This window comes from Prunus persica, chromosome G8 (genome assembly GCF_000346465.2).
Source record: "Prunus persica cultivar Lovell chromosome G8, Prunus_persica_NCBIv2, whole genome shotgun sequence".
Lineage (NCBI taxonomy): Eukaryota > Viridiplantae > Streptophyta > Magnoliopsida > Rosales > Rosaceae > Prunus > Prunus persica.
The window spans coordinates 9,110,236-9,182,324 of record NC_034016.1 but is presented as its reverse complement, the minus strand read 5'-3'; the positions used below and the strand labels follow the sequence as shown (position 1 = coordinate 9,182,324).

Below are 72,089 nucleotides of genomic sequence, written 5' to 3'. Positions count from 1 at the left end.
TCAAGCAAGTCCTCGAGCATACCTGCGACATCGGAGTCAAGGAAGGGGTACGTTTTTTCCTCTAACTCCTTTAAAGTGCGTCGATGTCTATCCACTTCTCGAGATGGCTCCATCCTTTTGACTTCTTTCTTCTTATCTCAGGTGGAGATTTTGACGGGGACAGTTTTTATTGTCATTGCTTCCTTGGTAGGCTTCTTGACAGGCTTATCTGTCTTTTGTCCAAAGACTTTCTCCTTTCTTTGCTCCATGACGGGCTCATGCTTTCCTCCGTGACTAGCTATACTCAACTCCATATCATGGGCACGAGTCGCTAGCTCCTCAAACATGCGGGGTTTAATTCCTTGTAGAATGTAAAGTAACCCCCAATGCATCCCTTGAATGCACATCTCAACCGCCGATAACTCCAAAAGCCTATCTTTGCAATCCAGGCTTCACGAGCGCCATCGATTGATGTAATCGACGACAGGTTCATCTTTCCATTGCTTGGTATTTGTGAGTTCCATCATACTCACAGTGCGACGAGTGCTATAGAATCTGTTCAAGAATTCTGGCTCCATCTGATCCCAACTGTCAAGGGATTCGGACTCCAACTCTATATACCAATCAAATGCATTTCCTTTCAAGGAACGAACAAATTGTTTCACCAGGTGGTCACCCTCCGTCCCAGCATTATTGCATGTTTCGACGAAGTGTGCAACATGTTGTTTTGGGTTGCCCTTTTCATCGAACTGTTGGAATTTCGGAGGTTGATATCCTGTTGGCATCCGCAAGTTGTCTATCCTCCTGGTGCATGGCTTAGAATACATGAGCGTGTCTCGGGAAGGTGCTCCGTATTGAACCCTGATGGTGTTCGCGATCATGTCCTGAAGTTGTTGGACCGACAAAGAACCCACCGAGGCGGCGTCAACTTTTCCGTGCGACTTCTCACCCGACTCTATTTCATGACCCAATCCTTTCTCGCTGGATTCAGCCTCATGATGTGGTCCTTTCTTGTGTGCGTCTTGACCAGGCTCCTTATCCTGATGCGCTTCCCACTTGTTGATGAGAGAAGCAATTTGTGCATCCTTCTCCTCAACCATCTTAGTCAGTTTCGTGACCGCTTTGCTCATATAGGCCAGTTGTTCTTCAATAGACATAGCTCCCGTCACCATGACCTGCATAGCCATAGAATAAGATTCACCTACGAACGTCGAGGTAAGCTTCTTCTGTTGGTCGTCAGGCGGGGATCTATGGTATGAGCCTGTGCTCGAGTCAGCGTCTGAAATAGGAGAGAGTGAGCATTCTCTTGAATTCTTCGAACCCGAAAAACTCCTCCCTTCACTCCGAGAGTTTCTCTCATCTGCCCGAGAGGTATTCTTCTTGCCCCAATGAGGCCAAATTGATAACCGGTTCGTGCCTTCGATGAACATCTTTCACCTTGGCTTGAGTCGGTATGGAAGTAACATGTTGAGTTGAGGATATCGCCTTAGCCTTGCTCCGAGGGACGACCCCAGCAGAATCTCCGCTTAAGAAGGAGGCGCTCACACTTTTTCCTTTCGTTGCAAGAACGGTTTGAATCTTCTTAGAGGCCATCGTTTTTGGCGTGTTGGTTGATTTTAGAACTGGAAAAAGAGATGAGAGGCAGAGATGTCCCACTGGGCGTGCCAATTTGTAAACACGAAAATCCTGCGACAAATGAGACAAGAACACGTGTACAAAGTAATATTGTATTAATGAAATTTAGGGTTACAATCTCTATATTGAATCCTCTGATTCGATCTCCAAAGTGTTTAAAGAAAATTTGTGTTTGATACAAGGGTCGTAGAGACTTGATCTTGATCAAACGGGTAGCACGAAGCTTGTTTGGTGTTTGGGATTTCTCTATGGTGAAGGAACCGGCACGTATTTGTTGTGCTTGGTGGCTCTTCCAAAGTAGGTTGAAGAATGCAGAGAGTTTTTTGTTTCTTCTAAGTGCTAGGTTTTTTCTGACCCTTTCTTTCGTCTTGAGGCCTCCTATTTATAGGCTCTTGTAGAATGCTTGACCTAAATAACTTTCCCTATTTAAAACCTTGTTTTGTGGGATTTTGATTTGATTTAAATCAATTCCCATAATCTAACAATTTAACCAGATTATCTTCAATTAATTGACCTGATTAATATTTGATTTAAATCAGAGTCAATCACAGAAGATTCTTTCCCTTAATTTTGTTTTCATCTTGAACCGTTTGATGCACTCCGTCGAATGTCGCCACGTGTCACTTTTTGACAACTAATCCAATTTTGATGAGTCACACGTCATATGGGCGAATTATAGGGCCCACAATTTAATCCACCAAACCCTAATTATTTTCTTGTTTGGTGGATTTTAATTCGCCAAAATTTCTTTGTCTACAAGACCATCACAACCAAAGGTTGATGTTAAATCCTCATCATTCTTAAAGAGAATCCAAGGGGACATTTGTGGGCCTATGCATCCTCCATGTAGACCATTTCGGTACTTTATGGTCTTGGTTGATGCATCTATACGATAGTCACATGTTTGCCTTTTGTCCACTCGGAATATGGCATTTGTTAGGCTCCTGGCTTAGATAATTAAATTACGAGCCCAATTCCCAGATTATCGCATTAAGTCAATCAGACTCGATAATGCTGGTGAATTTACATCTCAGACTTTTGATGACTACTACATGTCACTAGGCATTGACATTGAACATCTTATTCCTCATGTTCATGCTCAAAATGGCTTGGCAGAAGCTTTAATTAAGCATCTTCAATTGATATCTCACACTTTGCTAATGAAGACAAAGTTGCCAATTTCTGCTTAGAGGCATGTCATTTTATATGCAGCATCACTTGTGTGATTGAGGCCCATTGCCAACAATCAATATTCTCCTGTACAACTTGTGTTGGGTAATCAACCAAACATTTCATATTTAAGAGTTTTTTTGTTGTGCGATTTATGTGCCCATTGCATCACCGCAATGTACTAAGATGGGCCCTCAACCCATATTGGGAATTTATGTTGGTTTTGATTCATCATCTATCATCAGATATCTGGAGCCCCTGACGAGTGATATCTTTACCTCACGATTTGGGGATTGTCATTTTGATGAGACAATTTTCCCACTATTAGGGGGGAGAAAAATATGTTCATCAAGAATAACAAGGCAAACTCATTCCTGAAGAACGACGTGAATTATCGTGGAATGTACCCACTTTGTCTCGTTTCGATCCTCGTACTGCTCAATGCGAGAACGAAGTGAGAAGGATCGTTCACCTTCAAAGTATTGCAAATCAAATGCCAGATGCATTTAATGATGCAACAAGGGTAACGAAATCACATATCCCAACTGCAAATGCACCAGCAAGGATTGATGTTCATAATGGACAAAACAATGTGCCAGCAAATAATTCATCTATTGCAGGCCTGAAGCGTGACAGACCACTGGGCTCAAGGGACTCAATCCCTCGAAAGAGGAAGTCGATGGCCAAAATAAATCCAAATGAAATAAATGGAGAGCCCACAATTTATAATTCAAATGCCTCGGAAAAGGCACAGGTACTTCCTGAAATGGAAAATGTCCTTGATCAGACAAGCGCCCTTGAAGTGGCAGTGGTACCTGAAAGTCAAGAAATTTCCTTGAATTATACATCCACTAATGAATTGTGGAATAGAAACAAGATGTTCATCGATGATATATTTGCATTCTCAATGGCTACTGAGATCATAAAAGATGATGATATTGAGCCATGCTCTATGGATGAATGGACACAGAGACAAGATTGGCCTAAGTGGAAAGATGCAATCCAAGCAAAATTACATTTTTTGGGAAAAATGAGTGTTTTTGATACTATTGTTCCAACTCCACCCAATGTGAACTTAGTAGGTTACAAGTGGGTATTTACAAGAAAACGCAATGAGAAAAATGAGAACGCAAGGTATAAAGTGCGACTCGTTGAGCAAGGTTTTTCACAAAGGCTTGTAATTGATTATGAAGAAAAATACTCCAGTAATGGACGCAATCATGTTCCGTTACTTAATAAGTTTGGCTGTTTCAAAAAAACTTGAAATGAGACTTATGGATGTCATTACCGCATATCTGTATGGAGAATTGGATATATATATATATAAGTCCCAGAAGGGCTTAAACTGCCTGAAGCAACTAGGAATAAACCACGAGGCATATTCTCAATTAAATTTAGAAGATCATTATATGCGTTAAAAGAATCTGGGCAAATGTGGTACAATCGTCTCAGTAAGTATTTACTGAAGGAAGGATACACAAATGATCCTATTTTCCCATGTGTGTTTATTAAGAAATTAAAGTCTGGATTTGCGTTAGTGGCAGTATATGTCAACGACATGAATCTAATTGGAACTCCTGAAGAGCTCCAAAACACTGCTGATGATCTCAAACGCGAATTTGAGATAAAAGACCTTGGAAAGACAAAATATTGTATCAAATTACAGATTGAGCACAGTGCTAGTGGTATTTTGGTGCATTAATCAACTTATAATGAAAAAATATTGAAGCGGTTTGGAATGGATAAGGCACATCCACTTAGCACTCCAATGGTCGTTCGGTCACTTGACACTGAGAAGGATCCATATCGCCCAAAAGGAGATGATGAAATGGTCCTTGGTCCATAAGTACCATACCTTATAGCAATAGGTGCTTATTGTACTTAGCACAATGTACTAGACCAGACATAGCATTTTCAGTAAATTTGTTACCAAGCTATAGCTCTGCTCCAACAAGTTGACATTGGACCGGCATCAAACATATTCTACGATATCTTCATGGAATAACAGACATTGGCTTATTCTATTCCAGTGAACCAACCAATGCCCGAGTATTGTTGGATATATTGATGCAGGATACCTCTCTGATCCACATCAAGAATGCTCACAAACTGGGTATGCGTTTACATGTGGAGGAACTGCAATCTCATGGCGCTCAACGAAACAAACGTTCGTAGCCTCATCTTCCAATCACTCAGAAATACTTGCCAACCATGAAGCCAGTCGTGAATGCGTTTGGTTAAGGTTGGTGATCCACCACATCCGAAGCACATGTGCCCTACCCTCAGCAACAGACACTCCAACCATCTTGAATAATGACAATGCAACTTGTATTGCTCAGATCACAGGAGGATACATCAAGAGTGACAGAACTAAGCACATATTACCAAAGTTTTTCTACACATATGAGCTTCAGAAGAGTCAAGAAATTAAGGTCAGACAAATCCATTCAAGCGATAACCTAGCATATCTCTTCACCAAGTCTTTGCCAAAATGTACATTCCAAAGGCTAGTGCATGGTATCGGATTACATCAACTCTGCAAGCAATCAAATTGAAGCATGCAAAATCAGGGGGAGCATTCAAGAGTCCTCTAACACAGGACATATGCGCGTTGTACTCTTTTTCCTTCGACTAGGATTTTTTCTACTGGGTTTTTCCTAGCAAGGTTTTAACGAGGCAACATGAGCGCATTTAACATTACCCTTATGTCCCAACTGAAGTTGTTCTCTTTTTCCTTCACTTAGGTTTTTTCCAACTGGGTTTTTTCCAAGCAATGTTTTAATAAGGCAACCAATCAAAGGACATGTGGTCTCCAAGGGAGAGTGTTGTAAAGAAAATGGTGGAGCCCACATAAAGAAAGGAAGAAAAGAATGAAGCAATTTGTCTGCCATCTTCCCTTGTAACTAACTGAACATCACGGATGCTTCAGCCTATTTAAAGGCTTCACCTCTTCATTGCTAAAGAGTGAGAAAAGAGAGTGAGAAATTTGAGAGTTAGTGAGTTCTATCTAAGAGGAAATTCTGTCAGTGTAAATACCACAAGAGCAAATACAATTCTACTCCCAATATTCAGTGGTACTTTTCATACTCTGATTATTTTTATAACAGAAGGCAAACTTTTCTTCTTATTGTATTCTTATATTCGATTGGTGGAATCTATATCCAAACATAAAACTCATGGAGAGATCCAGAATTTATAGGATCATGCCACGTGTTACAAAGTGGTCTATAAATGTTACAGAGGTGGTACACAAAGTGGTCTATAAATGTGATCTTCTTAGCATTTTTATCCCCATTTTAATCACTTGGATCACACGCATAATAGATTAGGCCAAATAGACCTATTCTATAGTGGAGTTTCATCAGTGTCTCAGTGCTATTATCAGTGAACTGTCTACTTTTATATTGTAAATTGTTGTGGTAATTATCTGAAGCTTAATTTGATTGATCACTCTATTATTTATCTTCAGTCATTTTCCTCCATCCCATCGTCCACCCCAATCAATAAATATACTGAGTGACAGCAGTATGGTTGGCATCTACCACATCCATCAGATGCAAACCATCTGCCAGAGTTTCTGAGAAAAAACATGACGCACAAAAAATCAGTGAACGCAATATGATTGGTAAAAGAATGTTTCCTCCGGCAACAGAGCTGTTATTACAAAGTGTGGAGGATCCTAGTACCGAACCACAAGTTCAATGTATAGAAAAATGGCTTCTGCATCAGGAAATGAAGATGACTGAAATCATTAAGTTCAAAACCACCAAAAAGCCCCAAATTATCATCCCAAACTCGACCTTGTAACCTCGTATGCCAAGAAGCACGCTGCATTGGCTGGAACACTTCTAGCCATAGCTGGTCCAAAGCCCCTGTAGAGGCCTTTGACTCCCTCTGAGGCCAGGATCTTTCTAAACGCATCAATTGAGCCCGAAAACTTCGGATTTTTGTAATCATCTACCTGAATTACACTCTTGACAACATCAGTAGGGTAGACAGAGGCCCAGAAAGCTGCTCCAGCCAAGCCTCCAGCCACAATTAAAGAGCCTCTTCCCAAGCCAGAAGTGTCCTGGCCTCCAGCAAAGAACTGCTTAAGTGCTTCATAGGCACCAAACAGTGCAGCATTTCCAGGTATTTCGCGTGCCATAGTCGGAACCAAGCCCTTGAAGAGACCCCTCGTACCCCCTTCTGATCTAAGTACCTGCTTGGCCACATCCAATGGTCCTCCGTACTTCACTGTGGCACCCACTGAGCCACTATCACCCATTGCACTCTGGGCTTGCAACCTGTTCTACCATGAAGCGCAAACAGCTTATAGATAAGGTCTTTTCATTTCCTTATTTAAATGACAAAGTGATGAACAGTTTTAACAGTTTCTGCCAAAAAGCTAATTTTAATGAAAACTATCAAAATGTACATACAGGTTTTTCCCTCATTGAAAATCAAAATGAAAGGAAAAGAAATGATTAAGGTGGATAACCAACTATTTAATGAACAAAACAATTACGTTAAATTTTTCCAGAACACTTTCTAAGATTGGTTACAGATATATTGTGCAAGGGCCGAAGAGAATATAGGCATGATAATGCAACAAAATTGAAGTAAAAATTTTGAAAATGTATACAAGATTGGGTCTTTTTCATTTCTAAAGAGGAGCTACACTGACCTGCACTTGATCAACTCAGTGGGGCATGCTAGAAAGGACACAGCTACTCCAGCCCCAGCCCCACAAATGACCTGCTGGCCCACTGTAAGTGGGGCACCAGGTTGAGACCTCAACAACGTCTCCATTTGGCCTCTTACCGCAAAGAGGACAGCATTGAAGGCTGCCACAGTGGCAAGTGGAGCTCCCATACCTTTGTAGAGACCCCCTGCGCCTTCAGCAGCTAATGTCTGCTTGACAGCATCAATAGCACCTGAGAACTTGGGAGGTTGTCCAGGGAGTGGATTAGGCTGGCTTTGGAGTTTAACCTTTATTGTATCAAATGGGTGCCCACATACTAACTGTGCTGCCCCTCCAACAGTCCCGGCGGTCAAGTCCTTGACTACTTCCCCCATCTGCATATTCAGAAATTTTTCGGTCAACACATATTCAGAATTAGAAAACCCAAACAGATAACTCTCGGTATTAGAATTTAACATACAAGGACTTTTGATTATAAGTTTGATGGCACAATGATTCTTATAAAATTGTCAATCTAGAGCCATACAAATGCTGTGTTAGTTAACATCCAAATTTTTTGTCAACGCTTGGATCAGAGAGCATTTTGAAATATCACATTGTACATAAGTATGTGTGTCGGATGTGTCTGTGCATGTGAATTTCTAGATATAAACTTGAACCAGGTCAAAGAGGAATAATATGTAGAATGACGTTGTCTGTTACGGTTTCAGTAAACTTCCAAGGGCTGCTTCCATTTTTTGTACTGAAAAAAGGGACAACATTAATTTCTTTCCTCTTTTCACAAAGGGAAGGGAGGGGGGCAAGCAACTCCTGAAAAGTAAACTCAACCTTAGAAACGGATAAATGTCAACCTGTCCTATAAGTTTAGGGAAAATCAAGAAAAAATGTTCAGCCCCATGATGACAACTAAATCAGATACTTTGAAACTATGTAAGATTCAGAAAAAAGAAGATCAACCATAGGCTCTTCTCCAGTCACGTAATTATAATTTCAAACATTTCTGGAAGGTAGAAAATGAATACGTTAAGAAATGACATAAAAATTTAATCACAGAATCCTTAATAAAAAATAAACAGATTATCCCTCCTCATCGGAAACAAAGAATAGAAATCAATAAAAATAAAAATATCCCTTTGGAAAAAAAGAATAACAAGTCCTCATCCCTGCTTTATTGATCAGTTGAATGGAGGTGGGAAGAAGATTTTAAAACAACGTTCAATAAAACAAAACAAGAAAAATGAAAATGAAGATTGATAGATCAACACGTTGCTTATGAGCAGCTTAAACTTAAAATGACACCAATTAATTACAATCAGCCTATCTTACACCTAAATCAAATTTAAATATTTAAGCTTGACGATAAAACAAGCCAAGCATGAGCAACGACGCACTCAAATCATTAAGGAATGTAAATTGTTCATTTTCTTCACTTCTTTCTAATGATAACTTGAATTATAACGGAGTTCATACCTCTTCCTATCTGAACTGTTTTTATGCTATTTTTTTAATCTTCACAGAATAGAGATTGAATTTTATATGTTTTATACCAAAACAATACTCAATCATCACTTCTCTGAAAAAGCACAAGTGCAATGAGGCAGTTGCCAGTATTGCTCATTCATTTCTTCCTTGTCCAGTTGCACATGGGTCATGGAAAAGTTATTTAGGACAACAATGTTAAGTTGGGGTGGTTTCAAATTTCTTGTGTCTCTTTACTTGAGACATTGTGCTTTTGGTTGAGGGAAAAGCCAAATTAAGTAATGACTATTCTTTGGTATAAAGGGATGTTAGGATTTTGAAGGAAAATGTGGGGAGAAGATAGATGTCTTTTATGGGATAGTGTTCATTGGTGTGCTTCATTGTGCGCTTTTGTGAAACAGTTTAGAGAAATTGATTCATTTTTGCAGATTGGTGGCTGCATTTTATTGAGACTGTTGTATAATTGTTTTGTGTTATGTATTTGTTATGTTAGTGATAAGTAAGTAGCTGGATGTTAGAGATGTCTTTGTTCCTACCTTCCGTGGCCTACTTGTGGATTGCTACTGTACTTAAAAACTTCATATTCATAAAATTGTTTGCTCAACGCATGGCTCCGTATGTCATTCGAACTGTAAAATATATACCTCTCGCTTGCATTATTAGTACATGTCGGACCTAAAAGATTTGAAGGTTAGCATCCAATCCACAAAGAAGGGAACCTTTTAATTAAGGACATTCAGAGCGGGAGCAAAAATAACAAAAATTAAACGAAAAGGGTAAGAAAATTTATTCAAGTTCTGAAATTTACAAAATTCTCAAAACATGGCCATTAATCATAAGGAGAGTAGTCCTACAAGCAAGGATTAAAATATCGGCTGTGCAGATAATATCGGGCCTCCAATTTATGGATATTTCGGGGGATATATCCTTATCGTTTTAGGCATCGCGAAAAAGTCAACAAAAATGACAGATGAAGGCTTTGAAACACAGAATTTTGGAGTAAAGCTTTCATAGATGTTATGTACATTATCAATGAATGTATTGAACAAACAAAACTCAAAATTTATTAAGTATAAGATATACATATGATGAAATATAAGTGGTATGGAATACGCGTTAATGAAAAGTTTGAAAATAAAACATTGATTAGAATGAATAAACCATGCATAAATCCATAGTTTGTTTCAACATTGGATTACAATTTAGATAAGTGTCCATCTACATAAATGAAGAGCTCCTATGTGGTTCAAACAATGAGGAACAACCATATATATCCACACAATAGTCATACCAAGTCATATAACCTGAGCAATTTGTAAGCTATGTTTGAACATGGTGCACATATGTCTCTCTTGAGCTCCCTACCGTTCTCCCATATATGGGATAGTTAGGATTCACCCAACTAGTAGGTCCATAATCTGTTTCATCATCTTAAGCTCCATAACTAGTTCCACTTTAATCAAACATGATTATAGGGTTCTGGGTATGATTTAATGGCTGGGTTAGTTCATAGGTGTTCCAATTAAGCTTTAATTACCTCATATTTAACTTCTTTGCATATTTTAATAATGATCAGAGATTTTTGGGTTTCAATTTGCATCAATTGGCTTCAAAAATTTTGAAAATTTTCTGGGTTCTATTATGGGTATCGGGAAATATCGACAATGTCGGCAAAATATCAGGGATATCACATTTATCGGGGATATATCGCCAATAAAGGGGAAGATATGGCCTTACCCCCCAGTATCGGTGTCGACACTTGAAAATCAAGATATACCAGCCAATATAGGCTGATATTTGTGTCCTTGCCTACAAGTTTGACAAACTTCTTATGCCATTAAGAATTTAAGAATGCATGTTTCAGCTGATGGTTCCATCCAGATTTACAAAAGGAATATCCATGGTTGCTATACCTAATATTGGTCAGCAAAGGCCAAAGATGTAATACAGAGATTTCAACTACAAGAATCAAGAGATGAAACCCTATACATAATGCTAAAATAATTATGAACCACTGAGAATAAAAATCACTAGATAAATTTCCAATGCAATGATAATACCTACAATTGATTTTTCTTTTCTTGAAGATCTCATAATTTTGTTCCAAAACATTTGGTGGATGAACTATGACTAACAAGCGCAAAACTAATTACCTCGAATGTGCATTCTTTTATATACCCAGAAATGCCCTAATACACTATCGGATCAGATTCGAAACTGGGGCCCCCAGTCAAACCCTACAATCTTTTGGAGGCAGGAAACACTAGCAAATAGCTACATAGATACGTTCAGGGATTTCGAACCTTGGACCATATGAGAGCAAACCGTGGGCATGACCAGTTCCACTCCCCTCATTTGTAAACTAATTAGCTCAATTGTGCATCATGTCCTAAATGTCTACTTTCCCATTAAAATCTCATGTCCAGTTCAAGACTGCCATTCACAACTAGTTATCAACAACAAATATTCAACACTTGAGGATATGTCATTTTAAGCAAGAAAGAGTCCCTTTTATCTTCAAAGCTTCTGTTAACAAAATTTAAATTTACTCATTAAAGAATAATATGTATTGTAATACATCAAAGTTAGGAAATTAAACGACACATTGTTGGTTGAAAGTGAGCAGATTAAAGGATTCTGCGTCTAACCTATCATCAAGCACACTTTGTAGCACACTGAATAATACAGAAATATTATTACTTCTTTTGACAATTCAAGTAATAAGATTATGGCTGAAATGGAACCTACATTGTAAATCATTAACATGCTTCTACCAAGCCATTTTGCAGCTTGTTCAATCTCAGTATCAGTCATATGAAAAGCAACGAAAGGCATTTGCATTTGATAGAATTAACAGTTTTGAAGCAGAAAAGGCAAGAATCTTACTTGACAAATACTGGGTGGCACCCAAAAGCAAAGCAAAACCTCTCAAGTAATTAAGACCCCCAGATGGTCCTGCCAAAACCCAATAAGTATTAGATCCGTCAAACAGAATTGCTCATATCAAAAATCCAAAAAACGCAAAAACAAAAACAAAAGTGGGTTAAGAAGATTACCAGAAATTGAAAAAATGAGTTTGGTGAGTGTTGCCTTTATGTGATGGTTTTGAGGGGAAGAAATGAGAAATTGAATCTGTGAACAAGCAAAAGGGAATCGAATCTTCGGGGATTCAGAACCACACGAGATTGCTTATATGGGACAAAAACACACACACCATCCACCAACCCTTTGAGTGTTGGAGTGTGAAGAGGACGGGATGGAGAGATAGGTGTGGTTGAGAGAAGAGAGAGAGAGAGAGAGAGTGGATTCAGATGAGGACACAATAGTGGTGAGATGAAGCGAATCACAGCCACTCTCTCACTCTCTCTGTGCTTTCCAATTGGTTTCGGCTAAAATTTATATATGTATCATATATGCAATGCAACTGACGAGTGTGTGTTGTGTATGTAGATAGCTAGCTCTCAAAGCCTCAGTGTCCGGCAAATTTCGATGTCTTGGAATTTGAAGATTGGGCTTAACATTACACCAACCATGTGCATTCTAAGGCCCACATTTTGTTACCTAGTAAAATCAGAAGAGTTGATAATATACATACACCCAAAAGTGTGATCAATACATTATATTTTTAGGAAGGTACGTCGGAAAATTTGGTTTCAAAGTGGTCCAGAGTTTAAGGATTCGGTTCTCTTCCATTGTAATAAATTAAATTTTTTTTTTTAAAACGTGGTTTACGAAAGATACAATTATCTTGTTCTTCTTCAATAGCAGAAGATATTGGAAGTCATTTTCGCCATTTGTAGCGTTATAGATTGCTAGCTATTTCTTTTCCTTTTTTGGTTTTTGTTTGTGCGTCTATACCAACCTAGCTAATTCATTTGATTTGGTTTATAATTGAGAATCAAATTTGGGAATAATGTCCAACCATGCTCTTAATGTTAGTGGTTGAAAATGATGCTCTAATATTCTACTTTTATAAGCATCCAATTCCAACTTTTCATTTTTTCAAAGCTCCAACGTCTACATAGTCCTAATGCTTCCCATACATGTACCTTTCAACACCTTAATTTTATTTCTTCTATAGTCCGCATGTTTATTTATCAAGAATGGGTATTGGAATAATTCCAAATTCTATTTATCCCGTGTTTACTTATACATGGATATTGGAATTATTCCAATTCCTCATATTTTGTGTGTTTTCTTACACATAAGGAATAAAAAATTATGTAAGTTCCCTACTAAAGTTCTCCAATTCATGACTTCTGCATTTCTGATAAGTCAACGTGCCAAAGCAAAGAACAAAGTTGTTCTCTACAAGAAGAATGGGGTAGCTGGCTATTTAGCCAACTGGAGTCCTAATTTCAATTTGTTTCAAAACTTGTTGATGACTTGTTGGCTGTCTCTAGAACTCGAATGGTTTGTTTAAACCATTCTGAGTAGTTTGTTTTGTTTGGGGTTTTACCCTCTATTTCAACAAAATATATATATACACACAAACGGTGGGCTGCCTTATTTGTTGGGGCATGGTTTCTACATGGTTGGTGTGCTGGCTTATCTATATATATAAAGCAAAAGGCAGAGAATAGTGAAACATTCAAAATACCAAAAAATGCCCTTGGTTAATTCAATATTAAGAATTGAAATTATTAATTAAATGAGGATAATATGGTAAATTCACATGTTTTTATAGTTAAAAAAATTAAAATTAAAAACAAATCAAATAATAGGTCATTGTTGTAAATATAATAGTGGAGCCCACCTCCATTAGAAGATGCTTGCCTATAAATAAGGCATCCCCCCTACTTGTAATACACACACATACAGAGATCAGAATGAGAAATCAGCTTCTATGCTCTCTCTATATCTCAATTCCCTCTCTCCAATTCTTCTAGATTTATAACACGTTATCAGCACGATTCCTCTATTTCCAAATTCAGAGCCTCAACGCTCTCTCTCTCTCTCTCTCTCTGTGTCACTGCAACCTCCCTGGAGGCCTCAATCCTTCTGAGCTCAATCAATCCCAGACCCGCAGACGCAGTCGCGTCAGAGATGAGCTTGGCAGAAACAGGATATTTGTTCTATACCTCAAAAATTAGAGCCGTTGCAAGTTACAGCCATTTAGGCTTTTTAGCCAACATTTTCATGTACCCATCTTATTAAACACAGACCCATTTGTCCAAAATCTTTAATTTCGGGTCCTTCTCCTTGTTGAGACCAAACCAAGCATGAGAAAGAACAGAGGTTTCAGGCTAAGACACAAGCTAGTGAGAATCTTCAAATGGATTATCCTACCCAGAAAAGACCTGAATCGATGCCAGAGACTGGAGCCTCCGACCCAAAACTACAACCCCATTTCCAAATTCTTCACCTTGGCTCGGTTTCTTCGGCGTGGAGCAAAGCAGATCTGTTCGGCAAACTCGGGTTATATTCGGATCCGTGAAGCCCCTGTTGAAACCAAAGTTGCAAAACCGGTTTCTGTACCGAAAGGGCATCTGGCTGTGTACCTGTTGAAGGAGGCTGAGAAGGTTTATGGGTTCAATCATCCAGGTCGGATCGTGATACCATGTGAGGTTTCGGAGTTTGAGAAGGTGCATATGAAGATTGCCGCATGGGATCAATGCCCAAGGCGGAGAAGGAAAAGCCGTCGCTAGTGCGGGTGCGGGTGGCAATTTCGACAGGAATGGTGGGAGATTTGGAAGCAATCTGAAGCATGAGGTCCCAAGGTTTCATCGGTGTCAATTACTGCCAAGCCGCCGACAACCTCCCTCTCCACCAGATCGACCGCCTCTACCTCCTTGACTTTGTGGATCCCCCTGGTTTTGTCCAGGAGATCTCTTCCAGGGTCCCCAGCGTCGTCGTTCTGGATCACCACAAGACTTCCCTCCTGCCCCTCCGAGGTGCTCATCCATCGTTTGCCACACAGTGACAGAGCGGGCGACCCAGCCAATTTCAGTGGCGGAGACCATTTTCATATAAACCCCCCTCTCTCTCTCTGAGGGCTTTTGTGTCCCCCTTTCATCTAGTTGATCTCTTGGCTTAGGTTCAGTGTGGCCTGAGAAGAATGGGAAGTAATAGTGCTGAACACATTCCCATGTGCGAGCAAATTGAAGTGGTAGAACTATGGGTCAACTCGTCTGGCAGGGTTGGCAGTTGCAATCTGCTGACTCGCCCGTTCCAAGTTGTGAGTTGGGTCATGTGGTCCTTGCGAAGGCTTGGGCTGCGTGTCTCTTAGACAAGAGGGTACAGCGTGAGGCTGGTTTCACAGAGCAGATTGCCTCTGTCACTGGTGTACTATCCGAGCAACAACGACTAATATGCCGAGGAAAAGTTCTAAAGGATGATGATGAGGTTTTCTCCAGTCAGCAAGGACAGAGAATAAAACAGTGTAAATGCAGAGGCAACTTTGACAGACCCATGATGACGGCCACGACCGAAATGATGAGCAGCACCCACTGATAAAGAAAAGCACCCACCGAAATGATGAGATTCCCACCATCTTTTTCAATTATTATTATTCTATATTATTTAATATTAATATTAATGCATGTGCTAATGGCAGGTCAAATGAAAACACAGTGACAAGCATGATACCTTACAGCAAATTAGCACGAAGATGGCCATACTTCTATAATATATATATATATATATGAAAAGTTGATGGTAATATAATATACTATATTTATCTGCCATTCTATTACTAACCTTTAACAAAATGGACCCTTGGTAATACTGAACATATTATCAGTGGGAGACCGTTACTAATACTAACATTTTTTTTTTATTCGGTGGTGGTTTTAACCACATATTTATTTTATTTACTGTATGGTATAGGTTTATTACCCATACAACAGTATTTATTTAAAAGGGTGGTGCGGGTTTATCGTCCACGACTTTACTTTTATTTAAATGTATGGAGCAGAATTAGTGTCCATACAAGCACGTTTACTTTACGAATTTAATTTACCGCACATTTAATTTTATTTAAAGTATGGTGCGGGATTAACGTCCATACAGCAAGCAATTTAATTTATGAATTTATTTTACCGCACATTTACATTTATTTAAAAGGGTGGTGCGGGTTTATCGTCCACGCCTTTACTTTTATTTAAATGTATGGAGCAGAATTAGTGCCCATACAAGCACGTTTACTTTATGAATTTAATTTACCGCACATTTAATTTTATTTAAGGTATGGTGCGGGATTAACGTCCATACAGCAAGCAATTTAATTTATGAATTTATTTTACCGCACATTTACATTTATTTAAAGTATGGTGCGGGTTTATCGTCCATACTAGTAATTTATTTATCAGCAATTTATTTTACGGATTAATTGTGCTGTATGATGAGTTTTTATAGTAAGCAGATCAGGACCAGAAGTTCCTTGATCCTCATCATACAATTACATCAGGACTTGAAGATCCTTGATGATGATGTTAATATGAGAGCTGACAGTCTCTCCAGTACTATATTTGTAAACATGTGATTGGACTTGAGGGTCCTTGATCCCTGACATGTAAATTAGGACCTGGGGTTCCTTAATGATGTAACAGTACCGTATTGGTTCATAATGCCGTACACATGGATGATAACTGTACCGGCAAATGTACTGTACACATGAATAGATACGTATTCATGATTTGATGAATAGTACCGGATATATGAATAGTGACGTATACATAAATATTAACCATTTTGGGTAAACCATCACTATTCAAAAAGGAACCTGCAGTTCCTTAAACTCATGGATGAGCAATTAAATGAGATGCCAGAAGTCCCTCAAGATATGGACAATTATGTAAGGGCTTGAAGTCCAGAAATATGTACAGAAAATTGTAAAAATGTCCATACCATGAGAATATGTGATTTTGACTTGAGGTTCAAAATCTAACAGTGTTGAGAACCTGAAGTTCCAACAATTAAATGGACAACCTTTGAGGTATTATTGCAAATTGTGGTACGCCACATATTTCTTTGGCATAAGAGAATGATGAATTTAATAAAGTTCGATTTTGTTATAATCGACACCTCAAGGAAGAAATATATTTTGTGAATTCCGGTTGTTAAGAATACACCGTGAAATGGATAATATCAATATAAACCTCAAATGATGAATTGAGGCTCCCACATATTTTGATATATCTGGGCCAGAAGCACATGGATTCAAATATGTGAGAAATCCCGAATTTGAGGTTGTGGGTATATAGTAGTTAATGCTCTTCACTACTATATTACGATATTATCGTAACTTTTACTCAATTCATATTTCATGTCCATTTGAAAAGGGCAAATAAATTCTGAGTTTTGTGTTTAGCCCAGGCCAAAAGTTCCGGGCTCCCATACGTTGAAATATGAAATTTGGGAGAGTCGATGTGGTTATTTGAACCTATAAGGCACAAGGTTCCAAACCGTCATTTTGAAAAGACGTAAAAACCACAGGTGCAAATTTTAAGAATGTGCGCAATTATTATAACAGGAAATGAGCAAGATGAAACGCAGTTGCTCCAATCAAGTTTTGCAAAGGCAATATCTATAGGAGGAAATATGGCTACAGTTTCCAGGATCCCAATATTATCTCAGATCCCCATATTATCTTTTTCTTTCCCAGAGTCCAAAACTTCACGTGGCCTCTGATAATGCCTGTCAGCACTTTCGGCGTTTTCAAGTATTATTTTTGTCAAAAGCCGATCTTGCTTTGCGGATTTCACGGAGCTACTTTTTCAAAAGTGCCCCGAGAATCTCACAATTTTCCTATGGTTAATTTGAAATTCACCGGTTCTACCTATTCCTCTTATTTGTGTATAAATGTGTTACTAACGAAATTTTCTTTGCAGAAGACATCCAGTTTTCTCCATACCTAGTGATGCGATATCTACTTGTTTTTCTTATCAGTGAGCACTTAATATGCCCGAGAAGCAAGACTATCTCTGATCATCCATTCAGGAAGCGAGACTATCCCTGATCACGTTTCCGCCACATCAGGAAATTGTGAAGGCAACCTTATGCTCTAATCTCCGGAAGTTCTTCTAGACTATAAGAAATGTGAGCTGGTTGTTTGCTCCCACCAGCTTCCTTCCTTGATTGCTGAGCTTGTTGTCTGCTCCCACCAGCTTCCTTCCCTGATTGCTTACCTTCTCTTGCAATCAATATCACAATTTTTTGCATTTTTTCTCTTTTTGTAACTCTCTGTTCATAAGAGATTTTATTTCTTTAGAATGAACATCTGAAGAAAGAATCCATGAAGTTTGTTTTTTCACAGAGAAAAGAGTTGTGCTTTTACTCTTGCAGGATGTAACTAGATCATCAAGCGCTACATTTACTGGGCCGATACAAGCTTGAATGATACTTGAGAAAAGTTTCTCCCACCTAAGGATGTAAGCAATACTTGTGTTATTTTATGCTTATATACTTATTTGATATTTTATTTTGAAAGGTAACCAAATGGGGAGATAAGTCTGTTCCAAAAGAATGGCTTGTATGTATCCATGAATTATTAGTGCAAATTTTACAGATTGTAAGTTGGATACATTGATAATATACTGCACAGATTAAAGTCCCATAAGAACAGAATATGGGTATAGCAGTGATCAATATGATGCACGCCTGTTGCGTAGCAAATGATGTGGATTGAAGTCCCGAAAGGACAATCCTTTGACATGTCAATATTGATATTGTGCACGCCTAAATGCGTAGTAAATTATATGGGTTAAAGTCCCATAATATGGGTTAAGGTCCCAGCAATTAATTGACATGAATGTATTAATCTGTGGCATGCCTTCAGCATGACAGATATATGGGTTCTAAATGTTCCAACTCCCTAAATGGAGATTATCCATGCCCTACTGCTAAATAACGCTCCAATGGAGGTTATAATCCACATTCTCACATAATAAAAGCCCCATGAAGTGGCTTGGGTACCCAAAAGCAAAGAAATGCTTATAATTGATGCATGCGCATGCACATGAGAATGGTGAGATCATGAATTGATGAATGACAATTTTTGGTTTTGGAGTAGCTACTCAAATCATCAATGGGCTGTGTTGATTGGAACCACGTTCAATTATTAAATGTCGACAATATCATTGGCCAAAATGGAACGAGGTAATTCCATTATAGATGAGAATGAACGTGAATGAACAAACCCACAGTACGAACCCCAAAAGATGTTAATACTGAAATTTATACTTGGGTGTTCGGAATAAAAGGGAATATACCTACTTTGTATGACACACTGTTTCTGGCAGAAACAAGGAATGTTGGGTTTTCTCCATATTTACAGATTCAATTGTGCCCCCCTTTTTACACAATTACGGAGACCAACATATTATCTTTAAGGGTTATTAAATGCAAGGAGCATATCGCCAGAAGCGATTTCCTAAAGATGTATAAATAGCTGGGTAAAAGCTATATAATGTGTCATAAAGATTAAACCCTTTTAAACAAAATCCGTTGAGAGGATTGACATTGAATAAAGCAAGTCCCTAAAGGACATGTGCTTGAAGCACAAAATTTGTACTCAATATTAATATGCATAAATTACCTCAGTGAGTACATTGATTATAATGTGATTGCAACACATTAAAGCTTCTGCAGAATTCACGAAATATTTATCTCGACTTAAAAAAATCGAGCATTATGCCAACGAGATTCTTGCTTATACTAAGAAAGTATTGAAGCATTTTTATGAGGATTATCCGTTGGACACTTTAAGTATTTTCCGGAAGTATATTGGACCGTACATCGTATTTTCCAGATAGAGCTCAACTCCATCACCATCATTTTGGGATGATGTGAGGCATATTTGATGCAATCTCAGCATAACACCATATACGGGCATATTTTTGAGTGAACTTACAAATAGCCCAAGTGTTATTAGATATGCGGACTCTGGAAATCTCTATGGTCGCTTACTGGAAAAAGCTAGTCATGAAGTTTTCAGGGGGAGATATTCATCAGGGGGAGCGTGGTTTTAATAAAGACCTCCATACACTGTACTCTTTTTCCTTCATCCAGGTTTTTATCCCACTGAATTTTTCCTGGTAAGGTTTTAACGAGGCAGTGTCGCTCAAGATTGACTCACAGAAGCAGTATCAACTACGATATTCAGAAAGGTGAACAACAGTATGACTTAAAGATATTTTACCAAGCATCAGGGGGAGCGTGCTATCAATAAAGATCTTCGAACACTGTACTCTTTTTCCTTCGTCCAGGTTTTTATCCCACTGGATTTCTCCTGGCAAGGTTTTAACGAGGCAGTGTCGCACGCGCGTCAATATACACAGAATTTTATGTTACACATGATTATGTACTCTTTTTCCCTTTGACCAGTTTTTGTCCCACTGGGTTTTTACTGGCAAGGTTTTTAACGAGGCATATTCCATATCATTTGTGGTCTCCAAGGGGGAGTGTTGTAAATATAATAGTGGAGCCCACCTCTATTAGAAGATGCTTGCCTATAAATAAGGCATCCCCCCTACTTGTAATACACACACATACAGATATCAGAATGAGAAATCAGCTTCTATGCTCTCTCTATATCTCAATTCCCTCTCTCCAATTCTTCTAGATTTATAACAGTCATACTTTTATAGAACATAACTACTTATATTATCTTTTCTTAATTCTAAAAATAAAAAAGAAAACCGATTGAGCATGTGCCAAGGGGCTAGTTTTTATATAAAACAAATGGCGGGTATTTTTTTTTTTTTTAGGATCTTTCCTATTGAAAGGGGCGATAGCATATTAAACTCACACACACAACACGGATGCTAGGATTCAAACCCAGGACCTTGCATGAGGGAGTAAATACTCCAAACCACTACACTAGTAGGTCCTTTTTAAATACAAACGGGATGCACAGTTCCATTAAAATCAAAGAAAAATTAGTGTATAGTAACAAAAAAACTTTAGTAATTAGCATATGATACATTACCTATTTTTGTTTTGGATATGGTGGATGAGTTTTAAATTTTATTTTGTTAAAAGCCAACGGCCCTACCCATGTGCTCTTTAAGCTTATTTAATTTGTATTTGAAATAACATTTTTACCCTTCATATTTTATATGAGAGGCAGATCACGCCTCAGCTATGGATTCATCCTAAACGAAGAGCACGAGGTCGCAACCACCACCAACGACAACCATGGCTAAGAAGGTCACTGCAAAGTGCCAGAGAAAGGCCTTTTTCACCGGAGAAGCAATCGATGACTGAGAAGGCATTTTCTGGCGGAGAAGCAATTGATGATGACCATGGCTCGTCCTGGCGTCACAATTGCCTACGGAGAAGGCGTTCTGCGGTCCATGGAGAAGCAATCGGAGAATCGATGCTGACGGAATAGATCTTCGTCTCCTGTGGTAATTCAAAACCTATATTAATTATTGTGTTGTTTTTTAATATGATGTGGTCTGATTTTTAGGTTATGCGATTGAATTACTTGAAAATGGGCTTTTCTTGAGATTTTTTTGTTTAATTTCAGTGGTGTTGTTTTGAGATTTGAACTGTGGCTGCTTTGTTGTGTTTTGATTTCGTTTATGAATCTATTAGAATGGCAGCTAGGATAGCATATTGATCATCCAAGGGAAATTTCCTCATGTGCTTTAGCATTTCTAATTGTTGAAAAATATTTACTTCTGGTGCTTTAGAAACATCCACCTTTACCATTATAGTTGTTATATTTGAACAAATATTACCTGCTCCTGTAATTTTTCTTGACTATGAATCCTTTTCGCAAATTCATCTGCTTCAAGCTCAGCTTATGTTTGGGCCTAATTTGGCACACCCAGCCCAAAAAGCCCAGAAACAATAAAGACAAACCACAAGGCCCAAGCAGTCTGGACTCTGCAAATAAACTTGGGCCTCGAAAAAGAGAAAAAGAGCAATCAGCCCATGGCTCCAGAAAAATCAAAAGGGCTTGAGCATGATTAAAAGAGAAGAAGGAGCCCAAAAGGAAACAGACCCACGTGAATCTTTTTCTTTGATTTAGGAAAGTCAACAATTTCAATTGGGTTAATAAAGAGTTGACAGAGGCAGGTGAAAAGAAGGGACGTCTCTGAAATCTCTGCCACCAGAAGATCAAAACCCTTTTATATATTCAGAGATATTGTTTCTACTCCAAATAAGGCACCATCTTTTAAGGGATACGCAGATTGTTTTCTAAAAAGATAAGCAGGAAACAGGGAGTTGTTCAAACTGGCAAATCAAACTAAACCATCACAGTTTGAGCTCTCACAAGGGGTAGTTGGAATTAAAGAAGGATTAAGTTTTCTTTCAAAAAACAGAGAAGTGATTGACTTAAAGAAACTGACCATTGAGAGCTTATCTGCCAGAATTGATAAAACCTCTCTTTCTTTACATTTTAAAAAATGAAAGATCTTTTGAGAAAATATGCCGCCCATTTCTAAAGAATCAGAAACCCTACTCCAAAACATTTCTTATAAATATAGGAGAAGGAGAACAGAGCAAGAGAGACTCATTTTTCAACAATCAACCAAAGGCAAAAACTCAAAATGATCACTTGAAACTAAAAACTCATTTGAGCCACAAAAGAAGCCAGCTATAGATTAGAACTTCCAAGTTCAGACTTAGAGAAATAAGTCATTCAAAACGAGACTTCTCTCGTTACAAATTTGGTTTAGCAAAAGCCAAGACAAGCAGAGTTTGAGTTTTCACAAATATGAAAACCTCAACAAATTTATGGAGAGCCCTGATCAAGCAGAACAGGTACCATAGTGCAGTTCCGGCTCAGTAATCCTCATGTCCAGCCACTTCTGCCCCTTTCAGACCAAAGAAGTTGCAGTTCTGCCCGTTCGAAAAGCCTTCCAGGGCTTGAAATAGATTAAAGCTCTGCCAAACTCAAACTTTGGTAACGATTTACAGCTGAAGCTTAGCAGTTGAAGTTGTTGACAATTCAGTCCAGCACAAACATACCCAGTCCAGCCCGGATTAGAAGCTTATATCTAGGCAAAAATGGAATTTTAGCCATTTTTTTATTTTAGAGTTGATCTTTTCCTTTCTAGTTTTGTAAAAGGTAGTTCTGCCTAAAAACAGTCCACTTTATTATCATTTATTCTGGCCAGAACTATCAATCTTGTACTGAGATAAATTGTGAAGTCTTCACTAGTCTGAGGTAAGAAAATAACTTACTTGGGAGACATTCCTCAACCAAATTCATGATCGCTTGTTTAGAAATAAGTAACTTGGGGCGCAAGTTATCTATTTCAAAGAAGTCTGCTAGGATTTTTTATTGCTAGTAGTGGCATGCTCGCACACCAAAGAAAGTTGGCTTGTTAACCAGTCAATGGTTTTCAAGGCAATGGAGAACTTTGCGCTTCCATCATAGGAGTAAACACAAAACGGGTGAACAACTTCATCACAGGCCATCTCCTCCCTGTCATTCCATAGATGAGTACTACTAACAGCAACATACAATACAAACATCCGAACCTTTCTTGTTATCCTTCCCCACCTTTTAAAGGTAAGATTTGTTGTTTTAGCCCAATATCTAAGGCTAACACACATGAGCACAAGGCTTACAAGTTACAAGACTCTAGAATCCAATGAACTCAAGCATTCCTTGTGATTGTTACTTCAAAAGGCAATAAGAAATAAACACTGAGCAGAATTTTTAACTTCAAAAATGGGCATAAGAGAATTTGGAAACTGCATGCAGTTTTAACTTCAAAAATGGGCAGGGGAAGATTTGGAGGCAGGGTATCATTGTGTCAATTGTTAGTTTATATTGTTATTTCAAAAATGGGCAGAGGACGATGAAATTATTGAGATTAATTTGCATGCATTTGATGTCTATCATGTCTGTGTTTTTTGTGAAATTAAGTTTTTGCGGTTTCATTATGGAGAATGCAATAATTTTGTTGTGCCTAATGTTCAACATTCAGATATATATTTATATTTGTGATTATTGGCTGATTATTGGGTGTAGTTCAAAGGATTCTTCTGCAGCTCAGTTAGGCACAGCACAATGTCCTTCTTTGTACTTGTGGAGTTTGCTGTCTAAATTATTTAGTTTGCAGCAATGCATATTTCAATTCTGTTTTGTTTCTAGCTATATTTTCAATTTCGTCCCAGAAAGTTGAGATCATATTGCGGTTCTTAGGATAGAGATGCTTGTTGTTTATGACATCACTGTCATATGATATTTCGCAATACCATTTAAGCTTTAGTTCAGTAAAATTTTATACACGTTCTACATTGTAGTTTTGCAGAAACTACATTGCAGTTTCAGAAACTGCACTACAGTTTCGGTAATTACAATTGGATTTTTGCTCTTTCCTTGGCCTTCAACCTCACCAATTTGAAGAGTATAGGCTATCTAGATGAGGAATTGGGTGGGCAAGAGGAGTAGAACTACCCAAGAGCAAGAGAACTCAAAATTGGACTTTTGGAAACTGCATTGCAGTTTTCATTTAATTACAATTGGATTTTTGCTCTTTCCTTGGCCTTCAACCTCACCAATTTGAAGAGTAGATGCTACCCATATGAGGAATTGAGTGGGCAAGAGAAGAGTAGAACTACCTAAGAGCAAGGGAACTCAAAATTGGACTTTTGGAAACTGGAAACAGCATTGCAGTTTTCATTTAATTACAATTGTTTTTGTAGCTGTTTTTATTTTTGTTTTTTTAACATAATTGACATCTACATTGTATTTTTGTTGCAGTTTCTGTTTTTATTTGCATTTTTTGTGTGAATAAGTGTTGAAGTGAATTTTTTTTTTAATTAAACCATTGATTGTTTATATAAATATTGTATAACTGAATAAATATTACAAAATCAAGTTTGGTGTAGTGGTTTGTGAGTGAGCCTTCCTCCTTTAAGGGTCAAGGTTTGAGTCCATTCAATGACACAAGAGTCCGATGGTGGTGGCCGACGGTGGTGGCCGGCGGCGGGATTCCAGCAGTTGTGGGCGGCGGTGGGATTCCGGGGGTGGTGGCTGGCGGTGGGATTCTAGCGCTGATGGTTGGCTAGATATGGACATGTGGCATAATATGCTTGCCTTAGAAGGAGTGACATTGTGTGTAATTTTGATATTTTTTAATGATATTTTGTAAAATTAGGTACTACATTTTGGTCTTTAGCCTTATGCTAGTTAGATGAAATTGTAATAGTATCTTCCAAATTAGTAAACTATATTGTGTTTTAAAACTAAAACTCCCTAAAATCAATTGAAATGGACCGTTTCCCTAAGGCAAACCACCTCAACCTTCCCTTGACGCGATACTTCTAAACATAACAGGACCCTCTTTGGATCATTTTAGCAAACATTTGGTGTGCACTCTGGGTAGCCCACCAACCTTCCATAGGGTCAAGATCGGAGCTTCCAGGAAGATTTCGAGGTTTCATGGAGCCAAGCGACCTCTTTTGTCCCTCTGAAGATCCGCTCTTGGTTGGGGCCACTTATTGTGGTCATAGTAGTGGCTTGGGTGTTGGTGGCAGGTGACATTTGGAGGGACATAAGTAGAAGGATGTGTGTTTTAATTTATTTTTAAGTGTTTATTTTTAATGTTTGTTGTATTTTATTCTCACTTTCTAATTTTCAATTTAATTTTTATATTCTTTCTAAAATCCTACTAATTGCAAAGTCAAACAAAGAACTAATATAAATTATACTAAAAAAATTACAAAAAAATAAAATATACTAAAATTCAATGTAACTACTTCATTTGCCACACATGCAATAACATAAGTAGCTCTCTCTAGCTTTTGATTACTGTACCTTTAAATTTGGATGTTACCATGTGTACACCACCACAAATTTATATAGCCAAAACTTTGACTGCAGTGCAAAATCATACGTATTTATGAAACTTCGAAAGCCAAAGAATTTAGGTGTATTAAAAAAATCATTGAATATATTCAAATGTGAATTAATTTTAAAAAATCTAGTTTGAATTAGGGGTGGGCATCGGGACCGGAAAACCGGAACACCTAATCGAACCGGTGAAAAAAAACCGGAAAAAAAATCGGTTGACCAAAAAAGTCAACAAACCGGACCGGAACCGGACCGAACCGGTTCCAACCGGTTCCGGTTCTGGTTTTACATCTCTCCGCACCGGACCGGACCGGTCATATATTTTATATTTATATTTGTACAAAATTTTAAAATCTGATGCCATATTTTAACTTTTATAATCACTAATTTTCCAAGTTCAACTTCAAAAAATTTCTAAATGTATGAATTGGATTATTTAAAAAAATAATAAATTAATAATCCGATTCAAAACCGGAACCGGTCAGAACCGAACCGGAATCGGTTAGAACCAAACCGGCCGGTTTTTGAAAATTTTTTTGCCTAAACCGGACCGATTAAATAATACCAGTTTCAGTTTCGGTTTGAGGTGAGAACCGGACCGAACCGGACCGCGCCCACCCCTAGTTTGAATACACCAAAAATTTTATAGAAAATTTGGCTTTTCTCCATAGAAGTGATATTTCTTTGACTGCAACCTATCTCTTTATTTTTCCATGACTAGGATCTAACTCAGCAAGTTACCTAATCAAGCTAAGATCCTGATTTAATATATTTTTTAGATTTTAAAATTGCGCCTATTTACAATTCAACGTGTTTTGTGGGGACTTTTAAAATGTGATCCTCCAATTTATTGTGGTTTTTCCCTCTAATAGATTGTATTCGAGTCTCTTCTATTTATTATCTGTTTTTACTTTAGGTTTTCCTTCAGCTGATTGTATGGGATTCAATCATCAGTTACCGTTGGTTTTTATTATGGTTTTAATATGTACCATTGTGTTTTCCGTAGGTTTTGAATGTGGGTTTAATTTGGGGAATAGCATTTTCATCATATTTAAATTTCTGAGAAAGGCCCGAGGCTTCTCCACGTGTGTTTTTGTTGGTTCAGTTGCTGGTTCCGGAGCCGACTTCACAAGCTTGTGTTTGCATACTGCAGGTAAATTACAGTGTTTTCCATATAAGGAAAATGGTGTTTTCCTTATAAGCATGATTGTGTTCTTCTTGTTGTTTACCTTTGACTACTTTAAGCATTGGAACTCCAATATTTTGCCTACTAACCCTTTCAGAGGCTATAAAGTTCTTTTTAACAATATTTGCACTATCTTTCGAACTCCATTCATCCAAGCAATTCCTCAACATCAAGACCAGTGAAATTTTCACCCCTGTTACAATTGCGAACTCCGTCATTGTAACATGAAAATATTTTATTATTCTTGTTTGTGCAAATAATCTCACGGGAGAATATTCGCCCAAGATTCCTTCATCTTCTCCGCCTCTCTTTCTCCCTGCAAAACAGATCGGAGTAAAAGGACCACACCCGGGAGGTGTTGGCCAAAGGCCCTCCGATGCCTAAGTTAGGTAGGGTATTTCAAGGAAAACCGGGTGGCCGGAGCCATGTGTGGTGGCCGGAGCCTTGTGTGAGAGAGAGAGAAAGAGAGGAGGTGGCTAGGGTTTTTGAGAAATAATTTATGCAGAGTTTCAGTAGGAATTTTGACGTACCTCTACCATTGTGTGTGGCTATGCTTTTATAGTAGTCTCGGAGGCTAGGGTTTCAGAGGAATAATTTCGTAGATGGAAGGGAATTATTCCTCCCCTTTTTAGAATTGATTTGATTAATTAGGGATTTGATCAATTAGGGTAAATCAAATCCCTAATTGTGGTAGGTATCAAATCAAATCCTGACTTAAATGGGTAACTCCTCATTTAATTGGAAATTGGGGTAGGAATAGAATTAATTCTCGACCCGATTAGGTAATATTCTATTTAATTTGGTAATCCCCAATTAAATTGAATAATTCCCAATTAGGTCAAATAATCCCCAAATGGAAGGAATTATTTGACCTAGGGTTTTGATTTAATTAGGTTCCCACAAATGCCCCCCAGCTTCTGCGTGGCGTGCGGCGGCATGTAGGAGATCTGGATTAACCGTTGGGCCATCCAACTGCATTTGGGCTTCCTTATTTGAATTGGGCTCCTGCATGGAGGAGGCTTTTTACTCGGGCTGTCCAGCTGTAACTAGGCTGGAGGTGCGCGATCTGCTGCTGGAGCAAGTGGCAGTTTAGGTCATCTTTTTTGTGGATGATCCAAATTGCTTCAATTCCTTCTTATTTTTGTGCCACGAACTAGGATCAGTATGAGTCAAGGCGATCATGTGCGGAGCACGAACGTGCTGAAAGTCAGCGGCAGATAGGAAGAGGAGGTTGGCGACGATCCGCTCGTTCCTCTCACCTACTGCAATGGTAAGTTGCATCCCTCTGATCTGCTACTGTTGCCATCGAACTCTTTGCTGTGTCTGACTAACTTTTGTCTTATGCTTGCAGATGATGCCATCCGAAAGAAGCTCGTTCTCGACCCGGACATGACGAAGGTTCGACAAGCTTTGAGCATCCCCGCCAAGTTTCGTGAATGGCGCTAGCTGCTGAGCGAACATCGGAAGGAAGTCGGTGGCCTGCCCCCTGCTGAAGATATTGAAAGGTGGAAGTCGCGCTGCTTGGAGCTAAGTGACTTGCCAGTTGAGCGGGATGAGTCATCGACTGAGTCCCCCGAGGGTAGGAAAGCGTGTAGTAGCTCTGCTCGAGATGAAGCTGTAGTTTCACGATCAGTGGATATGTTTCCACAGCGAAGGCAGCCGAGATCTTCTCTTGCCACGAACAAGTCTTCTACAAGGGAGGTCTCGCCTGCTCAGAAGGCCCATATGGGAGTTGCTCCTGCCTCGTCTGCCGGGATCAAACGCCTCGTCAGCGCGAACAGCAAGAAGGCCAACGACATGCAGGAGGTTCGGGAAATTCTGCTCAAGTCTTTGCCCGTGCTGCCTAAGACCCGTGATCTGCCACGCAAGGAAGCCGCTGGGAAGCAAGGTTTGGGTCGTCCGTGCCGATCTGGGAACCAAGCTGAGATGACTGTACCTCTGTCTAGCAACCACGACTCATCTGCGGGGCCACGAACAGTCAAGCACAGGGCTGACTCAATGTTGCAAGTTGCAGCCAAAAGAGCTAAAGAGTCGTCTGCTCGAGCCAAGAGTCCTCCAATTGCACGAACTGCCGGTCTGGGAACTGGTGATAGCTCTGCTGGGGGTGAGCCAGTGTCTGATCTGCTGAAAACAGGCTTTCTGTCAAGTCCATCTGCTTGCGCTAAGCTAGTTGATCACATGTATCGAGCTGGTGACCTTTGTGCTTTCTCGAGCCTTCCCTTGGATAAGCAAGAAGAAGCTGCAATTGAGGAAGACAAATGCCAAGGTGGGTCAGCTGATGAGGCTAAAGCGAATGCGAAGGAGCAAGCAGCCGAGGCGGTTGAGCAAGTTGTGCTGGTTGGGCAGAATGAGGCTGTTGCCAGTGCAGTTGAGGATGTGACCGGCTAAGGGTCTCCTGCTGAAGTTCCCTAGTAGTTGTAGTTCATTTTTGCTATTTTTGAACTTTGTTATTTTCTTTCAATAAGTGGTCTTTGTTTGACCATCTTACTTTTTGTTGAACTTGGCTGATTGGCCGCTTTGTTATGGAATTTTCAGTTGTCTTTCGAACTTCAATTCTCATTGTATCTTGTAAGTGTGTGTCCGGAGACATAGCACTTGGAAGATATAGCGCTTGAAAAAGACTCCATTGAGTTTGTGCTCCAGAGAGCAGCTTGTCTGCAATTGAGGTAAGGCTTGTCGCATGTGTGCGTATGTCGGGGACCTAACGCTTGAAAAAGACTCCATTGAGTTTGGGCTCCGGGGAGCAGCTTGTCTGCAATGGAGGTAAGGCTTGTCGCCTGTGTGCGTATGTCAGGGCGCTTGAAAAAGACTCCATTAAGTTTGTGCTCCGGGGAGCAGCTTGTCTGCAATGGAGGTAAGGCTTGTCGCCTGTGTGCGTATGTCGGGGACATAATGCTTGAAAAAGACTCCATTGAGTTTGTGCTCCGGGGAGCAGCTTGTCTGCAATGAAGGTAAGGCTTGTCGCCTGTGTGCGTATGTCAAGGACATAGCGCTTGAAAAAGACTCCATTGAGTTTGTGCTCCGGGGAGCAGCTTGTCTGCAATGGAGGTAAGGCTTGTCGCCTGTGTGCGTATGTCGGGGACATAACGCTTGAAAAAGACTCCATTGAGTTTGTGCTCCGGGGAGCAGCTTGTCTGCAATGGAGGTAAGACTTGTCGCCTGTGTGCGTATGTCAGGGACATAGCGCTTGAAAAAGACTCCATTGAGTTTGTGCTCCGGGGAGCAGCTTGTCTGCAATGGAGGTAAGGCTTGTTGCCTGCATGTATATGTTTTGCAGCCTTCTGCTTGATTTTCCTGGCCTCGGACTTGTCATCAGGCAAGTTTTCATTCACTAGGTAGTCAATGATGGGTTCTTACCAGCTAGGATCCTCGTCGATCTGCATTAGGTCCGGTTGTTCTGCCTCTTCTATGCTAGGCTGGTCAAGGTGTTCGACTGGGATAGAGCGTCTGAACTGGGTATCCAGTGCTGATCCTAAGCTTGCCAGTGCATCTGCATGCGCGTTCTCTGCTCGGGGCACTTGCTGGATGGTGAAGGTGGGAAATGCCTTCAACAGCTCTTGGACTTTGTCAAGGTACAAGATCATCTTTGGGTGCACTACTACAAAAAAGCAAAAAGACGACGGTAAATCACCGTCGTGTATTCGGTTTTTCAATGGTCGTGGAATCCACCGTCATCTTTTCCCTCATAAACCACGATGCTAAATCACCGTCGTTGTTACAATATACAACGTCATCAACAAATACAAAACGACGTCTTTGAACTGCAAAAGATCTAAAAAAGCAGTCGAGGATGAGAATAGACGACCAACTCTCTAAAAAAACCATCGTTAAAAAGGAAAAATATGACACATATTAACAGAACAAGGCCGCAAGATAGACATACAACGACGAAAATTAAAATAAAACGCCGTTAAATATCATTTTCACAACAATAAAAAATATGACGTCTTTAAATACATTAGAAGACAACGTTATTTATACCTACTACATCGCCTATATAAAAAGAGCCGTCGTAAAATAAATTTTCCACTTCGATTTTTCTATAAAAGATGACGTGGAAATAGTTGTCAGTGTCATTATTTACGACGTATGTATTTATATAGTAGACGTTGAACAACGAAACAACGTCGGTTACAAATATATAAGAGTCGTATTACAAAATTTATACGTCCTATTTTCAGAAACAAACAACGACGATAAATATTAGACGTTGTTAAATACAACAACGTCGAAAACAAATAAAAACAGACGTGTTTAGTCTGCTAAAGTTCTAAAAAATAGTCGAGGATGAGAATAGACGACCAACTCAAACAAATCACCGTCGTTAAAAAGAAAAAATATGACACATATTAAAAGAACAAGGCCGCAAGATGGACATACAACGACGACAACTAAAACACTACGCCGTTAAATATAATTTTCACGACAAGAAAAAATATGACATCTTTAAATACATGAGAAGACGACGTTATTGAAATCTACTACGTCTCTTATTTACAAACAACCGTCGTGAAATAAATTTTTCACTTCGATTTTTCTAAAAAAGATGACGTGGAAATAGTTGTCAGTGTCATTATTTACGACGTATGTATTTATATAGTTGACGTTGAATGCGAAACAACGTCGGTGGCATTTATATTGTCGACGTTGTATTTATATGTATTCATTACTCACGACGCACTTATTAATATAGACGACGTTGAACTTCTAAACAACGTCGGTTCCAAATAAATGAGAGCCGTATTACAGAACATATAGACGGCGTTGATTATGATGAGAGCCGTATTACAAATAACGTCGTTTAATTGATATTAGACGGCGGTTATAATGAATTACCGTCGGAATTCATTTCGTTCCTCTTCGTTTATAAAAGAACTTGCGACGTGGAAAATGTATGATGACGTCGTATTTTTTAACGTTCAGATTATATATCTCGTTTTTTAGACGTCGGTATTATGGGATTGGAGTCGTGTTATTTTGAATTACATGGCGGTTCTTAATCCTTCCCCGACGTGATATCCTGAATAATTGCTTCACAATAGCGTCGTGGTTCTTCATTGTTACGTTGCTTTAAGACGTCGGTAAATATACTGAATAACTGGTTCACAATAACGTCGTGTTTTATTTGACGTAGAAAGTGAAGAAATCACATTACAATATATTACAAAATTAATGTCATACACTGCCAATTACATAAGCATCATTCAATCCATATATCTTCACACCCATCTCGAATATTTTGACCGCCTAACTCACCCACCAGTTCATCAAATGTGTCAACATTTGGCATCCCTCTAGTAAATGGCTCACACTCAATTATCACATCACCTAAGACTTCATCACCAATAACATCATTATATTCTCTATTAGGCATTGATAACACTACCGACCAACCACGATGCATCGGGTCGTCAACAAAAAATATTTGTTTGACTTGAGAAGCCAAAACAAATTGGTCATTCCTATGTCCAATTTTACTCACATCTACAAGGGTAAATTCAAGTTCGTCGACTACAAGACCAGAACTATCTATCCAATCACACCTAAAGACTGGGATTGTAAACTTTTGGTAGTCAAGGTCCCAAATTAAGCACAAATTTAAACCAAAACTTGCAATAATAATCCTCCTCAAAATTATATGAACGAGTACTATTGCTCATGATGACATGAGGTGAGAGGAAGGGATGGTTTAGGGTTTAGGGTGAGCACCACAAAAGGGGCAAATTCTGACCTCTCTAGGTGATTTTTCAAAGAGGGAGGTGCAGCTGTACTTCCTTTCTCCTTAATAGGTCTGCCACTGCATGCAACACAAGTCGCAAAAGCAGCTACACATGGCAAAACAACTGTCGATACAAAGAAACCAATATGGAATTAGGTATAAACATGATAACATATTAGCCCTTTATTTTACTTGAGAAAAATGTAATTTAAGGGGGTTGAGAATGTTCAATTACCATCCTGTGCAAAATCCAGCACCCTTACGATGATGAGACTCTGCAGGCTCGGGGCAGGGAGGTGGTTGTTGGGGGCATTCAGGACCATCATGTTTCATGGGGTAAGCAACTGGTTCATATTTGATCATGAACAAAGTAAACAAACTATATATATATGCTAAAGATTGATAGGTAGGAGATGAAGACAGTATAAGCAATTTGGTAATTTACCTGGAGCCTGGTGATGATGGTGGTGGTCCATGAAACCAAGCAAGAAACCAAGCAAGAAACCAACATATACATGAAACCAAGCATGAAAACAATAAATCCATTCCCAATTCAACATAACATAGGGTGATTAAAAGATCCGACAAAATTAAATCCATTCCCAATTCAACATAACAGATAATGTAATCCATGAACCCATTAAACAGAAAATCCATGAACCCATTAAACAGAAAATCCATGAACCCATACCTATAAGCACATTATTAACAGATCGCAAAGCATATACCTAGAACCCTTTAACAAAACAACCTAATATCATTCAATGAATTTACAAGGGGAAGATAGGGTTTGTACTTACAGGTTGGACGAGCTCACAGATTCGACGGAGCTTGGAGAGTGCAACTTTTAATTAGAGCAGAAGTGAGAGAGCGAATGTTATGTTGCGCGAAATCTGAAAATTTTAGGGTTCAGGGTTAGAAGTATAAGAATAAGAGCCAAATATAAAAAAATTTAGGGCGCGCGAAAATTTTTAGAGTGCGCGCTCTTTAAAACGTCGAAAGAAAAATCATGGCGAAAGTTCTACAAGAACCGACGTAAATGTAATATTCCACGACGGAAACACTGAACGTAACGCCGTTTATTTTGACGCTTCATTTTTCGGATTAATTTTAAATTTATTTTGAATATTTTGATATAAAAACGACTGAAAAACCACGTCGGGGTTAAGAAATTGAAAACGTTGTAAATTATAATAGACGACTTACATATTAAAATGACGTCGTTTAAAGTGGAAACCATGTCGGATATTTTACTGCACGACGTAACATATGTATTCCACGACTCAACCACCGTCGTTAACAATTAATACCCTAAACCCTTAAAACTAAATTATATAATTTTAAAAATTAAGTTTATAAAAGGGTTTATGGTTTTACAGCCTAATATATACCCTAGACTACCAAAAAATTATACTTTAAAAATAAACTCCAATAAATAACAACCCTAATCTCTAAACCCTAGACTCTAAACCCTAAACCATAAAACTAGAAGTGATTTTATGACTCATCAAAACAATTTTGTTTTGGATAGTCATTTTAAATTTTTGTTATTCAAAATGAATTTTTTCAAGGTTTAGGGGGAAGAAAATATATCAATGACTTCATAGGAGTTGACTTTGCATTTTTTTAATTTATTTTAAATTTATTTTGAATATTTTGATATAAAAATAATAAAATATTCTTATCACAACAACAAACCACGTCGGTGTTAATAAATTGTAGACGTTGTAAATTGTAATAGACGACTAAGTTGTTAAAATGACGTCGTTTAAATGAGAAACCATGACGGATATTTAACTATCCGACGTAAAATATATATTCCACGACTTAACCGCTGTCGTTACAAAGTACTACCCTGAACCCTTAAGAAATTGAAGACGTTGTAAACCATAAACGACTCAATTGTTCAAAGAACGTCGTCTAAATATCCTTTTACGTCGGATTTGTTTAAAACGAAACAACAAAAAACGACGGTTTTTGACTTTATTAGGTCGTTGGAAAAGTATTACACGTCGGTTAGGCAATTTGTATGTTTGTTTTTTTTTTAATTTAAGAAAACCTCAACAAATTTTTACATTATATATTATAGACAAAATTTGTACATTATACATAAATATCAAGTGTTCAATAATTCCCCTATTCCAGGTTAAGGCAAACAAACTCTGCCCATTCATTCCGGACTTCATCAATTGCTTCTTGGGGGTATGGCGCTTCCTGTTTTCCCTTGGCATACTGCATAAACAATGACTATTAGGGTTTATAAATAAAAAGAAATTCAATCACAGACAACGATATTTTTCATAACCGACGTACTATATCTATTCAACGACAGTAATTTTACATGACCGTCGTTGATAATACTAAAAACGACGTAAAATGTATGAAGGTAATTTCTTCTTACCTTCTTCTCAAACCCCAAGGAAGGATCCATGATGATGTCCCTCATGAAGCGCATCACATAATACCCGCATTCGACACTGCTGGGTTGCTTTGGTGTGCCTGACAGAGTTTTCCAAATTACTGCCTTACGGCCTGGTCTGGCTATGTGAGAATTATAAATTTTTATAGCACTGTTCACGATGTTTTTGGCCTCTTCATCGACCACACGATTTCCTGGCAGAGGATCCAGAAAATAGACGGTTTCTCTCTTTGCTCTTACAATCAGCAAGATCCAATGACGGCTGCACAAAATTAATATAAAAACGACGATTATTTACAAAAACGACGTATTATAATATTTCACACGACGAAATAAAGTAGCAATCGACGACATTATACATTTATCACGACGATAAATAACTACCGACGTGGTTAGTAGTTTCAAACGACTCAATAAAATAAAACACCGACGTGGTTAGTTTATACGCTGTCATTTATTGAAAATCATAAAAACAAAATCCTGTTAAGGAGACTAACCCTGGATTGTAAGGCATCAGGAAAATCTGTTCACCGTCAGTCCTCTGAAGTCGAGCTGCTAGTAGGCGTGATCTGTCAGCTAGTAGGCGTGTTTATAAAATAATATAAACAAGTCAGCACAAAAAAACACACGACGGTTATGTATAACAAAACGACGTATTATAAAATTTCACACGACGTACTGAAATAGACAACGACGTTATAATATATTTATCACGACGGTACATACTAACGACGTAGTTAGTTAGTTAAGACGACGCAATAAATAAACCAACGACGTATTATTTTAGAATGACAAACCTCATATATACAAAAAAACACACGACGGTTATGTATAACAAAACGACGTATTATAAAATTTCACACGACGTACTGAAATAGACAACGACGTTATAATATATTTATGACGACGGTACATACTAACGACGTGGTTAGTTAGTTAAGACGACGCAATAAATAAACCAACGACGTATTATTTTAGAATGACAAACCTCATATATACAGCAATGACAGTGGCTCCTATTTCTTCCATGCCTGCAAATTGTGTAATATCTTCAGGCAAGAGGAAGGTATCGCGCTCTAGACCAAACACCTCCTTATCAACTGTAAAGTGCAGGGTCTTATCCTGAGGCACGAGTGTCGTTTCCACATAACGACAAAGGGAGTTTAAAGAAGATGGCGCCTCCATATTTGAATAATCAACAACTTTAATAACCTGTTTAAAGAAATAAAAAAAATGATGTGGTAATTCAATAAAAACGACGGTTTAAGGAATACAACGTCGTCTGAAAAGAATTTAAACGACGGTGAAGAAACCGTCGTGGTGAATAATTTATTACGTCTTAAAAAAAATTCCGCCGTCTAAGTTGTAAACAAACGACAGTTTAAAGAAAAATATCGACGTCTGGAATTTTGAAAAACAAATAAAAAAGGCAAAGTTATGTGAACATACCTGATCGTCATCTTCTTTCTCCTTTTCATCTTGTTTTTCTTCTTTCTTCTCTTCATCTATTACGTCGGGAATGACTAACTCCGTCGTCTAAAAACCACAAAGTTTTAAAAATAACGATGTTTAATGGCGTGTAAAACAAGTAAACTAAATACGACGTGGTATTGAAATACAAACGACGGTTTATTTTTAAAATCGTCGTGGTATGTATTTCAAACGACGGTTTTATTAATAATAACGACGTCTAATGATTTTAAAAAAAAACAGAGAATTCAAAGTTCAGATATGTTACCTTTTCTTCCTGATGTTTCCCATTTTTGGCAGTATCATCCTCAAAATGTAGGGATCTCACATCACCTCCAGAGCAGCTTGCTTTGTCAGACATTGGATTTTTGGGACTTTGGCTAATTCTGGGTTTAAGCATGCTTGGATCAAAATTGGGAATTAATTGGGAAAGCTGACTCAGGAAATGCTCCCTCTCAGCCTCTACCAATTGTTTCGTTCTAGCCTCCATCCTTAAAGCCTCTTCCCTTGCCTTAGCTTCCATCTTTTTAGTCTCTTCTTGAAGGAGAACTCTTAAACTGTCATTCAAACGGTCGTCAAAGCTCACTCTCTGTGGTTTGGGTAAATTGAAATATTGCCTTGGTGAGATCCCAGCACCTACTCCTCTCACTCTGCCTGGATGCTCGGGGCCCAAAGCCATAGTCAGCACATCATTGCTGCCAGATACAGTGACTTTGCCTTCCGAGACTTGTTTTTGCAATTCATCCTAAAACAAAGATATATAAAAAAGTAAGAACAAAAACACACGACGGTTATTTATATACAAACGACGTATTATATAATTTTACACGACGCAATAACATATAAATCGACGTTATTATAATTTATCACGACGGTAGTTATACCGACGTGGTTAGTTTTTAAAACGACGAAATGAATAAACCACCGACGTCTTATGCTTTATTTACAGATAACAGAGGGATGATTCAATATTCACACCTTTAACGACCTTGTTTAAAACATTTCGACGTAGTAATTCAATACAAACGACGCGAAAATGAACCACCGACATCTTATGCTATAATTACAGAAAACAGAGTAGTGATTCCTGATTTAGACCTTTAACGACGTTTTTTAAAAAATTTCGACGTGGTAATATCATTCACACGACGCAAAATATAACATAAGACGTAATAAGAATTATTCACAGTTTAATAAAAATTTAAAACAGAGTGAGTAGGCTTACAATTAATTTTATTTTCTCTGCCACCTTTGGATCCGGGATGTTACCATGTTTGTCCTGTCTAGCTCTCTTCCATAAGGTAGATCTATCAATTTCTACCCCAGGCATGGTTTCCTCCAATTGATCCTCCAAACCAGCATATCCTTTTCAAGACAATCGATGATTGTACTCAAGTTTCTCCCTAATCTGTGCATGTTGAGAATGCACAGACTCAAAATCTTTGGATAACCTTGAAGCTACAAAGGCATCCCATTGTGCTTTCTCTATGAATTTATATGTTTCAGGGGGTTGGCTTAATCTCTCCCTGTCATTGGTGTATGGAAGGATATAATGCCTCGTTAGTGTAGACTTGAAATCCTTCCATTTCTTGGCAGCAGAAGCTAACACAGAGTTCTTGCCCCCTTGACCTACCACAAAAGCAATGTCAACTGCTTCCCAAATCTGCTCCTTTATATCCTTGGGGATTTGAGCCCATTTCATGTCCACAAGTGGAACTCTGGAGCGTGCCAACACACCAATGTAGGACTGCATCTCACTATGTGCTTGGCCAATTCCTTTCCCCCTTTTATTGTACTCAACAATTGGCCTCAGTTTCTGAAGTTTTCTCTTCACAACACGAGGCATTGTGCTCATACCTCGACCAGACTTTGAATCATCAGAAATTGTTGTCGTGCTGGTTGGTTCTGTCTCAGCAGATGATGAAGCAAACTTCATCTTCTTCGAAGGCTTCACTTGAGGAGGTACCATTCCAAGCTCTTTACCTCCATTTTTCTTGGAGCCAGAATCCTTACTTTGGTCTTGGTGAGAAACCATTTTTACAGACAAAACTGCAAGTGAAAATATTTCAGGAAAAGATTAAGAACACAAACGACGGTTATTAATAAAATACGACGTATGATATGATTTTAAACGACGCAATGAAATAATCTCAGACGTAATAAATGTTTAAAACCAAGGTAATTAAACAACGACGAAATAATTAACTATAAACGACGTGATAATTAACTATAAACGACGAAATATTTATATAACGTCGTGGTATTGATGTTCACACGACGTCAGTAGTAATATACCGTCGTCTTTATAAGGATCCGAAACCCTTCTTTCTTTCTCTGTGAATGTTTGATTGCAGATTTGATTTTTCTGAACCATGGTTTTTGTTTTCTAATTTGATAAAATACAAGGCCAAGAAAGAAAGTTTTGGAATCTTATATAGACGACGGTATTTTAATATGACGTCGTGGTATTAACATTCACACGACGTAAAACAATAAGATACTGTCGTCTATATTAGATACCAACCCTACTTTCTTTTTCTTTATATTTTATCAAGTTAGGGAAAAACAAAAACCATTGTTCAGAGAAATCAAACCCGCAATTAAACAAGCAAATAAAAAAAAGACTATAATTTTAAAAACAACTTTGTCAATTTTCAGACGACGCTAGAACGACTGACGAACCGTCGTGGTCTACATATTTAACCACGTAAATAAGAAGCTACCGTCGTCTTATTTAGTTGAGGTAGTTGTCTTCAAAGTTGAAAACTTTCCCTCTTTGTCTGTATATTTTATCGAACTTGGAAAGAAGTAAAATGATTTTGGCCAGAAAAAAGGTAAAAAGATTTTTCAAACAAAAAACGTATGAGCATGCAAAACAGCAACCAAAATAGTGAAAATGAAAGCTTACCTTTTGCGTGCAATGAAAGCAAGAGGAAGATTATGTTTAAGTTCAGAGACGACGAAGAAGACGAGAGGAAGACGATGAGATACTCTGACAGTGCTCTGACAAGGAAAAAAGTCTAAAAGTTTTCTCTGGAAGATTGAAATTTTTAATCGGGTTTGGAAACAGCGCATGTGTATGTCAGGTAGACGAAAAGTTGCTTACATATAAAACCATTTCAAAAAAAATAATACGGCGGTTACATATAACTACGACGTATGAATTACAAAATACGACGGTACATTTAACTTCGGACGTGGTAAATAAATACGACAGTAGTGTTGTAGGTACCGTCGTAGTAAACTCAAAAATTAAAGTACATAAGTAATAACTCGCGTCATGGTAGATTATTTAACACGTCGTTTTTATTAATGTACCGACGTGTATTTCTGTAATATACGTCGATCATACCGACGTTGATTTTACAATTTAAACGGCGGTTTTTTTGTAAGGACCGCCGTTGGTTTTAAAAATTTATTCTATAAATTTGTCTCTTTCATTCATTTTCGGTTTACATTTAGGGTTCCAAGTTCTTCCTCTCTCAGTCTCTCACGTCTCAAAGACAATAATTTGGATGTCTTTCTCAAAGATAAATTGAGCTTACTCGCATCAAATATATGTCCACAAGAAGAAGCTTGTCAACTAGCCTTCTCACTTCCTTGATCAAGCCTGATAGGACACTTAGTGCTTCTGAATACTCCTTGCTTTCCATCAAAAGAGATGCAAGCCTGGCCTCCACTCGCTGTCGAAGGAAAGTTCGCTTCTCAAGGAAATCTGCTTGATTTTCTTGGCTAAGAAGATCCGTCAGATTTGTGATAGCCTCTTCCTTTATCCGTAGAGCTTCAGAAGAAGAAGATGGGTTTCAAGAATGCGATAAAGAATAGAAATGGCTTCAGATGGCCTCTAAAGCATGAGCAATCAAATCAGTATTTGCTGGGAGATATGATGAAGACATTGTCAATGCTTTGAACTATACAAGTCCTGCAGAAAGATAAATGACCAAACTGTTAAAGAAACTGAAACAACGGCGGTTTTCTGTTCTACCGTCGTCTTTTCTCGTCGTCTATATTAAGGTAAGATGGCGGTAGATTTATAATTACCGACGTATATTATTTTGTTAAACGTCGTTAAGTGTACTACAACCGACGTGGATTTTATTTTTAAATTATAAATAGAGTTTTTTTTTCCCAAATTCTTTCAGTTTTAGTTTTCAATTACAAAGCGTGATAAATAGATTTTTCTTTCCCGAGGAAATTTAAAATGAGGGAAATTAATGTTCTAGAATTTGTAAACTAACACGACGCAATATTACTAACCCGAGGAAATTATAAATAGATTTTGCTTTCCCGAATAAATTTTAAATTAATTCAGTTTGAAACAACGACGGTTTTTTGTTATGCCGTCGTTTTTAACTAAGACGACGCAATATTTGTTTTGCGACGAGGAATCTTTTCATTTAACGTCGTGATGTTTAATATAACCGACGTGGATTTGAATTTTTAAATTATGAATAGAATTTTTTTTTCCGTGACCTTTCAGTTTATTTTTCAATTACAGTGCGTTATAAATAGAGTTTTTTTTTCCGGAGGAAATTTAAAATGAAGGAAATTAATGTTCTAGAATATGTAAAGTTTCTTTTTTGGATGACAGATTTAAATAAAATAAGAATATAAAAACAACGACTGTTTTTTTATTACTGTCGTCGTTTTTCATCGTCTTAAGTAAGACTAAGACGACGTAATATATTTGTTTAGCGACGTTGATTTATTTGTTAAACGTCGTTAGGTATAATATAACCGTCGTTGAAAATTGTCTCTCTGATTGCAAATTTGCAACGACGTTAGGTATAATATTTGTAGATACACAAACGCACACACATCATCAACTTCCAAAAAATTGTCTCTCTGATTGCAAATCTGTGTCATCTGTTAAGATTATGATGTGGAACAGAGTTCCATCTGGTAAGATTTCGTAACCCTTGGGATCTCAGACAAATCTGATTATGTCGGCGGTTTTCTATATAAACCGTCATGGTTATTTCAATTCTTGTCATTAAGTAGATCTACCAACGTAGGATAAGAAAATCAAAGAAAAAAATTGTTAACAAAAATTCTTATTAAGACGACGGTTTAAATTAAAGGTACGACGTATAAAATGAATAAATACGACGTTAAATTTTATAGTACGATTTAAAGATAACGTCGTAGAACTATACGATAATGACGTCGATATATTTATATTTTCCGTCATTGTACATTAATTTAATACGGCGATATTTTGTATTTTAAAGCCGTGGATTTGTTTGTAATTATACGGCGTCTTATACGAAAACCTCGTCGTGTTATTTTATGAGTAAAAACGGCGGTTTTTATTGAAATCGTCGTCTTTACTTTCTACGTCGGTCGATTCATAACTTCTGCCCTTCTTTGTTGGCATTGATTTTACACTGCGGAAATCTGTTACAAATAGACGTCGGTTGTTTAATTAGGTACGTCGTTGTTTTTGAACAGCCATTTGAATCTCCATTTTTTAGTTATCTAAGGTTGTATTACACGACGGTGTTTTTAGAACCGTCGTCTTTTTAAAAACCACGACGGTTTTCACTTAGACCGTCGTTGTTTTCTGGTCGTCTTTTTCACTTTTTGTAGTAGTGGTGCTTCGCCATGTATTCTCCTAAGGCTTGACTTGTGATCAGTTGGGAATCCGAGTAGATGGCCAGCTTCTTGATTGATAGCTCCTTTGCCAAGCGCAAGCCAGCGAGCAATGCCTCGTACTCTGCCTCGTTATTTGAAGCCGGGAAGCCAAGTGTGATAGCTTGCTCTAACAGGGTTCCATCAGGGGTGATGATGACGACGCCTGCTCCAGCTCCTTTCTGGTTTGATGCTCCATCTACGCGTAGCTGCCACATGTCTCTGGGTTGGTCAGGTTCCGCGGAGGTCTTGTTTGCTCTCGAACTTTCCTTCTTTTTGCTGACCAGCTTCTCTTCTTCATCTGATGGTGTGGAGTCTGCAACAAAGTCTGCTAAAGCTTGGGCTTTTATCGCAGTCTTTGGCCGGTAGAGGAGGTCGTATTGGCTTAGTTCTATTGTCCACTTCATGAGTCGCTGAGAAGCATCAGGGCTGTGGAGGATTGATCTCAAAGAAAAGTCAGTCATAACGACGATTCGGTGAGCCTGGTAATAAGGTCGCAGCTTTCTCGCAGAAACGACAAGGGCCAAAATGAGCTTCTCCAACTTTGGGTAGCGAGTCTCTGCATCGAGGAGAGCTTTTGACGTATAGAATATCGGATGTTGGGCCCCAAGTTCTTCTCGGATGAGAGCTGAGCTGACGGCCGAGTTAGACACTGCCAGGTACACGAACAAGTCTTCATTAGGAACTGGCTTCAAGAGCAGGGGAGGTGAAGTAAGATAGGTCTTTAGACTCTGGAAAGCTACTTCGCACTCCTCGTCCCACTTGTCTTTTTGCCCCTTCTTCAAAGCTTTGAAGAATGGTCTGCACTTGTCGGTAGACTTCGAGAGGAATCGGTTGAGGGCTGATGCTCTGCCCGTCAGACTTTGTATTTCCTTCACTGTGGAAGGTGACTTCATCTCGAGAATAGCTTTAATTTGGCGTGGGTGTGCCTCTATACCTCGTTGTGTGACTAAGTACCCCAGGAATCGGCCGGATGATACACCGAACGTGCATTTACTTGGATTCAGCTTCATGCGGTATTGGCGGAGCAGGCTGAATGCCTCGACGAGGTTTTTGAGGTGGTCTCCACGCTTGGGGGCTTTGACCAGCATATCATCCACGTAGACTTCCATGGTTCTACCGATCTGCTCCTTGAAAATCTTATTCACGAGCCTTTGATAGGTTGCTCCAGCGTTCTTCAACCCAAAGGGCATGACCTTGTAGCAGTAGGTCCCTCTCTCGATGATGAAAGAGGTCTTCGCCTTGTCATCGTCGTACATCATAATTTGATTATAGCCGGAGTAGGCATCCATGAAGCTGAGCAGCTGGTTGCCGGAAGTCGAATTCACGAGCTGGTCGATCCTTGGCAATGGGAAGTTGTCTTTAGGGCATGCTTTGTTGAGGTCGGTGTAATCGACGCACACCCTCCATTTGCCCTTTTCTTGTTTTGCCACCAGAACAACGTTGGCCAGCCATTCTGAGTAGGAGACCTCTTCAATAAATCCAGCGGCTAGAAGCTTGTCGATCTCGGCTTCAATGATCGCGACTCGCTCGGGAGTGAAGTTGCGTCTTTTCTGCACCACGGGCTTGCTGGCAGGGTTGACATGGAGGCGGTGGCAGATGATGTTTGGGTCAATGTCGGGCATGTCAGATGGTGACCACGCGAACATGTCTTTGTTGTTTTGGAGGAAGGTGGTAAGCTCCACCTTCTCGTCTGGGCTTCGGCGCGAGCCGATCAGCGCTTTCTTGTCTGGCTGGTTAGGATCGAGGGGTACTAACTCAACGTCTTCCTCAGGCTTCCAACCTTCTTCAAGGGAGCCTTCCGGGCGAATTCCCTCATCTCGATCCTTCTTGTTTGGATTTTGGCGTGAGCCGATCTGCGCTTCTTTGTCTGGCTGGCCAAGATCAGGGGGTACTAACTCAACGTCATCCTCAGACTTCCAACCCTTTTCAGGGGAGTCTTCCGGGCGGATTCCCTCGCCTTGATCCTGGCTCATTAATTGCTATTGTGAGGTAACAGCTCCCTTCTCGTTCGAGCTTGCTTGTCTGCTGGGAGCGCTTCGTGCCTCGTTGACAGCTTGCATTACTGGTGTGAACTGCATCTGCTTGCTCTTCTTGAGTCCGTGAGCTGTGCATCTTCTTGCCATGGCTTGGTCACTATTGATCTGCCCGATTCCACCTCCAAGGATGGGGTAGCGAATCTTCTGGTGTAGAGCAGATGTGATAGCCTCGATCTTGCTGATCCACGGTCGGCCCAGGATTTCGTTGTACGGGGAGATCTCGTCGATGACCATGAAGGTTTGTGAGCAGACTACTGGGGGCGAGTGGACGTCAAGGTCGATCTGTCCAACAGTGATTGATGTGGCCCCATTGAAGCCAGTCAGCGACCTTGCAAGTTTGCTTATCTTGGGCTCCAATCCCATCTGTTGGATGACAGATAGTTGCAGGATGTTGGCTGCGCTGCCCTCATCCACATGAACTCGCTCGATCACAGCTTGTTCAATCTGAATGCAGATGACTAGGGCGTCATTATGCGGCAGGTCAAGCCCGATCAAGTCTTTCTTCTGGAAACCAATGATGGGTGTATCCACGATAACTGGTACTCCCATTGTGACTTGGGAGACATAAGTCGCCTGCGCGATCTTCCTCTTGCGCTCCTTGGTGGTCAGCCCAGACTCCTGAGAGTCAGCTAGAATGGTGTTGATTCGAATGACCTTTTGGGGAGGTTCCTTGGCAGCCGCATCACGATCCTCGATCTGTTGGATGGCCTTCTTTGCGACGAATTCTGTGCAATGACCTTCTCTGACCAACTCCTCCAGATGCCTTTTCCAGGCATTGCAATTGTTGGTGTAATGACCGTGCTCCCCGTGGAATGCGCAGTATTTACTGGTGTCCCTCTTAGAGGGGTCTTCTTTCATGGGTGGCGGTCTCCTCACCCACGGCTTGTCCTTCACTTGAGCCAGGATCTGATGAATTGGGATAGCGAACTCAGTGAAGGTCCCAATTTCTGAGCTTCCCTCTCGGGGCCGCGATCTGCGCTTATCTCGGGCTTTTTGCTCGAACTGGTTGCTCTTTTGGCTTGCCTGCTTCGTCGGGTGATCAACTTGCTTGCTAGCTTTCTTTGCGGCGATTCGATCATCGTCCCAAAGTGCGTAGCGTTCTGCCGTCGTGAACACTTCTGCCAAGGTTTGACTTGGTGTTATGGCCAGTTCCCGGTATAGCTCGTGCTTGGTTGGCAAGCCCTTCTTGAAAGCTGAGGATGCAACTTGGTCATTGCATCCTATGATGTTAGCCTTTTCAGCCTTAAACCGTCTCAGGTAGTCTCATCTGGCTTCTTGCGCAGGTTGAACAGATGGTCTGCATGCTTTCTGACCGTCTTGTAGGAGGTGTACTCCTTTGTGAAGATGAAGGCCAACTCCTTGAAGTTTCCTATCGACGCGGACGATAGAGTGTGGAACCAGTCTTGAGCTGCTCCTCGCAGGGTCATCGCGAACACTTTGCACATCAGGGCATCATCTGCCTTGTACAGGATCATGGCGCTCTTGAAGTGCCTCAAATGGCTCTCAGGGTCAGAGTCCCCCTTGAATGGAGTGATGGATGGCGTTGTGAACCGCTTCGGTGGAGGAGCTCGTTCCACTTTGTCGGTAAAGGGCGAGCAGTCAACTCGATCAATTTTCTTATGCAGGGCCTCCTCCGCGCTTCCTTTAAGTTGGAGAGCTTGGAGTCGGTCATTTACTAGCTTCTCGACGTCCTCTGCTCACAGGACTGGAGTCTCGGGCCGGCGTCTTCGGTGCCTCGAGCTCGACCGGCTAACTTCTTCCTCGGTTCCCAAGGGTCGATCCCCTTGGGTGTTCTGCCCGTGGGGCAGATTAGAAGATTGTGCTTGTGAGGATTCCTCTACATCTTGTCGCCGCGTGTTGGTCCTCGAGTAGGTTGGTGAGCGTCGATCATCATCTTCTACCCGCAAGGAGGGTCGCTCAGGTCGACGTCTTTGGTGTCTCGAGCATGACTGGCTAACTCCTTCCTCGATTCCCAAGGGTCAATCCCCTTGGGTGCCCTGCCCGTGGGGCAGATTAGGAGATTGAGGTTGGAATGATCCCTCTACAGCTTGCCGTCGCGTATTGGCCCTCGAGCTGGTGGGCGTCGGTCGTTGCGCTCGTCACGCGACTGCTCACGAACTCGAGCTCCTTGTGGGCCCAAGCGGGCGTGGACATTAGATTGTGGGCCTAAGCGGGCGTGGACATTAGTCTGTGGGCCTAGCCTCTCGAGCACATTGGTCCTTGGTTCTAGCCCCGAACGGCTCAGAGTACGGCTCGCGGCTGTCTGCGTCTCATCTACTCGATCTTGATCTCGATCTCTCCTCTGCCGGTTTGCCCTTGTCTGACCAGCTTGGGACCTCTCGAACTGCTCGCCGACATGCTGGTGTGCCCTCATCTCCTCGTCACGGGGTCCATGGTTAGGGCCTTGATTCAAGTTGATCTGCCTGAGTAGCTGGCCAATCAGGTTGTTCTGATCATCGACCTTCTATGTGAGTTGATCGACCCGTGAGTTAAGGTCCACCTGACTGCGCGGGTCAAGTAGAGTGCTGTGCATCGGGCCCGACGACAAATGGGCTAGGGCTCCATTAGATGCGTACACAGGTGCATATGTCGAGTGTGATCGCAGAGGAGGGAGAGAGTGGATCTGCTCCAAGACTGGGATGACGTCGGAGTAGCCATGGGGCTGAGCAGCAAATCCGATAGTTGAGTGGTGTGGGCTGTGCTACGACGGCAGGACAGCGGGGCAGAGCAGCTCCTGTAATCGGCGCTGGCAACTGCAAGGCTGTGGAGGTCCCGGGGTCATGTGGCGGCTGTTCTGCAATTCCAGCAGCTGAATGAGGCTGCAAAGCACTGGAGGACGACTGCAAGGCGTTGGCAGCCACGATTCCGTGCGGTTGCATTGAGGTTTCCACCACGAAACCATGAGATGGGCCCATCGTGGTGGCGTTACTCTTCGTACGTCTTGTATCAACCATGGTTGTCCGAAAAAATGTGTGAAAGATGGATTTGGAGCACGCTTTGAATATACCTCGTGCTCTCAATGAAAGCACCAATTTGTTTGTGCAAATAATCTCACGGGAGAATATTCGCCCAAGATTCCTTCGTCTTCTCCGCCTCTCTTTCTCCCTGCAAAACAGATCAGAGTAAAAGGACCACACCCGGGAGGTGTTGGCCAAAGGCCTTCCGATGCCTAAGTTAGGTAGGGTATTTCAAGGAAAACCGGGTGGCCGGAGCCCCGTGTGAGAGAGAGAGAAAGAGAGGAGGTGGCTAGGGTTTTTGAGAAATAATTTATGCAGAGTTTCAGTAGGAATTTTGACGTACCTCTACCATTGTGTGTGGCTATGCTTTTATAGTAGTCTCGGAGGCTAGGGTTTCAGAGGAATAATTCCGTAGATGGAAGGGAATTATTCCTCCCCTTTTTAGAATTGATTTGATTAATTAGGGATTTGATCAATTAGGGTAAATCAAATCCCTAATTGTGGTAGGTATCAAATCAAATCCTGACTTAAATGGGTAACTCCTCATTTAATTGGAAATTGGGGTAGGAATAGAATTATTTCTCGACCTGAGTAAGTAATATTCTATTTAATTGGGTAATCCCCAATTAAATTGAATAATTCCCAATTAGGTCAAATAATCCCCAAATGGAAGGAATTATTTGACCTAGGGTTTTGATTTAATTAGGTTCCCACAATTCTGATTATATTTATATATATCTTCTTACAAATGTTTGCACTAACCAAACTTCATCATAAGCCTTGAAAAGACTCCAAAATGATGTTTTCCTCAAATCATTAAAAACGTTAAAAAATGACCCAAAACCAGATTTGTACTGAATTTTTCCCAACATTTTCCTATTCAAAACCATACGAGCTACAAAAATAAAATAAAAAGTACATATCCAATGTCATCATTTAACATATAGCTAAACTTGTATTCAAACAGATTGCAATTTTATACTTAATAGTTATGCATATAATTTAAAATGAAAAGAACAAAAAAACAAACTTAAGTCATTATGTAGGCTTTTTTGATTGATTGCTCTACACTATACATGCAAAGGGCATCGGCAAGGGCTCAGCCTTCGGTTGACGCCCTTGCCGATCATATCAAATGTAGGCACACATATGCCCTAGGACACGTGGCGGCTCCACAAAGGATGCCAATGAAGCCCACATCGAAAGATCACCTCAAGTAGGTCTCCCACATTTCTCCTTTATAAATAGGGCCCTTGTCCAACCTCAAAAGGTAATAGCAATTTGGCTTCTGTACCCATACTCTACCGAATTACTTACTCCTCTCATACTTAGCTAACTTAAGCATTGGAGCGCCTTCATCCGTTAACACACCGATACCAAGGTCTTCACCCTTGCACTCTCCTTTTGTAGATCTCACTCTGCTTGCAGAAGGGAACTCCATTACCGAAGGCAAGCCATCTCTAAATTGGGTCCAAAAATAACAATGTTCATACCACCTCCGAAAATAGAAAAAGTACATACCCAGTGTCATCATTACCCCTATAGTCAAACTTCTATATAAAAAAAACCACCTTGCACCTTACCTTCACTACAATATACTTGCAATTTACCTACTTGTTCCCGTAAGTACTCTACTTCTCCCGCATTATCTACGTAGGTGACATACCAAGAAGGTAAAATATTCATCATAGACATGGTATCTTTGCTACCAAGGTTTTTTTTTCCTAATCCCCCGGTTTACATATAAAAACTGTTTATAACAAATCATCAAATCACATAAAACCAAAAAAAAATATTCTAGGCATTCTTGATCTTGTGATGCTTTTCTTTCTTTTTTGCAATTTACCTACCAGTTCGCTTAAGTAATCTACATTTCTCACACTATCTACGTTGGAAACATACACAAAAGGTAAAATATTCACTGTAGATAGGGATGTATTGATAGAACCTTCTTTTTTCCTTATCCCCTGTTTACATATAAATTTTTTTTTTATAACAAATCATCAAATCACATATAACTGAAGAAAAAAAATCCAATCATTCTTGATCTTGTGATGGTTTTCTTTCTTTTTTGTTTCAGGCTACAACAATTTACCTACTACAAAAAATACTGAGGTACTACTATATTGCGTCTCATATTTGTGAGTTCAAGAATCAAAGGTAGTACCTACCACAAGGTAAAATAACATCACAAATCACTTGTGCATTCACCTAGGAATTTCGTCAAATACATAATGTGCGTAACAAAAACACGAGCCCAACTTTTGGGTCATCGACAGATTATGGAAAACATAAACAAATATTCAACAATATGAAACTCTGGAACAAACAGTCAAACAATAAACTGATGGGGCTCCATGGAATTGCATAATTTAGGGGTAGATACGATCACATAAAGGATACGAACAAAAAGTGCTAAAAATTCAAAACACATGAACCGTAATTTACTTGCAATATGCAAGGCAGACCATACAAGCTTGTCACGTCAGTTCCAGAATAGATTGTTTCAGTCACTGTCGTCTTTTCTTAGCGATTGGTTTGATGAATAGAATGTACCTACGAACCCAGAATTTGAACAACAGAGACATTGGAGAGGAATCTGACAATGGTTTCAATGATGGGAAACGATCAAGGCTGAAAAGGTGGTAAATTGAATTTGTCGTGAATGAAATGGTCGTTCCCAGTGATTGAAAACCATCAGGATGCGTATCATGTATATACGTAGAGTATTATGAACTCTTATATCTTGCAGGGTATTCAGTTTGAATTTGGGTTTTCCATATAGATTTATAGATTGATGGGTTTGTGTCTAGAGAATATAAATTGTAGGGGCTTATATTGGACTCTCTAAAAAAAAAAAAAAAAAATTTCTTTTCAGTACAAGCGATTGGGGGAGGGGATTTATATAAATATTCATTGGGTGCGTGGAGCTTTCAAACCTCTACCCACATGAGTGAAGGTGAAAGAGTTTAATCAATTGAGCTATACCCTACTGGCCATCAATAATTTTATAGACTTCTATGAAATCTTAATTGAATATTCAACCTACAAATTGATCATGTCATTACGCAGTCTGTCATGGGAGTTGTTAAGTGATGACGTGGCATATCAGACATGGCTTTTTTTTTTTGCCAAAGTGGATAATTTCTGACCCACAAACCCAAAGTCCAAACCCACGAACCCCAAAATGGAGAACAAAAACCCCAAATTGACATCTTCATCTCGCATTCGACCTGAATGAAGCCCTAAATCCAATTTCAAATCTAAATCAAAATAGGCGCCCTTCTGTAGTTGTGGTCAAAGAGCCCGCGTTTGCAAGTCGTGGACAGACACAAACCCAGGCCACCATTTATGGGGTCGCACGAACTATGGGGTAAGTTTGTTGTGGTTAGATTGAATGGGTTGATATTTTCAGAGGTTACAATTGCTAATTAGGGCTTACTCGTGTCTCTCTACAGAAATCAAGAAGATGCGCCTTCTTCCACTGGATTGATCCCAAGATGTGCAAAAGGTCGAGGAATGTGAAACATGGGCTTCTGAATGTTAGGTATATGCCTTAGAAGCCAATATAAAAATAGAATACTCTAAGGATATAATATAGCTAATATAATCAAAGGGGCGCGAATGTTACTTTAAGATGCATAACGTACACAAAGTAACAAGTTCATTAATAAAGATATGAATGGAAACAGTCTAAATAAGTTAAATTCACGAGACCTTTCCATCATAGAAGTATCGTATCCTAAAAAGGTTCCTAGTCATAGGATCACCAATTGGACAATGGTGAATCGCAAAGACTGATACACACTATGCTTGCTAGTCTCAAATTATTCATGTAGAGACACTGAGACATGTGTGTACGCTCTATAGAGATAGAGTTTACTAAACGCGATCAACTCAAGAATTCTTGTATGGAAGTCTTACTCACAAGTGTCAAACAAAGAATTCTACATTATGATAATGCATATTAGTCCTTAGACTTGAGACATCACAGTTGTTTTGTGTATGAGTTATTTTTCTTTGAGGGCACCATACAGTTATATCAAAAGGTTGCGACTTAAAGATGTTTCTCAGGATACTCAGCATGTGCACAGAGGCATGTGAATGTACAACAAGGAATCTCTACTCTTAGTAGGAAGAGAGAATACTCTAAAGATATGATACGTTGAATCTTTGGCCAAAGTACAGGATGAGAATTGGAACAAGAAAGTTTGCAATTGCATCCAAGTGAATCATATAACCTAGAGATGTCATGTTAGAGATTTGACACAAGTTAACCATATCCCAACAACACAACATAGAGTATTGTAATAAAGAATGACCGAATTGCATTGTAATCACAAACTGACTAGGTTTTCTAAATGAACTCTATTTAGCTTGGGTAGTCATGACATACTGCTAGGTGTCACTCATGGTTTGTGAAAGCCCTATAAGCAAGGTCTAAAATATCGGTGATATCGGAAATATTGATAGTCCAAAAACACGGAAATTTCGATGGAAATATCGGGATATTATCGATATCGATAAAAATTGAATAAAAACCACGGAAATTGTAAGAAAAACTTGGAAATTTTTATTGAAACTTTGGAGGATGCTTATTTAGTCAATTATCTATTAGTTTATCACAAAAAATTGGAAGGAAATGCATTGCATGATGGATTTAACAAATTTAAGTTGATTATATAGCAAGCTGACAAACACTGTGAGTGTAGAAAATATGTAGTAATTAATGAAAGAAGATTAAACACACCACAATCATTTATATATAAAAATTTACTACAATATTTTACATTTTATACATTACATGGTATGATACATAAATGACTTAGTACCACATAGAGTTCCTATGAGGTTCAAAACTTTCACTATCTTCATCATCTCTATGTGTAGAGTAAGTGTATTGTGAAGAGTAGTCATCGAATGATAAATCCCCAAAATAAGAGACGGCATGGTAACCTAACTATATGTATAGAAATATGACTACAACTAATTAGTTAGGTGTGTGGTTGAATGGTGGAGTGAATGAGTAAGTTGAAACGTGGTGAGTAGTTGAAAAGTTGAAGCTTGAAAACCAGCTCGCAAGTAGTGTATTATATATACTATATTACATAGATTGTAATCACAAACTGATGACCAGTGTAGTGGTTAAGAGGCTGCAGTTTTTCGGAAGGGGGCTGGGTTCGAGCCCCAGCGTGCGCAGATGTGTGAGTGAGTTTACATGTTTAATTTTATCGGCGAAAATATCGATATTTAATACGTTGCCTATAAGTACTAATTATAATTAGCCTTCACTAATAGGGAGATTTATATAGAGGGATACAATTCACATTCGATATAGAAGAAACCATTCTTACTCACGACCTCACTAATTAGAACCTATAAGATTGCACACCCTAATTAAACTAACCAGATTAGCTTAATGAATTAATTAAAGTTATGGAAGTTTAGTTTTGCTCCTACATGACTTAAACATTTATAGGAAAAGGGTATACTAGTGTTGAGGCCCAAAAAATTCAAGACTGGGCCCAAATATATTTCTAACCCAATACGACACCTAACTTGGGAAGAAACCCAACTTGGGTACACAAGAGTTTGTCATATGAGCTTGAACACGTGCCACGCCAAGCAAATAAGCAACACGCCACGCTACAAACTTAAGTGGACCTAAGCAACGCAAATGCCTGGGGCTTACTGAGCGGGTTGTGGTATGGATGGTTACGAGTTTTCATGAGGCCCATTGATGAGCCGAGAAATGGAAATTTTGGGCTGCTTGGGAGCCCCGAAACTTAAGCCCATTTCTTGAGCTCAAATATGTGGGTAAGCATAAAGGAGAGAAAATAGCCCAATACTTTAGGAAAAATAACCCAATACTCTAGGAAATTAGCCCATTCCCTTAATGGGTTAACCCATCACCTTAGAAAGACCCATGCAACCAAGGAAAATATCTAAAAGTCTCCAGCACATGGCTGGAGACAAAAAAACAACAAAAGCCAAAGGTTACCTATGTATGCAGGCTACTGGGAATCTCCAGCACATGGCCAAAGATAAATCCCAACACAAGCTATCCAAAAAAACAAAGGATACTTGAGCAAAACACCCTTTAGACCAGCGCCATTACCCATTCTTTTCTCCTACCAGCTCTTGCCATGAAATAAGGGAGGAAAAAAGGAGAGATGGTAGCCAAAGATAGGAGATTGCCACGGGGACAGCTGGGGGAAGACTCTAGAGCTCCCAAAAATCTTGTCTCTGTGTATTTGGATTTAGGGAGATTTCATAAAAAGAGATTGAATTCGAAGGAAGAGAAGAGAAATGGAGGAGAAGACTTGGCAAAATTGGAGAAAACCAACTAGGGTTTTCTTGGGAAGAAGGAGCTTCTAGCGCCTATAAAAGGGAGGCACCTTCTACCCACCAAAACAACTTGGAAAAGGCAAGCAACACACATCCAGAGAGCAAGCTTCATCTCTTATCCCTTAAACCTCTGCAATTTTGAGCCCCATTCCTCTGTCGTCTCCCATTTTCTCCTCTGGTAAATCGTTCCAGAGCTTGACAGAGCTTTCGTCAAGCTGCTGAAAACTGCTCAACACACCTATTGTTATTCCCTCATCTCTCTCTCTTCAACGAACTCCTTTAGAACCCATTCCCCCTTGCCTTAAAAACTCTGTTTCTCATAGGAAATCACAGCTCTCTCTCTCTCTCTCATGAATGCTCAGATCCCATGCCACAAGCTTCTCATGCCAAGCCAAGAATTTATCTGTAAGCAACTGTTGGTTTTATTGGTGAAGAATACCAGGGTGTTTCCTAAGGCTCAGCTACCCTTTCAAAACACTCATGGGGTCTGATCCTTGAACTCAGACTCAAGGGGCAATTTCATACATTTGGCTCTTTACAGTAGCCCAGACCCATCAATAGTTGCCGGAACGGAAAAGCCCCTACATAAATTGGCGACTCTGTTGGGGATCAGGCCGTTATCTTCACCAACGCCTCTGAAGAAGAAGACCAGAAGTAATAAACCAGAGAAAATAAAGAGATAAGAACATTCCCTTTTTTCCCCCCTTTTGTGGCTATCTACTTTGTTGAACAAGCATAATAAGGGTGACTGACATGTGCCTTTTGCTTGTGTCTTAGATCTCCATTCTCAAGTAAAACCAGATCTTGTACGAGGACTGGGGGCTTAGGCAAATCCATCATTCATGTCATTGAGCGAACTACGCATGCAAACTCCAAAATACTTGGGGGCTCCATGCCAAGCAAATATATATATATATATATATATATATAAGGAGCCAAAATGCCTATCCAAATGACTTGGGGGCTTTCTGCCAATTGAAAAAAAGAAAAGAAAAGAAAGGTCAAGCACAAGTACTTCAAAGTTTCTCATGCTAAACCAAGCTATACCTCGATTCCAAGAGTTGTGTGATTCAACATTATTCACATCTTCAACCAAGTCCGAGCTATATACATTCATTCATCACTGTTTCCACCACTTCTAATATCTTAAACATTCTCTAGGCACTTGCCTTATTTCAAACCTTCTTAGCCCCTGCCCGATTTCAAACATACTGCCAGTGTTTGTGCTTCATAACCTCTAGAGCTCATTCCATTCTTACAACAATTAAACAATCTCATTGCACCTCTAAAAGAACACTCGAAGTGACCTCAACGACTAGCTTGTTCTCCTTATGCTTTGGAACCTCTCAATCAAGTTTGAAAAAATATAGAGATGCTAGATTCATCCATTCTCCCACAGCAACAATTCAACAAACTCATTACATCCTGAAAGAAAACTCGAAGCAGCCTCAACAACTAGCTTGTTCTTTATCTCACCCAAAATCTCTTTGGTCAAGCAATTCAAATCTTCCATAAGCCTTCACATTGCAAGTCAAGATGAAAAACTCACCTTTATTCTATCAAGTTCCTAGCAAATCAGTAAGAAGATGACATCTTTCATGCTTTGGAGCCTCTAAATCAAGCTTGAAAAGGAAACAAGAGAATACGTTGGCCAAAAATCAGGTGCCGGAAGGGAACTCGTAAACAAAAAGGAGGCGCAGGAAGCATAATCGTGATTGAAGCATAATTTCTTCCAAGACAAGTTGCACGCAACCAAAACTCACCTTCATGCTATCAAACCCTAGGCAAATGAAACTTCTAGTGCTTTAGAGCCTCTTAATCAAGCCTGAAAATGATACATTAGCTAAGAATCAGACGTTGGAGAGAGATGCTTGTTTTATGAAGGTGAATGCTTTAACACTTGCATGCTTTCATTTTCTTTGAAGAAACTCATGCAAAGTAGAAGATGATGCATGAGCAGCAAGAAAACTCATGAATCAAGCATTTGAAAAATTCACATGGCATAATACCAATCCACATGCCAAGCAATCACATTCCATTCAAGTATTCCAAGCAATTCAGGGATTTCAAGCAAATTGAAGAACTCATGCTCTTACGACAATACCATTCAACATCACGCTCTCACGACAATATTGCTCGAGAACATGCTCTACCAATGCCCAGATCAACATTCAATGCCTAGAGAAAGGATATGCTAAATTCTCAAACAAAAGCAACATGCCAAGCAAAACTTATACACAAGCTTTCCAACCATTCTAGCTGGAACATCCCACATTTGGAAAATCTCTAGAAATCAAGTTTACAACCAACAAATCCCAAACTTTCCAGATTAGAACTAGACATATCAAGCTTCATTTTTTAAATTTCATTGCATTTAGAGCTAGGGAACCATGTCAAACAGATTCCCAAAACATGCTATGCAGCTGCACAATTCCAGCAGCTTAGCCCTTTGAAATTACACCAAAAATTCATTTTTCCTTCAAACGGTACAAGACCAGTTCCAACACAGCCATTGAGAAGTCTGTTTTCATATCCAACTTAGATTCCAAGAGAAACATTTCGAAAGTTCAAAGAATAGCCCACAAGTTACTTTGAGATATTTTGACAAACACTTGGCATGCATTACCCAAGTGAGCTTGTTTGACTCTTGTTTATCACCAAGCTAGAATCCTAAACCAGAAGTTCAACCTCAGAATTCGATTTCTAGTTCACAAATTCTGGGAAATACAGAGGAATTCAAGCATTCAAGCATAGAAAACAAGCATGCAGCAAAGGCATCAACATCAATTCAAGAACATGCTTCAGAAAAATGAAGGTAGAGAACACTACAATGGTTGGATGATCTTCAATTTTGGATATGTTATAAATGACATAATTTTGAGCACATTTTGTGAAGCAAGTGCAATCATCTGAGCATCATAAATTAAAAACACATGTAGAAGCAGAATCTGCAGAAACTCACCAGCCATGGATGAACACAGAAGTTGCAGACTAACTTTGAGGCATCAGAAAAATTCAAACAATTCTCAAATTTTTCCAGGCTAAAGTACTCGAGCAGATGAACAACTTTTATCAAGGAAGTTTTCTGATCTGAGCTTTAAAAATCTGACTTCTGTACCGATGAACAATACCCACCGGTTTGGGTCTTGAAGAAGAAAGAAGAGTGAGAGAAAATCAGAAAATAAAGCATGCCATGCCAAATGAAAGGAAAAGATAGCAGCCACTTACAAAGAACTCAAGCTGTTGTAAGCCAAAATATGCTTGCAATAACCAAGATTCAAGGCAAGCAAAACATGGATGATAATGATGCGTTGTACGAGATGCTCTTGGAAAATAACACAAGCTCTATATTCATGCTGCCAGAAGAGTGAACCCTCATGCCAGACCAAGCTATATCTTGATTCAACTCAACCATTAGATTATCCACATCCTCATAGCAAATCCAAGCTAATCATGTCAAGCCAAGTCACGTTTTTCGGGGACCTATTCCATGCCAAACAAAACATTTTCCAGCACCTGCCCTATTTCAAACATCCTTCCAGCATACACTCTGTTTCAAACATCCTCCCAACATACACTCTGTTTCAAACATTCTTCCAGTATCTAGCCATCATGTCGCATGCTAGCACCTTCACTGAGGTTTTGTTCACTAAATTCAAAGTGTTCGGAGGCTGGTGCTGTAAACTCAATCACAATGGTGAATCAAAGCTCATTGCATCTGCAACTCCAAGATTGGATCATCACCATCCACTAGCACGGTTGGCTCATGTCAAATGACATCCACCATGCTAAATGTCCCAAAAGCTATATTAAACCACGCCACCTTAGCTAATACCAAGCGTACATGCCAATATCAAGCATACAAGCATACAAGCCAAAGCCAAGCGTACAAATCAATACCAAGCATACAAGCTCAAATCAAGCATACATGCCAATGCCAAGCATCAAGCCAAAATCAAGCGTACACGCCAATGCCAAGCATCCAAGCATACAAGCCAAAATCAAGCATACACGCCAATGCCAAGCATCAAGCCAAAATCGAGCATACACGCCAATGCCAAGCATCAAGCCAAATACTAAGAATACATGCCAATACCAAATATGCACGTCAAAACCAAGCGTGCAAGCCAATATCAAGCATACAAAACTAATATCAAACACACAAGGCAATGCAACTCTTAACCATGCAAAATCAAGCCTCTCTAGTCACTCAAGAAAATAAATCATGCAAGTTAAGTTATTTTGAGCTAATCCACCAAGCATTTTCTTCTCTGTCATGCCACAAAATAGGCCAACTCTTGGTAACTCTAGTAAGTGACCTCAAAATTACAGTGTCTAAGAAAGTTCTTCAACGCAACACCCTCGATGTTTAAGAAGGATTAGGTTTTAAGCGGGACCATTGCTACCCCTCCAACCTTCCGGGAGAAAAACTTGGCTATAATTTCAGAGACCCGTAACTGGTTATCCTTGAGTTGCTCCTAAACCCATGCCAAACCATGCCATGCCATGCCACTGCGATTTATTTTGGGCTGGAAATTGATTATTTGGACCATTTCAATACACATTCATGGCCCCAATAATCAAGGCGGCTAATGTTGAGGCCCAAAAAATCCAAGATTGGGCCCAAATATATTTCTAACCCAGTATGACACCTAACTTGGGAAGAAACCCAACTTGGGTACGCAAGAGTTCGTCATATGCGTTTGCACACGTGCCATACCAAGCAAATAAGCAACAGCCACCCTACAAGTTTAAGTGGGCCCAAGCCACCCAAATGCCTGGGGCTTGTTGAGCAGGTTATGGTATGAATGGTTACAAGTTTTCATGAGGCCCATTGATGAGCCGAGAAATGGAAGTTTTGGGCTGCTTGGGAGCCCCGAAACTCAAGCCCATTTCTTGAGCCCAAATATGTGGGTAAGCATAAAGGAGGGAAAATAGCCTAATACTTTAGGAAAAATAGCCCAATACTCTAGGAATTTAGCCCATTCTCTTAGAAAGGCCCAAGCAACCAAGGAAAATATCTAAAAGTCTCCAGCACATTGTTGGAGACAAAACAACGACAAAAGCCAAAGGTTACCTATGTATGCAGGCAGCTGGGAATCTCCAGCACATGGACAAAGACAAATCCCAACACAAGCCATCCAAAAAATCAAAGGATACTTGAACAAAACACCCTTTAGACCAGTGCCATTACCCATTCTTTTCTCCTACTAGCTCTTGCCATAAAGTAGGGGAGGAAAGAAGGAGAGATGGTAGCCAAAGATAGGAGATTGCCACAGGGCCAGCTGCGGGAAGACTCTTGAGCTCCCAAAAATCTTGTCTCTGTGTATTTGGATTTAGGGAGATTTCATAAAAAGAGGTTGAATCGAAGGAACAGAAGAGAAATGGAGGAGAAGACTTGGCAAAATTGGAGAAAACCAACTAGGGTTTTCTTGGGAAGAAGGAGCTTCCAGCACCTATAAAAGAGAGGCACCATCTACCCACCAAAACAACTCGGAAAAGGCAAGCAACACACATCCAGAGAGCAAGCTTCATCTCTCATCCCTTAAGCCTCTGCAATTTCGAGCCTCATTCCTCTATCTTCTCCTATTTTCTCCTCTGGTAAATCGTTCCAGAGCTTGACAGAGCTTTCGTCAAGCTGCCGAAAACTACTTAACACACCCATTTTCTCCTCTAGTAAATCGTTCAATTTTCCTATTTTTCTTCTCTCTTTTTTTTCCGAAAAAATAAAATTTAAAAATGATTGAACTGAAAATTGGATGAAATGTTGGGGATTTAGACGGTAGGGGGGAAATTGGAGAAAAAAAGAAGTTCATATCCTTAATTTTCTATTTTTTAAAAAAAAGAAAAAGGATAGGGGGTAAATTGAAAGTTAGGTACAAGTTAGGGGGCAAATCACTAGTATACCCATAGGAAAATGGACCTGATTGACTAGCAAAGTGTGACACATTATAGAATTAATGTGGTATACCAAAGTAGCCCAAAATGGCCAAGGGATGAGGGGGGTGCAACACATGGGCTCTTTAGTGGCACATGTGTGACAATATGTCTCTATATATTCATAGCCATATCACCACACCTCCTTAAGGTTTCAAGTTAGACATTTAGGAAGAAAGGAAACATCAAATCTCCCTCCCGATCACTCTCTTTGCCGGCCACCTAGAGGAAGAAGAGGCTAGCACCTATCTTTTCCTCTTGGTTCCTTATTCTCCTATTCTCCTCCATCCTTAGTGAAAATTCTTTAGGGAGGCATAACATCGTTGTGCCTATTTGGAGAGCAAAGTGGAGAACCAACATCAAAAGGACCAATCCCTCTACTTGAACATCATCCTTGATTTCAAGATATGCTCCAAGTGTATGTATTCCTTAATCCTCTCTAAATAGTTGTCTTAGAGAGTCTATGGTGTTATTTTTATAAACCTATAAAGATTGGGACCTAAGATGAGAATTGTATGAATCTCTAGCTATTTCATGGCTTCCGCTTTATTTTATTTCATATTTGATATGCATATGCTAGATGATTTGTTCTGTCATAGCTTCATGGAATTTTAGAAATCCCTACCCCCTAATTTTCCCTTCACTAAAAAGCTTGGTGAAGTAGGAAGAAGGGTAAAGAAAAGCTTCTAGGAGATTTAGGTTCCTGTGGGTTTTGCTACTAGGGTCATGGTTCACGATCTTTGTGCTTCTGTTGGTTCTGAGTGGGGAAGGATGCAGAAAAGATAAAACCAACCACAATGTGAGGCTATAACTAGAGTTTAGGTGGTTTCATGTGCATTGTGTATTAGTGAGCCACATTCGAAGTCCATGTGGATTTGTAAAATGCATTTTGGTATAATGAATTGCATTTGGTAAGGTTTTGTAAACTGCATATGGTGCAATGAATTGCATTTGGGTTTGTAAATAATTGCAAAGAAGAATTTGCCATCAATATGGCTGCATCCATTATATATCAAAGAATTTGCCTTTAGTTCAAAATACATCAATATTCATGTGCAAAAGACTATTGTTCACCCGTTTTCGTTGTTTGAGGTGGAAGGGCGAAGTTCCCCACTGGCTTGGAGACCCTTGTTGGTCGACAAGTCAGCTTTCTTTGGTGTGTGAGCGTGCCACTGGTAGCAATGTAAATTCTAGCAGACTTCTTTTTAGAGTGGATAACTTGCGCCCCAAGTTACTGACTTCTAAAACAAATGATTGTGAATTTGGGTGAGGAATATCTCCCAAGTAAGTTCTTTTCTTGCCTCAGACTGGTGAGGACTTTCATAATTTATCTCAGTATCAAATGGTTGTTCTGGCCAGAATAGATAATAATAAAGTGGACTGTTTCAGGCAGAACTGCCTTTTACAAAATTAAGAAGGGAGGAATCAACTCTAGAAAGACAAAAAGATGGCTGGAATCCCATTTCTGCCTGGGTAGAAACTTCTGATCCGGGCTGGACTGGGTATGTCTGTGCTGGACTGTGCTGTCAACGACTTTAGCTGCTTAGCTTCAGCCGTAAATCGATACCAAAGTTCAATTTTGGCAGAGCTTTAATCTACTTCAAGCCTTGGGAGACTTTTGAGCGGGCAGAACTGCAGCTTCTTCAGCTTGAAGGGACAGAAGTGGCTGGTCTCGAGGATTCAGCAAGCTGGAACTGTGCTGTAAAATTTGTTGAGATTTTCATATTTGTGAAAACTCAAACTATGTTTGTCTTGGCTTTCGCTGAACCAAATTTGTAACGAGAGGGATCTCGTTTTTAGAAGACTTATTTTCTAAGTCTGAACTTTGGAATTCTGATCTGAAGCTGTTTTTCTCTTGGGATCCAAGTGAGCTTTTTGGTTGTTTTCTTGTTTGTTTGTTTTTTTATTGATTGATGAATTGAGTATCCTTTGTTTCTTTGCCTACTTTCGTTTTTATAAGAGATCCTCCTAAGGAGGTAATTTTTAATCCTAAATAATGGGCGGCAAAAAGATCTCTTATAATGTAAAGTAAGAAGGGTTTCTTATCAATCAAGGCAGATAGGTTCTGAGCAGTCACCTCCTAAAGCAGTCCCTTCCCTGGTTTCCTGGGTGGCAGCTTTCTAATTCAACCAACGCCACCGTCTGTGTGGGCTTTTTTATGGCGGTTTGGCTCTTTTTCTTTTGTATTTTCTGAATAGTTCCCTGTTTCCCGTTCTAATTTGGAAAGCGTGATCCGTGAATTCCTTGGGAGATGGTGTATTGATTTGGAGCAGAATCTCGAACACAGATGGGTTTTTGATCTTCAATTGGCAGTGTTTCAGAGACGTCCCTCTCACATTTTAAACTTTAGTTGGAATTGCTGACTTTTTCAAAGTTGAGGCAATCACGTGGGTGTGTCTTTGATCCCTTGGGTTTGAACCTAACAAAAATTACGGGCTGATCTTTGAAGCCCATTTCGAAAGTTTCCACATTTGGGCTTTCTTTGGGCTGAAGCTTCGTTTTCAACATTTTTGGTGTGAAGCCCAATCTGTCTGGATCCTATTTTTGTTTCTCTCAAGTCTTTGGGCTGGGCAAGCAATTTTATCATGGGCCTGTCTTTTGGACTTGGGCGTGCCGAATTTGGGCCCAAACAACTACATCCAAATACATCCATACCCCTATGCATAATATATCCAAATAGATCCAACCAAGTATGCAAATGAGTAATCCAAAAACTACAACATGACTAATCCAAGTTACATCCAAACCTCAAATGCTCTAGGCAACCCTCTTTGCTTGTCCGAGATAAATGTCCACCCATGTTGATTCACAATTCCAACATCACTAGCCAATAGTTAAAGAAACCATGTCCATGAATCCCTAGTTTCCATCTCCACCACTACATAAGGTATGACCCATGTTTCATTATTGACATCAATTCCAATAGCAGTCAAGAATTGACTCTCATAGACTCCATTCAAATGACAACCATCTAATCCAATAAAATGCCTGCAATACTCCTTGAAGCCCTTCTTACAACCTCCCAAACAGACATATAACCTTTGAAAGATTGCATCACTTCCATTAAATTCACACTTCATCTTGGTGGTTGTTCCTAGGTTGCTCATTTTCAGTTTTTCACAATAATCCTAAAGCATAGTATAATGTGCATCCAAATTACCCTCTATCATCTCAAAAGTTGATCTCTTGGCTCTATATGCTTTCATGCGTGAAACCCCATTTGCCTACTTCTTTGAAGCAGCATCCTTGATTGAATGTGGAGGAATATTAAGCTTAGATTGGACTTTGTCAATGAATGTTTTAGTGAGCCACTTCACAGTTGCTAGGTTGTTATCCCAAACTAGTACAAATGTATGGATAGGATTGTATATTTTAACAACCAATATTTTATCCTTAGATGACTTGCAAAAGGCATATATGTTCCTAGGGCAATGCTTGGTGCTACAAAATATTTTTAGCTTGAACCTTGCATTTCTTTTATACCATATATTGTGTCCATACTTTAGTGAGTAAGTTTTGGTCTGTTGTTTGGATTTGGCTGCTCAGTTTCAGGCTCTTCTGCAACATTTTGGGCTGCTCATTCTTATTTTGTGCATGCTCATTATGCAATATTGGGGGCTTGCTCATTTGCAATACCCTAGGCCTTCTCATTTGTAACATTGAGGGCCTGCTCCTTTGCAACACCCTCGACATGCTCAATTGCAGCATCCTGGGCCGGTTCACCCTCATTTTAGGCATGCTCTCTTGCTTTCTCATTCTGGACCTCCTCTATTCCAATAGTCTCACTTCTAATAGAACCACCTTTAAACAAATATTGTGCAAATAAAATGTTTGATTCAACAAAGCCATCATCCTCTTTCATGACATATGTTGTGTCAATAACGCATGATTCTTCAGATGGGTCATCATCAGATGACTGAGAAGAATCACCAAGCTTCCTCCTTTTAGGCCTTTGTTTCACTCATTTCTTTTCTTTTGGAGAACAATTCCTTCTAGTGTGAATGCTTCCTTTACTTTTTTTTTTTTTTTTTTTTTTTTTTTTTTGCTTTTCTTACTGTCAACTAAAACATTTCTCCCTTTTCTAGCCTTATTGTATGCATCCCTTACCACTGCTTTGCCTTTTGAACCTTGAGTTGTTGGAGGAGCACTACATCCTACATCAAACTTATATGGCTCCTCATCTATTGTAGCAGATCTTGGTCCATTTCCACTTGGTATATAACTAGTGGATTGTCATCGAATTGTAGCAAGGTCATTGCATTTGATGGCCCATGTAGCTTATAATGGTACAAAATGATCCCATCCATATAACCCAAATGTTTAACCATCCAACCTATCTCAACCATAGACATCTTGTCCTTGTCAACATAGTCAATATATGTCATATCACCTTCTACATAGAAATTGTCACTAAATCTACCACCATGATACATTGTAATAGTGAAATGCTTGGGATCAGCTGCAAAGCACATAAGAACAAGCAATGAGACAAAAAATGAAGTACCAAATAGACAAAAAATGCAGTACGAATTTGGGATCACCTAAAAATGCATATGCAAACTCACATGCCTAACCTAACTTTCTACAGTGACTACTTTACCAACAAGACAAAGTCTCCTTTATTATAAAAAGAAGGCTTATTATTTAAAATAGCCTTTGAAACTTGGGTTAAATCTCATTTTGCATAATGAAAGTGACCCAAATATCCCATTTGACTGTGGTTTGTGTTTCACTTTGCCCATTGTCGTCAACTCCATTGCTAACCCCGTCAAAATTCTAACATGGAAGGATAATTTCATCTTTTCATCAACTTCGCAAATTGTGGAGCCTACCTTTATTCAAAGAATTTAAAAAAAAGATGCAAATACTAAAGAGTACTATGGTTTAAGGGAATTCAAACCCCTAACCTCCAATACCTAATAAATGATCTTTACCACTGGAGCAAGTTGTATTTTTGAGTAGCCTTTGTAAAATGATGATATTCATTATATTCTTAGAAGAATTTAAAAAATGTTATACTCTTCCTTCTCCATCAGCCGACTTTCTACTTTTTCTTTTCTTTTCTTTTCTGCTTCTTCTTCTTTTTGGTCTTCTTCTCTCTCTCTTTTTTTTTTTTTTTCCTTCTTCTTCTTCTTCATTTGAAAGTCATATTTAGGGAAGATGGGTAGAGGATAGTTGGGATTGTGTAATATGGGGTAGGGTATCAGTTAGCGGTTGCAATTTGGGGTGGGGGATTAATCGGGGTGGTTGGCTAAGGCTGGATGTGTTGGAGCTAGCAAGGTACAGGTTGGCCTTTTGGAGTTGTGTGGTTTGGGGTGGGTGTTTTGGGGTTGGTGAATGAATGTGTTAGAGGTGATTAGGTGGAGGTAGATGGTTGTGCAGTGGTGGGGTTTGTCCGAGAGGAGCATCTGTTGTGATAGGGTGAGTTTGTGGGCTGAGAGAGATGGGAGATGGGTGTTGAAGTGGGTTGATTTGGTAGGTGGGCTGAGGTCGCGATGGGGGTGCAAGAAGGTGGGAGAGGTGGTGGTGACATCAAAGTGAGGGCTAGGTGGAGATGGCTGGTATGGGTGGGGGACGAGGTTGTTGGTTAATTTTTTTTAAAATAATTTTTAATGTTTAAATTTTAATTATTTAAGAGAATTTTTAATTTTTTATAATGTTTTTATGCCATATGGGACAAAAAGATGAAATTACCCTTGCCACGTCAACAATTTTGACGGGGTTAGCAACGGAATTGACGACATGGGGCAAAGTGAAACGCGAAACCACGGTCAAATGGGGTTCATGGGTCACTTTCAGTTTCAGAGTGCAAAGTGATATTTGACCCAAATTTCAAGGGGCATTTTAACTAATAAACCTAAAAAGAAACCCTAATCCCTAAAAGGTAAGAAGCTACCCCCATTTCAAAACTTACCATAATTTGGCTCGACTTCTCCTTGAGGTTGACAAACCCACGCCATGGCCGACACGATAACCCTAAATTCAGCAAGATTCTCCTGCACTCAACATTATTCGAAGGCTTTTGTCAGTTCGAAATGTTTCTGCTTCAAAAGCTGAGTGAAAGGGAATCAGGTGATTAGGGATTTCAAGCCACATTTGGGGATTAAGGTTGAGGGTACACCAAATTTCAACACATGTCCCACAAGTGGGCTAGAAACCTAGAAATTATCCCCATCATCTTTTTAAAACATTCACCCAACACGAGTTGAACACACAAGCAAAAAAAAAAGCCACTTCGGATACACCACATCATCACTTAACGACTCCAATGATGGACTGGGTAACGACTGGCCAATTTGTAGGTTTTCCAAGAGTTCAGGTATGTGCTTGAAAATTTTAGATGGTTGGATACTTGCTTATAACGACCCCTAAAGTTTAGGTACTAATATGTAGTTTACCCTAAATTTTTTAATAAATTTTTAGTCCACATAGAGTACATAAAAGTGGATTTCTACCTACCACTTCAACAGTTATCATTTAACACACATATTAACGGTATGACTAACAAATATAGTTTTTTTTTTCCCCATAACTAAGTAAATACTTACGTGTGTGTGTTTTTCGTAAACTTATGCATCATTATTTCATTTTAGAACCTTAAATGAGCGAGACTATTATATTAAATTAATAAATTATTTAATAATTTTTTAGTCCACGTGGAGCACATAAAAGTGGATTCTACATTTAGCACTTCATCAGTTATCATTTAAAACACATATTAACGGTCCGACTACCTAATATACTTACGTGTATATTTTTAGTATATGAGTTTGTAGTCTTCGGATATCAATTTAAAACCACCCAAAAATATGATGTTTTTACGTAGTGAATCAACAAATTTATACCTTTTTACTTTCATTAGAGGAGTCATTTTTATATATTGAATAATATTTCCACATACAAAAATTTCTCTCATTGATGATGCCCTCGTAGGAAAGGGGTTTGCTGAGTCAAGGGCTTTAACAACAGATCCTCTCCACACCAACCCACTCTCTCACTCCCTACCATTTTCCTCGCTCTCTGTCTCTCTCTCTCTCTCCCCCCACTGTAGATACTCCCAACTTTCCACCAGCAACCACCGCAAAAATGGCGACGGTGGACTCCTTAATCCACATAGACATCACCACACTCTCTCAATCCGAGCTCCACGCCCTCTCCCTCTGCTCCTCCTCCTCCTCTGCCTTCAACCTCTTCGGGGCCCAAGACCTCGTCGTCCCCAAAATCGACCGATCTGTCTTCAACGAGAGCGCTGGCTCCCGCCGCCAGACCTATTCCCGCCCTCGCCGCTCGCAGTCCGATGCCTCCACCGGCCACCGTCGCCGCGTCGCCGGCCTCCACGCCACCCCCAAGCTCTCCCCTGTCCCGCCCGACGACCCCGAGCGCAACGAGAACCACGCCATCATCGCCCACCTCAAGAACTTCATTTCCCAGGACCCCAAATTTGACCAAATCGACTTCGAGGCCACCCATACGGCGTCGTTTCCCATGCTGCTGGGCCCGAATCACGAGTTGAGGAACGGAATTGTGGGTTTTGAGGGGAGAGAGGACGAGGGTGTGAAGAAAAGAAAGCGGGGGAGGAAGCCGAAAGTGAAAGTCTTGAGCATGGAGGGTGAGGGCTATGTGGGTATGGAGATGGTGAACAAGAATGGCGCTGCGGTGGACGTTTCGGGTTTGGCGAATGTGGAAGACCCTTTTGGGGAGGAGTTAAGGAGGAGGACTGTGGGTTTGGAGACTGAGGAGCAGTTGTTGGGGTTTATGAGGGAATTGGGTGGGCAGTGGGGAAGTAGGAGGAAGAAGAGAAAGATTGTCGATGCAAATGAGTTTGGGGATGCGTTGCCGGTCGGTTGGAAGCTCTTGTTGGGGCTTAAGAGGAAGGAAGGACGTGCTTGGATATACTGCCGCCGATTCATAAGGTTTTACTTGGTTTTTTTCTTCTTCAGTCACTTATACTAGAGTATGCAAAAATGTCCATTGCTTTGCAACCATTGAGGTCTACATAGTTCTTGTTTGAATACACATATATATTCTTTTGGTTAGCATAAGCATTGACTTTGCTATGGCTATTTTTTTATGCTCTGTTTGTTTGAAAATTTCTTGTCCTCTGTTGATCATGGGAGTCTTGATTGTTAGAACTTTGTATGCATTTTCTTGTAGGAGCTCTTGGGTTTAGAGCTTTTAGTTGGTATGCTTATTTTCTTTTGGCTCGTTGTCACTTGAGAATGCTTCTCTTCTTTGGTTACATAGGTTATCTTAGCAGATCATCCTCGAGTAATGATGATCAAATTAGAATTATGTACCCATTATCACTGCCACTTACTAAAGAATTCTTGGGGCTACAAAGAGAGTTTCTGCGATATGTTTGGGATATGGTCACTTCGAGCTAGCATCTGCATTTTCTTGGTTGGTTGTAGAACTTGGCAATGACATTGAAAGATGTACAACGAAGCATTAATTCTGAATAGTTTGCTAAAGGCTAAATTTTTTTAATTCGATGGATATTGATTTACCAATAATTTAGTATAACTATGTAGCATGACAATCCATTCAAAGGAGATGTGGCAGTACTAGAGAAAGCAGAAATGTGGGTAGTATATCTGAAGAACATGCATAACTAGTTAACGGGTGGTTATTTATATTTGCTTTTCAGCATTTCTTCTACTTCATATCCTGTATTTTTGAGCTCTCTCTCTCTCTCTCTCTCTCTCTCTCATAGTTACAAGTTGCTTGATACTTTCCAGCCCTACTGGACAACAATTTCTGTCCTGCAAGGAAGTTTCTTCATTTCTCCACTCCTTCTTTGGTTTCAATAATGCGCGACAGCCAGATGGTCATGGGGGTGAGAACCTTCAGGAAGAGTGCATAATGACTACTGAAAACGTAAGTTTATATTTGTGCAGATGTTTTGGTCTATTGTACCTTGGTTTATAAATCTTCTTTAATAAGCTTTGTTTGGGGTGCAGCAGCATTCTGATAAGGATGGAGGCCGAAGGCAATATGTGAATTCCAGCTCTGCTCTAGTTGTGTCTACTATATCTAATGAGCGTGAGAAGGAAGTTAGCTTATCAGGAATGGAGAATCTTGCAGAGGTTCAGATACATGACCTTTTTGAATGTCACAAATGCAGTATGACTTTCGGTGAGAAGGATTCATATTTGCAGCATCTGTTGTCCTTTCACCAGAGGACTACAAGGAGGTATAGACTTGGTTCTACTGTTGGTGATGGTGTGATAATTAAAGATGGGAAATATGAATGCCAGTTCTGCCATAAGGTATTTCTGGAAAGGCGTCGCTACAATGGTCATGTAGGGATCCATGTTCGTAATTATGTGAGGAGGGTGGAAGAATCCCCAGGTCCAACGACTGTTCAAAAGAGAATAGAGTCTCCAAGCGGGGAAGGTTTTCCTTCAAGGATTTCTAAGATGGACGCTTTAATTGAAATTGCCCAAAACTCTATCCTAGAAACCTCAACTGCTGGACCTAATAATGAATCAAAATGTGGTCCTGCTGCCAATTCTCATCAAGAAATGAACATAGACTCCCCCCTCAGTGAACCGGACCTGGAAGGTAGCATGATTGGTAGGACTGCTTCAGATCAACATGACAGTGAGCATACAATAACTGATGGAAGTATGGAGGAAGCTGACGATCCTATGGAAGTTGTAGATATTAAGATGGATTCTGGTATGAATACAACTTCTATAGAGAAAAATGGCAAACCATCTGAAAGTTCTTTGGAGAAAGATGGTTTGGTCTTCACATCTGATGAGTTAGAGAAGTCTAGTACCAACCAGGATGGAGCTTCTCAGTGCCTGATACATGCTTCTTCGAATGACAAAATTATTTCTGAAGTTGTAGGCAATGAAAATTTGAATTTCACAAGTACATTAGAGCATCCCAATGCCGTTGAACTCAGTAATAACAAAAATAGTGAACCTGCAGTTGAGTTTGGTAGCAGCAATGATCATGGACCAGCTGATGATACTTTGATAGAGCCTGTACGCCAAGCTAATGAAGAAAATGAAATGCAAAGTGGGATTTCTGACTCCTTAATGTCTCTGGTGCAACCATTGGTCTGTTTTCCCACATCTAATGCAATATCGAATAAGGTATCAACAATTGCTGCCATATTTTGTCTTTTTGTGGTTTCCCAATACATTGAATACGCCTTAGTCGTGTTTAAAACTTTTTCTTCAAAACTAAGACTTAAAAATTTGCTAAAGAATTTATATTTGAAGAATATATCATGTTCTCTTTCCTGGATTCCAAGATTATGCTGATCTGTCCAAAATGTAGCAATTATATGAGTCTATAATTTTGTAGGAGTTGAGTCATCATTCTGTTGGTATGCTTTTCTTTTCTTTTTTTGCTTTTTGCTTGAATTTGTTTCTAAGTTGTTAGTATGTTGGCTGTGAGACTATTTAGTCTAGTGGCTTTCGTATGGTTTTTAATTTTATTTTGTCTGTTTCGCCTATCAAAATATTTGATTGATTACTGTTACTTCTAGGATTGCATTAATATGAACAGTAGAAAAAAGGAAATGGATGCTATATGCTCAACACACAGACACTTATAATAATAATTCTCTAATGGAGATGTCATTATTTTAAGAAAAGGACTACAATGTGGGACCTATCAGACAGTCTCATGATCCAAATAATTTGGTTTTCAGTTTCAAGGACTAGCGTTGCAATAGGTTTTAGCCAAATCAGAAACTCTTTAGTCATCTAAATGTGGTGAAGTAGATAGATGAACAAAGTGTTGATCATGATGATAAACTAAAGAGATTCTGATTTTGAGAGTTTGAAGAGATGATGCCTGAAAAAAAAGCCACTCAGCCCTATCTCCAAGTTGTTGATCGGAATGTGATGTGCCGGGTTTGGTTACATGGTTCAAATATAAGATCAGAGTAGACCCCTAACTAATTATATGTTTTAACTGTAAATCAATTATCATGCACGCTAAAATAGTGATATGTTAGGGCCTGTTTGATAACCATTTCAAATTTAGTTTTTAGTTTTCATTTTTTGTGCTAGAGTATTAGAGGAAAAAGAGGGAGAATGGAAGTGAGAATGAGAGTGAAGATGGGATTGATTGGGAAGATGAGAGGGAATGATGGGAGGGAGGAGTAACAAAAGTGAAAACTAAAACTAAAAACTGAAATCTATTTGAAATTGTTCTCACTTTTAAGTTTTGTTTTCACTTTTGTTACTTATCCCTCCCATCCTCCCCTCTCATCCTCTCTCTCAATTTTATCCTCATTCTCACTCTCATTTTCCTCTATACTCTAGCATAAAAAATGAAAACTAAAACTAAAATTGAAATGGTTATTAAACGGGCTCTTAGTTTGTTGGCAGGGACTCTTCTTTGACATGCCTATATTCCTTTATTCTGTGATATTTACTTTTGAAATTTGATTTTGTTCACTGTTTTGATTGGCAGGGGGAGCAGCATGTTAGCAGTGTTGGCCAGAGACATAACCATGAAACAGGGTTTGAGGAGCTGAGGCTGGATGAAATAGAACCTCTGAAGTATGGTTTTGCAGGTGGGCAAGAATCTCTTACAATGCAGGAGGTACCGATGGATTTGACAAATAATGCAGAGATGGAAAGGGCATTTGGCTCCTCTGTTCAGTTTGAACAAGAAGAAGTCATGCTAAGCATGGCTGCAAGCCATCAGCTTACATGTGTATGGTGCGGAGTAGAGTTCAACCATGAGGCTGCTGATTCTGAAATACAAGCAGATTCCGTCGGTTTCATGTGTCCAGCCTGCAAGGCAAAGATCTCTGGGCCACTCAATGTATAGGATAACGATGTGCCTGTGAATTCCAATCCACTCTAAACAGTGGCGTCCTATCATTCCATTGTGATTATTGTCATGGACGTCCGTTAATTTTATTTCCGCATGTAACCTTGCTATTTTAGAATGTTACCCAGTCCTTTTTTAGTTCTCAACCATAAGTATCAAATCATCTTTTACTTTAACCCTTTTCTGGTTTGGCTGATATTGAAGTTGCTAAGGCCCCATTCGGTAACGTTTTAAGGGGTGGTTTTCATTTTCAGAGAACAAAAATCAAGCAAAAATACATTCGGTGGCTCAAAAACAGAAAACACAGTGTATTTGTAGAAAAAAGTTGTTTTCATAAAAATAACTCACATATTATTATTTCAAATTGTACTACCAGACACGATTTTATTGTTTTTGTTTTCTGAAGATGTTTTTTACCTGACGCATTTTCATTTCCTGAAAATGCAAAATTCGTTTTTTTGTTTTCATTCTCTGAAAATATTCTAAAAAAACATTCTCCGAAAACGTTACCGAACGGGCCCTTTTTAGTGTGAATTGGCCTCATGAGGTCTTCCTATGTAAATGTGGATCTCAAATTTGGATAATTCGAACCCAGTAGCCACACTGCGAAGTGGCCCGAACAATGTGATACCTTTTTGACTCTTAACACAAGGGGATCATGGTTTGTTGGGCCAAATGGATATTGTAATTCGATGGTATGAACCATTTATATTTTTTTGGTCTCCACTAAAGAATAATCTTTATAAAACATAATCCAAATTAGAATAGTGATCATTTCAGCCAATTGTGTTCGTATAATTATTTGATAAGAAGAAACTGTTTTCATGGTTTCGATTTAATTGATTTATTACAAAGATGATTTTTTAGTG

General features: G+C 39.5%; 4 protein-coding genes and 2 long non-coding RNA genes across 7 annotated transcripts; 3 read left to right on the top strand and 3 right to left on the bottom strand.

Annotated features, from left to right (window-relative positions):
- On the bottom strand, positions 6,375 to 12,380 carry LOC18766917 (mitochondrial carnitine/acylcarnitine carrier-like protein). Its single transcript, XM_007200450.2, has 4 exons — positions 12,004 to 12,380; positions 11,834 to 11,902; positions 7,451 to 7,842; positions 6,375 to 7,070 (listed from the first exon to the last, which is right to left on the bottom strand). The coding sequence occupies exons 3-4, from the start codon at positions 7,840 to 7,842 to the stop codon at positions 6,569 to 6,571; spliced, it is 894 nt and encodes a 297-aa protein (XP_007200512.1). The 5' UTR covers positions 11,834 to 11,902; positions 12,004 to 12,380; the 3' UTR covers positions 6,375 to 6,568.
- LOC18768523 (auxin-responsive protein SAUR36) lies at positions 14,170 to 14,595 on the top strand. The gene has a single exon (XM_007201570.1). It carries the CDS (start codon positions 14,170 to 14,172, stop codon positions 14,593 to 14,595), a length of 426 nt encoding a protein of 141 aa, XP_007201632.1.
- On the top strand, positions 20,718 to 25,150 carry LOC109950715. Its single transcript, XR_002273016.1, has 2 exons — positions 20,718 to 21,297; positions 24,736 to 25,150. It is a non-coding gene; the product is annotated as an uncharacterized LOC109950715 (long non-coding RNA).
- Positions 32,612 to 33,087, bottom strand: LOC109950774. The gene is made up of 3 exons (XR_002273072.1): positions 33,060 to 33,087; positions 32,850 to 32,958; positions 32,612 to 32,738 (listed from the first exon to the last, which is right to left on the bottom strand). It is a non-coding gene; the product is annotated as an uncharacterized LOC109950774 (long non-coding RNA).
- Positions 44,117 to 45,648, bottom strand: LOC109950833. The gene is made up of 2 exons (XM_020570972.1): positions 45,487 to 45,648; positions 44,117 to 45,406 (listed from the first exon to the last, which is right to left on the bottom strand). Exons 1-2 carry the CDS (start codon positions 45,646 to 45,648, stop codon positions 44,117 to 44,119), a joined length of 1,452 nt encoding a protein of 483 aa, XP_020426561.1.
- LOC18766175 lies at positions 66,328 to 71,396 on the top strand. Of its 2 annotated transcripts, none has more exons than XM_020570301.1 (4): positions 66,328 to 67,328; positions 68,154 to 68,292; positions 68,379 to 69,521; positions 70,855 to 71,396. In XM_020570301.1, the coding sequence occupies exons 1-4, from the start codon at positions 66,502 to 66,504 to the stop codon at positions 71,215 to 71,217; spliced, it is 2,472 nt and encodes an 823-aa protein (XP_020425890.1). In that variant the 5' UTR covers positions 66,328 to 66,501; the 3' UTR covers positions 71,218 to 71,396. The 2 variants fall into 2 exon arrangements, with proteins under 2 accessions (XP_020425890.1, XP_007199668.1); XM_007199606.2 differs by having other exon boundaries at positions 68,376 to 69,521.

What these genes read in the sequence shown, in the direction of transcription:
- LOC18766917 (XM_007200450.2), bottom strand. Translation starts at nt 7,842, where the DNA reads ATGGGGGAAGTAGTCAAGGACTTGACCGCCGGGACTGTTGGAGGGGCA. An exon ending in ACTGAGTTGATCAAGTGCAG is followed by an intron (nt 7,071 to 7,450) that starts GTCAGTGTAGCT and finishes ATGGTAGAACAG; the next exon opens with GTTGCAAGCCCAGAGTGCAA.
- LOC18768523 (XM_007201570.1), top strand. Translation starts at nt 14,170, where the DNA reads ATGAGAAAGAACAGAGGTTTCAGGCTAAGACACAAGCTAGTGAGAATC.
- LOC109950833 (XM_020570972.1), bottom strand. Translation starts at nt 45,648, where the DNA reads ATGATCCTGTACAAGGCAGATGATGCCCTGATGTGCAAAGTGTTCGCG. An exon ending in AGTACACCTCCTACAAGACG is followed by an intron (nt 45,407 to 45,486) that starts GTCAGAAAGCAT and finishes AAGGCTGAAAAG; the next exon opens with GCTAACATCATAGGATGCAA.
- LOC18766175 (XM_007199606.2), top strand. Translation starts at nt 66,502, where the DNA reads ATGGCGACGGTGGACTCCTTAATCCACATAGACATCACCACACTCTCT. An exon ending in TACTGCCGCCGATTCATAAG is followed by an intron (nt 67,329 to 68,153) that starts GTTTTACTTGGT and finishes GATACTTTCCAG; the next exon opens with CCCTACTGGACAACAATTTC. An exon ending in CTAATGCAATATCGAATAAG is followed by an intron (nt 69,522 to 70,854) that starts GTATCAACAATT and finishes TTTGATTGGCAG; the next exon opens with GGGGAGCAGCATGTTAGCAG.